This window comes from Lithobates pipiens, unplaced genomic scaffold, assembly GCF_037356315.1.
Source record: "Lithobates pipiens isolate NorthernLeopardFrog02 unplaced genomic scaffold, aLitPip1_a1.2 Scaffold_16, whole genome shotgun sequence".
Classification (NCBI taxonomy): domain Eukaryota; kingdom Metazoa; phylum Chordata; class Amphibia; order Anura; family Ranidae; genus Lithobates; species Lithobates pipiens.
This window is the reverse complement of record NW_027507748.1, coordinates 644,683,721-644,755,809: the sequence shown is the minus strand read 5'-3', so window position 1 is coordinate 644,755,809 and position 72,089 is coordinate 644,683,721.

Below are 72,089 nucleotides of genomic sequence, written 5' to 3'. Positions count from 1 at the left end.
AGGCAGGAGGCAGATCGCCAAACCCTTTTTAGCACACTATCTTGCATATTAGCCGTTAAAATTAGCACTTTCCAATTCGAACGTTCGAGTCCCATAGACTTCAATGGGGTTCTAACGTTCGTGCCGAACGCGGGGGTCGTTCGCAAGTTCTGGTGCGAACCGAACCGGGGGGTGTTCGGCTCATCCCTGTTCCTGAGGAAAAACCCTCTAGAAAGAGGGAGATGTGGCATTAAGACGTCTGATCTGGCACATCTTGCGCTAGAGCAGCATCTTATTCCAATGTCCACCTCTTATTAGAATATGTACTCTGTCCAAAACTGTAAAATTGACATTTGGCATTTTATACCTGTGAATTTTGGCAACATGTCTACCTAAAGATAAATATTGGTTTTCTACGGTCATACTATACATGTGTTTGCTGACTCTTTTACCTAGCTCCTGTCATGTTTTAGCAACTTAAAATGAACCGCATTCACATTGCATTAGATAGATGATGCCTTTAGTTTTACAGTTGCCAAAATGTCTGGCACAAAATTTCTCACCGCCCGGTAGAATGAATTGTTTTTCGTTTAGTGATCATTGAACATTGGAGACATTCTCCATATGGAAAAGTTCCCATTTCTTTACATGGATCCTTCCTCAACTCTCCTTTGTGCTCACTTTGTACTAGTGATTCTCTTAGGGACCCTGTTTTCCTATGGGTAATGGCAGGGATGTGTGTTACAAAGTTACTCAATACTGGATCCTCTGTTAAAACTGAGCAGCATGTTTGCAGTATATTACAAACTTTTCCATGCTAATTTGAAAACCTTAGGATGACTCTGGTGGCAGCCTCCTTTTTGTTTACCTTTTTGGGCTTGAAGAGGATTGTTTGGGTGGGTACATTATGCCTGTGGTACAGACACTCTAGTCAAGATACAAATACTATATAGGTAAGTGTACTTTTACTCATATGATGGGTGACATGGAATTCATTGTATATGTTAAAATAGTTTCAAAATAAGATGTTTCTGTTACATAGTGGTATATAGTGGTATACAGTCCCTGAGAAAGATATTGTTTGAATTTATTGAAAGGCGTTGGATTTCCCCAACGTCTGAAACCATTAAAATGATTGTAAAGTCTTGTTTTTTTTGTTAAACATAACAAAAATATTATACTTACCTACTCTGTGTAGTGGATTGGCACAGAGCAGCCCAGATCCTCCTCTTCTCGGGTCCCTCTTCAGAGCTCCTGGTCCCGCCCTCCAATTTTTTTTTTTTTTGCACAAAGTTGTCACTAAATGATATATTGCTCACACATGCTATGGGCATAAGTGAAATTACACCCCAAAATAAATTCTGCTACTTCTCCCGAGTACGGGGATACCACAAGAGGGGAACTTTTTTGGAGCCTAGCCACCGACGGGACCCCGAAAACCAAGTACTGCCTTCCGGATTTAAATATAAAACGCTACCAAAAAAAACTGTTAGCGATCGCAGGGATCAGGCCTGACTCTGTGAACGCTGCAGTTATGTGTTTAGTGTTTTGTAAGTGACAGTGATCGATCGATACCACACTTGGGTGGGCGTTGGAACCCTAAACTGCTGGGGACGCTAGTATAGATCTGATCAGATCAGATATTGATCTGTTCAGATACTATACCACTACGGGAGGTGTATGCTTTGCGCGTGGGTGTTAGCGGTACTGGCACTTACCTAGCGCTGCCTGGGGCGACGCAGACCCTGACCCTAAAACCTAATTGATATCACCCACCGGGTGATCAGGGGGTTAAACCTTTATTGGGTAATAAATGGTGAGTGCCCTGATGCTATAAAAAGAAAAATAACTAACCAGAGTCACCCGTAACACTTATACGGTGATCACTGGTGAAAGGGTTAACTAGGGGCAATCAGGGGGTTAAAATCTTTATTAGGTAGTATATGGGGGTCCCTGGCGCTATATAAAAACCTGACGGGGAACCTAAATAACTAACTGGCTAACCAGCGTCACCAGTGACACTTATACGGTGATCGCTGGTGAAAGGGTTAACTAGGGGCAATCAGGGGGTTAAAACCATTATTGGGTAGTATATGGGGGTACCTAGCGCTATAAAAACCTGGCGGTGAACCTAAAAAAATAACTAGCTATCTAGCGGCACCAGTGACACTAATGCAGCAATCAGAAAAACTATTGCTTAGTGACACTGGCAAAAGGGGGTGAAAGGGTTAACTAGGGGCAATCAGGGGGTTAAAACCATTATTGGGTAGTATATCGGGGTACCTAGCGCTATAAAAACCTGGCGTTGAACATAAAAAAATAACTAACCACTTAGCGGTATCAGTGACACTAATACAGCGATCAGAAAAACGATTGCTTAGTGATACTGGCAAAAGGGGGTGAAAGGGTTAACTAGGGGCAATCAGGGGGTTAAAACCATTATTTGGTAGTATATCGGGGTACCTAGCGCTATAAAAACCTGGCGGTCAACCTAAAAAAATAACTAGCTACTTAGCGGCACCAGTGACACTAATGCAGCGATCAGAAAAACGATTGCTTAGTGACACTGGCAAAAGGGGGTGAAAGGGTTAACTCTAGGGGCAATCAGGGGGTTAAACCTTTATTGGGGGGGGGTAGAGGGCTACCCCGGACCTAACACTAACCATGACAGTTTTTACTTTCACAACTGACACTAAATGCAGTGATCATAAATGATCACTGCAATCTGTGACACTGTGACTGGGAGCCGGGGGGGGGGGGCGGGGGTCGATCGGGGGGGGGGATCGGGGGGGATTTGTGTGCCTATGTGTACCTACATGTCAGTGTAGTGTTGGTGCACTTACTTTCTCTGTTCTCCTCGCAGTCCGGTCAAAAAGACCGCCCCGAGGAGAATGACATCACTTCCTCCCTGCCTGTGTTTACATTACACAGCGGGGGAAGCTTCTCATTCGCCAGGAGCGATCGAGAGGGGATGGCCAGAAACCAACGGCCATCCCCTCATCCCGGATCACTCCTGAAGCAAAACGGACCGCCGCATCCAGCGGGAGGGGGTCCGATACATGTACGTGCTTGTGCCTGTCGTTGCCATTGCGCCGGCGTACATTGCCATGCGGCGGTCCTTAAGTGGTTAAAAAAAATTGTGTTACTTTTATTTCTATTACAAGGAATGTAAGCATCCCTTGTAATAGAAAAAAAGCATGACAGGACATTTTTTATATGAGATCTGGGGTCAAAAAGACCTCAGATCTCATATTTACACTAAAATGCATTAAAAAAAACTGTCCTTTAAAAAAAGAATTAAAAACAAAATAACTTTTAAGAGCTATGGGCAGAAGTGACCCCTCACTCGTCTCCATGCCCAGGGCCAGCAAGGGTGAAGATCCGATTGCCTCCGCCGCTGCTGATGGCCCCGGTAAGCGGGAGAGGGCACCAGAGCGTGACGGAAGGGGTGGCCCTCTCCTGCCACCTATAAAAGTTCTCTTGTGCGAATCCGCCACAGAGACCACTTTTATCTTGAAGTGGACCACCGGCCAAACAAGAGTATACCAGGGTTATGGCAGCTAGCTGCTGCCATAACAAGGATATCTCCCTTCAAAGAACGTATATATCGGCGTGCAACGGTCCGGAAGTGGTTAAGTTACCTTATAAAGTCCCTTTCAATGTGAGGTCTTTTAAAATATTATTGTCTAATAGGGATGATGGCAACTACACCCATAGTCACACAAACCTTTTTTTCTCACCTTTATATATCTTAAACCGGCCATAGATTTGTTAAATTTTGTCACAGTCAGCAGGAACCGGGTGAATTTTGATCCATCTATAGGCAGGCCGGTTGTACTGAAGTCGATCTATTGATCAACTTCAGTGCAACAAACCAGTTTTTTTTTTTCATACAATCATTGTTGCCATTGGTCGCCAGCAATGATCACTGTATTCTGATGACAGGGAAACCTCCTGCTGTCAGAAAACAATAACACAGCAGGAGGGATTCCCCTATCATTACTGACTGTGTTATGTGCTAATCAAGTGATTTTCTTTTCTTCAACACCTGGTTGAAGGACAGAAAATTGCATAATCTATGGCCAGGCTTGGGCTCCTTTCACACTTACGGCGGTCTTCACAGCCCCCTGGTTTGCTTTTCTGAGAAAAGGAGGTTTGCAAGCATTCAGGAGGCTGTGCTGCTGCTGGTGGTGCCAACTGTCAAACTTGGTATAGCTTTAAAGTGATATGAAAGGCAGTTTTTATTTTTTATTTTTAATAACAAACCTGTTATATTTACCTTCTCTGTACAGTGGTTTTGCACATAGCAGCCCCAATACTCCTCTTCTCAGGTCTGCCGCCAGAACTCCTGGGCCCTCCCTCCTGCCGAGTGCCCTAATAGCAAGCAAATTCTATGGGGTAACCAAAGCAGGCACGTTCCTGAGCCGATGCTCTGTGTGTCTATTCACTCTCCTCATTGGCTCACTGGCTGTGCTTGACAGTAGCAAGAGTTAATGGCTCCGGCTGCTGTCTCAGCCAGTGAGAAGGGAGAGACCAAGGAGAGCCGAGGATCCCGTGCACAGTGCTGGAGGAAGATTGGGTTCAGGTAAGTATTGGGGAGAGGGGTCGGGCTGCTGCACACATTTTTTTTTTTTTTATCTTTATGCATCGATTGCATGAAACTAAAAAAACATTGAGCCTTTACAACCACTGTAAAATTGCTGCATCCCAGCCACAGCAATGTGTATTCATTTGAGCGCCACCTTGTCCACTTGTGGGTGAGTGGTTTCGATGTAAAAAATGTAGATTAGTTGCCTATTTTTAGTGCCCCTTGGCCACCTTGTGTAAAAAAGAGCCGTACTATTACTTATAATTCCTACTGATTTTATTCCACTAACTAAATGTTCAGGTCGCAAAACAAACATAGGAAATACCCCAGGCAGGACAAGAGGGTGCTCTCAGGATTTACTGTTCATTCTTTGAAGTATTCACACAGTTCACCTCCAGGTGTGGTGAGATTTAAGTGAAATACTTTGCTTCGGTTACAGTCTTGGTGTGTATTATTTAAGTAGCACACCCATTTGATTGCAAAACCTTACACAACATAGCTTATGTAATGTATAAATTTAAGATGAACTCTAGGCAAAAGACTAGTTACACAGATAAAATATTTATAAGGGAGCTATTTTACCTTGCAAAAGAGTTGCATTTCTGTACATCCAGTCTGGATGTTTACACAGCTCTGCCACACAGCACATCCCCGTGAGCAGGACAGGAAACCTGATTTTTTTTCTATTGCAATAAAGTAACATTCACTGGTCTTTTCTAGCCTGTATATAAGTAAATAAGTAAAGTCGCGCTATGGAATGTTCACCCTATGTGTGTGAGAAACAGACCGCAATGTGGTGAAAATATTTGTTTACGGGGTTAGAGCTGCCTATACCTGAAGCCTCCACTTCCTAATTTAGGAGGGGAGGTAAAATTTAAGAAATTAAATGAATAGGTTATGGCGCTAAACCCAAATAATTGTGCTCATAATGACCTATCATCAAGATTAGTGATATGAAAAGTGCTATACAGGTTAAAGTGCAAATGCTTCCTAGTTATATTTGAAAAAATAAAAATAAGATAAAAATAAAATCAGTGTTAAACCATCATATAAGTGCCATCTTGCAATAAGTTAAACTCCAAATAATTCATATGATGAATATTCACATAGATCATAATGGATATTGTATTCTTATATAAAAATGAAAAGAGTTCTTTTGGGCAGCACAAAATCACTACGTATGTCCTTCAGTGTCCTCACCCAAGATAAAAAGTGAACTGTGCAAATAGGTGCAAGGAAAGTTCAAAAAGATTAAAAGTCAAATCTAAGTTCAACAAATAATCGCATAAGGACGCATGTGTATTCACTACACGTATCCAATATTGGTGTTTTGGCTGATAATACTGCCACCGCAAAATACTGGTACAAACAGTGCGGGTCTTCAATGGAAAACATTCATCCCCGGTGCGCCACTCAGTGTTATAATATGTGAATGCTCTCACCAGAATTAACGCCACTATGGGGCTGGATGGACCTTCACAATGTAAGCCACTGTGTCGCTGTCTGGCTGCTGCTGGTGCACTGGGGAAAGTTTCACTGTTCCGTTCGTGTGGTCTCCATTAGAGGGTATACATGAGGAAAAACACATCCATAGTGTAGTACGTTTTTAAACAGAAACCTTTGTTTATTTAAGTTAAAAACTACTCACATTTAGCATTAAAAACACATGCATGTAATCTCTGCCGGCCGTCTCTGTCTATTGGAATGGGTGCACACAACGTGGCCATGCCCTACGCGTTTCGTCACTCTGACGTCTTCTGGAGCCATATTGGTGCACCTTACGGTCTAAATAGGGTGCAGTGCTCCACTGCGCTTGTGCCAAATGAACAGCACCATTTTGGGTGTGGGATGCCCTTGCTCTGACCATCACGGTCTCAATTTCTTCCCCCTGGGTACATAACCCCCAGAGGTAAACCCTGATTGTCACAGACTCGACACAGATACGATTCATCCCCGGTGCGCCACTGTATACTCTCAGAGCATGTTCTGGTTGTGAAGAGACCTTCGGGAGAAGGGCTGATGGGTTCATGGTCTCATATCAAAAAGGGAGAGGGCATACCCCTACCAACATTAGTCGAGTGTGACCAGATACCAGACGAAAGGGAAGAAATTCCTACTCCAGAGGCTGCATATCACCATCCTCACTTGAGGCACCTTGTTAATGAAATTCCTGCAATGGACATGAATGCTGAAATCTTGATCTTGCTAGGAAGAGACATTCTCAGAGTACAGAAGGTATGCAAGCAGTGCAATAGACCTGATGATGCCTCTTATGCACAGAAGCTTGATCTAGGCTGGGTAATCGTGGGTGACGTATGCTTGGATAGAATACGTACATCATCTGAGATCCACTCCTTCAAAACTTACATGTTAGAAAGGGGACGTGCATCCCACTTCAAAACAGTGCCCTTGCCATTATGAAGTAAAAGAGAAGCCTCATGACATTATCCAAGTACCTGATGTCACTCCTAACCTTTGTGATGACAACCTAGGTACCACAGGGTTTTGTACTACAAGCAATGACAACAAAATAGCCTTGTCAGTCGAAGACAGAGAGTTCATCAAAATAATGGACAAAGAGTTCTTCCAGGATGAGTATAACAGCTGGGTTGCACCATTACCTCTTCGTGCTGCAAGGATTAAACTCCCAACCAATCATGAACAGGCTCTATCCAGATTCAACTCACTTCAATGAACACTAAAGAACAGACCTGAAATGAAGGACCATTTCATCGCCTTTATGAAAAGGATCTTTGACAATGATCACGCCGAACCAGCCCCACCACTTCAAAGACACGATGAGTGCTGGTACCTGCAGGCGTATCCCAAAATGATGTTCTTCTCACTGGTCCAAACCTAACCAACATCCTTGTAGGTGTACTTATGAGGTTTAGAAGAGAGCCAGTTGCCATAACTGCTGACATTGAACAAATGTTTTATTTCTTCATTGTGCGTGAAGACCATAAGAACCTCCTAAGGCTTCTGTGGCACTGTGACAACAATATAGACAATGAGATGATTGAATACCGCATGAAGGTACATGTTTTCGGAAATAGTCCCTCACCCACTGTTGCAACATACAGTTTACGAAGGACTGCCCTAGACGGAGAAAAGGAGTATGGCATGGATGCTTGACACTTTGTCGAGAGAGACTTCTATGTGGACGACGGACTTAAATCTTTACCTATAGATGAAGAAGCCATAGACCTGCTCCAAAGGACACAAGGTATGCTTTCCAAGGCTGACTTCAGACTACACAAGATTGCCTCAAATAGTGTTGCTGTTATGAAAGCCTTTCAACCTGGCGATCATGTCACAGGGTTTAAAGACTTGAATCTGGGAATGGACATACCACCTGTACAGAGAAGTCTGAGCCTATGGTGGGAGTGGTTAAAAGACACCATCGGTTTTCAAGTCAGCTCTGCAGTCAAGCCATTTACCAAATGTGTTTTTCTGTCAGTGGTGAACAGCCTATATGATCCATTGGGATTCGTAACTCCCATCACCATACAAGGTAAATCCTTACTTAGGCAGTTCTCAGAGACTTTTAAAGATTAGGATGCTCCACTACTAATAGACCAGCTTTCAAAGTAGGAATCATGGAAACAATCTCAACATGCCTTAGATGCCACCAGGCCAGTATCTGCAAGTGTCTTTGCAAGTTCTTCTTGGTTAACAGGTCCTGAATTCCTGCTGGTCATCCATAAGAAACTACAGCTGATGTCTTCAGTCTTATAGAAGCTGACAAAGATTCAGAGATTTGTCCTGAAGTTAAAACCCCCGTCACCAGAACTGAACAAAGACTAGTGTTGGGCTGTCAATGCTTTGAATGTTTCTCCAAGTGGAGCAGGCTTGCATCACAAGGTTAGTTCATATTGCAGATTGCTTCCACACAAAGCCCACATATGCTCACTGCCAAGGAAAAGCTTCTTTCTGCAAAAGACATTGTCAAAGGTGAACTGATCATAATACGCAGTGTACGACAGAGTGTCTTTGGTTCAGAAATTAAATGTATCCGTGGCAAGAGGGACATTGCAAAAAACGGTCCAATTGCCAACCTGAATCAATTCATTGACAATGATGGTATGAAGGGTTGGTGGACACTTAAACAAGGCTGAGTTGAGTAAGCAAGAACCGAATCCTCTCATTATACCTGCTCCCCATCACATCACCACTTTGCTCATACAGCACGACCGTGAAGGGGTTAAGCACCAAGATAGACACTTCACAGAGGGTGCCATAAGAGCTGCAGACCTTTGCATTAAAGAGCAGTGCCACAAACTGAGAAGGAAACATCAGCAACAGCAAATGTCAGATTTGCCAGCTGACAGGTTAAGTACTGACCCACCTTTCACTCATGCAGCCCTCAGAACTGGAGGTGACTAAACAAATAGCAAACAATTGGCAGTGTTGTTCACTTTCATGAGTGTGGGTGCAGTACACATTGAAGTAATAGAATCGATGGATGCCTCAAGTTTCATCAATGCTAATAAATTAATTAAGACTAATTTGGTTGGAGCCTGTCGAGAGTTACAGCTCAACTCTAGGCCAATCCAAGACTTTTTAGCTAAAAAAGGCTGTACATGGATTTTCAATCCTCCTCAACCTTCCCACATGGGTGGCTCATGGGAGAGAATGATAGGCGTCACACGTAAAATATTTGACTCTATGCTTGTGGACTTTAATTCCACAAGACTTACTCACAAGATTCTAACCACCTTCCTGGCAAAGGCATCTGCCATAATAAATTTAAGACCACTTGTTCCAATGTCCAAAGATCCAGATACCTCAACTATCCTTACCCCAGCTACTCTTCTTACCCAGAAGCTTGGGTCTGTTCCTGTTCCACCTGGAAACTTTAAAGGAGGAAATCTGTGCTATGACCAGTGGAAATGAGTACAACACCTCGCCAACTGCTTCTGGAATCGTTGGAAGATGGAGTATCTTTCTGCTCTGCAAGGACGCAGTTAATGGTAACGGCTGAACCCTAACATAAAAGTGGGAGATCTTATTCTACTTAAGGACCAGCAAGCTGAAAGAATCAAATGGCCCATGGGACTTAATGTAAAGAGCGTTCCTAGCAATGACGGTAAGGCACGTAAGGTGGAGGTCAAGGTTTCAAGACAAGGGACTGTAAAGACTTTCATCACACCTATCACAGAACTTATTCTGCTCTTACCCTTTGGAGAATGAACTTGTTTGCCTACGCTGCTGTTGTTGTTTTAGTATATACTATAGGATTGTAACATACCTAGGCCACCTTTAGACACTCCAAAGACAATAGCAATGTGTCTCATATAATGCCCCCTCAACTCTCCTGTCAAGCCCTGCTCCAAGCCACATTCCTGTCTGAACAATGTGTCCCTGTTTTAGGTGGACTGAAACCCGGACACATGATTCAAAACCCAGACTGTCTGGGTGAATCCCAGACAGGTGGCAACCTTAGTACCTCATCCAATGCAAAAGATGTAGCAAAAGATCTTACATTGGTGAAACAGGACAGAGGTTGCATGAATGAATGAATGGTTGCGAACAAGGATGAATTTGCACAGACACACCATCAAGGAACATAAAGAAGATGATTTCTGTACACCTGTGGGACATCATTTCTCACAATGGGACCACACTATGGAAGATCGCAATGTCTTTGTTCTTAAAGGGAATTTCAAAACTTTTGAACTAAGATTGGCCTTACACAATGCAAATTTCTTTCCTGCAACCACAGGTTGAAATTTGCATGATTCCCCCATCAACACAGACAGTGCTGACAGGGGAATCTCTGCTGCCAAGCTATTGTATGTTCCTGGCGGGAGGGCCAGGGAAGCCATCCTCCCTGGGAGAAGACAGTGATTATCACTAGTGGCTATAGCACCCGCTAGCGATAATTGTAAGAGGATCCAGTAGGCTGGTTGTACCTAAGTTGATCATTCGTAAATTCAGCCTGCCCATTAATGGTTTGAATCAGTTCAGTAGGATTTGAACCTTGTATGGCCGGCCTAAGCAAGATAGTTCTATTTGACACAAAAGATAACAGCCTAAATTTAGATATGGGTTTTCTTATTCATATCCAGAAGTTTTATGACCTCCTCTGTGACTGGCATCCCCTCCAGTCTATAGCTCTTCCTCTGTCTTATCTCACTAACTATGCTAGATTTCTTACCAATGCCATGTACATTTGTATGTGTGTTTTTTTTTCCTTTCCCTCAGAGATTATTATCTTTTTTTAACATTCTGCTAAAACTTTTGTGAATTAGAACTGCCTGGATCTTGAACAAGGGGACATACCCCCCAAACATTGTCCTGAAAAATTGTATGTTAAAAAAAGTTTTATGGACAGTACAGCTCCACAAAGCTTTCTGTGACATCTAACACACACTATTAGAATTCTTCGGTATGGCGCGCCATACACGAGTAGACATTTCTTTAGCTACTCTGTCATTCCTGTGCAGAACACAAGCACATCTCTTTTAAGCCATCTTCCCTTTACAACTCCATATCTCCTAGGGAGTACTACACAATTGGGACCACTTTCTATCTATAAGTCCACAGCATCTAGCTTCCATCACCAATTTACCGGACCTGCAGCTTAGGGTCAGGGGAGATCAAGGTGCTCTCATTAGTATACCATTCTCTTCCCAATGTCTCTTCCATATCTCTGCCCAGTCGAGCACACTTCCAGAAGACACATTCTTACCCAGGCTTCTGCCACTACTCTCAAATAGTGTTCCTCTTTGCCTGGGACTTCAGCCATGCAAAGAGCTTTTTAGCATAACTGCCAACAGTTTGAGTTTGGAAAAAGGGACACCTATTAGCCAAAATATGTAGCCAATGCAGGCATAAGACACACCCCCTGCCATGCCCCCTTAACCCTTTCCCAACCAGCTGCCGCAGTTATACTGCGGCAGGTTGGCTCCCTTGAGCGAACCGTCGTAGCTATACATCAGCTCGCCTTTAGACCACTGGGGGGCACTCCCGCAAAACGCCAGAGCCAATGCGCTTGCCCGGGGGTCGCGATGACTGCCAAGCACACACGATCGCTCCACACAGATACCGTGCTGTCAGGGGTGAGGGGAGCGAACTGTTGTTCATACTAGATATGATACGATCACTCTCCTCAACCAGGCAGTCCCATCTCCCCACAGTTAGAATCACTTCCTAGGTAACACAGTTAACCTCTAGATCGCCCCCTACTGTTAACCCCTTCCCTGCCAGTGACATTTAGACAGTAATCAGTGCATTTTTATAGCACTGATCGCTGTATAAATGCCAATGGTCCCAAAAATGTGTCAGAAATGTCCGACCTGTCATCCATAATGTTGCAGTCCCAATAAAAAAACTCTGATCACCGCCATTACTAAATAAATAATCTTAATAATCATAAATCTTTCCTCTATTTTGTAGATGCTATAACTTTTGCGCAAACCAATCAATATACTTTTATTACCAAAAATATTTAGAATAATACATATTGGCCTAAACTGAGGAAAAAATTTGCTTTTTTAAAAAAGAATTGGGGATACTTATCATAGCAAAAAGTACAAAATATTGTGTTTTTTTCAAAATAAGTACAACTTTCCCTTTACTATACCATAATAGGAACAGGGCTTTCTAGTGGCAGGCAAGCTTACTGCACCTGCCAACACACCTTGGATTTTAATGGTGGCTGCAGAAGAAGCAGAAGGGAGCATTGGTAAAGTGAGCATAACTGGGGTGGGGGAGAGGGCCCTTTACAAGGACATTGTCACTTTGACCTGTTTGAACAAGGTTACAAAGTCTATTTAAAGTTAAAAAACATTTTTATGACTTATGCATTTAGTCTATAGTTGCAACATCACGAATAATGAGATTAAAAACCAGTTCCAATTCAGCCATGAAATTAAGGTAATCATAGTTTCTGTTCTAGATCAGAACGTCTTCAGTTAGGTTTTTAATAGAATGTGATATAAGCCGCCCTGCAAACCCCAACTACTACGAGGACTACTCTACATGGACAATTTAGATGATTTGACTGCCATGTGTTTACATGCATATGAGATTAATTTGCAATGTTTTCCCATTACCCTTTATGGAGGATTATTAAATGAGGATTTAAATGGAGGATTAAACCTTAAAGTTACTCAGGGAAGGAAACAGATTCATTTTAATCTTTCCACACAGAGTCTTAGCTTACACAGGATTTTGGCCTCCCTTCCTGACAGCACTGATTGGCCCAGCAGTGTCACATGGAAGGAGTCACATGCTCTTCTATACACAAAAATATTCCCCCCTTAGCTCCTGAACTGAGCAGAAGGGGAGTGAAGGAAAGCTATGTACTGTATAGCCTGGTATAAAGTTGTCCACACACATTATAGTCAGAGCGTACAACCTCCTTTTAACTTCTATGGCCAGTTTTAAGTGATTTTGTCACATTAAAAAAACAAGAGAAAAAAAAAGTTTCTAGCAGGTAATAAGTGCAGGTACCTTTACACCTGCATCAGCTTTCATTTTCCCCAACTCTGCTCAAATGACAGCCCATTCTGATCAAACAAAGCTTCAGTACCACCAGGTAATGTTGAAGCTTTTTCACCCCACCTACTTCCAACACATCCATATTGGTCAGTGAAGCAGCCCCTCCTAGTAATGAGCCAACAGGAATCTGCAGCGGGTAGGAAGGGTTGGCCAAGCTTCAACACCACCAGGAAGCTCTCAGGCTTTGTCTGCACAGATCAACAGGACATTTGAGTAGAGTCGAGGGGCTGAAAGCTGTTGCATATTTGTGAAGGCAACTCCAGGTGTGGTCATATGAGATAATCACCATGTGGGCCACAAACAATGCTATCAGATCTGATAAGAGGAATGCAGTAGATTGGAAAATGTTGCCCACTTTATCAATCACTGCTGATACAGAAGATGTTTTAGATCCACACTTTACTGCCCTATAGGCTTCATAGGACACTCACAAAGATGGTGGTATAGCTGCCCTAAAAAAGGACCCTTTAATTTTACTTCAAGGGGTGATCAAAATCAGGTAAACTCTTTTAGAAAAAAAAAAGGTAAACCTTCAAATATTTTCAATTAGGGTAACTCCAAAGGGTTGCTAAGGTTTTTTTGAGCTGTGGCTGATTTACCTTCCATTTGATGGTGCCTGCATAGTTCTGGGACCCTACACCACATGGCTAAGCCAGCTGCAGGACACCATTAATCTTTTTAGTTGTGTAAAGGTGGCATTATTCCTACTGGCCACCAATGTAAGGGGGATTTTCCTACTGACCCTAATGAATTTGTTTTATCAGAGGTTCTTCAAAAATAATTTCAAGGGCTCGTTTGGGGTAAAAAGGTAATTGCAGTACTATAAATATACTGCCAGAACAGAAAAAGAAAAGAAGTTGACATTGTCTCAGATGTATTCAGAAAATACATAACAATTAATTGCATAGATTTAAAGTGTTCTGCTAAGTACTGTGTGTTTTCACAGCTCCACAAACAGCAATTCCCACGTTGTTCAGCTGTGCTATTAGTGTCAACGCAGAGTATTGATGTATTTGTTCAGCCGCATATTAAGGATTCTAGCAAACAATCTATGAAGATATGATAATGTGGTGTAATAAAATTTCTGAGATTAGAATGCTGAAACTATAAAGTGATATTTGTCAGAGGCTAAATTGCCTGTGTTTTTTTCTTTTTTTTAAATCTCATATACGTCAAACTAAGAACTAATTGGAACCGGCCTAGCTAGTCCATTCCTGTATTGTATCTAATATGAGTACTAATCCAGCAGCGGAATGAACCTTTTGTCTCTCAAATGTTGGATCCCTCCCAAAAGCCTCTGACTGCAATCACAAAAACATTCAATCTAATGCATTCTCATCTTATCTGACAAATCAGGACACAACTGACAAAATACAAAGAATTGCCCAGATGCCAAAGCCTAGCTTGTCTGCCGTTACACTAGTTTTTGTAGGCACACTTATTTTTATGAGCAAGATAACAAATGCTATGTTTTTGGCAGAGCATGCTTATGAATAAAGCTATGATACAAATCAGAATATTGATGACGTTCATTCATATAATAAACTAGCATACAAGGGAAAAGAAAAAGTTCCCGATGTGCTCAGTATATAAGTGTAACAGAACCAAGAGATGATTTTCAGTGTTAGAAAGTACAACCATGGCCAAATGTTTTGAGAATGACACAAATATTAATTTTCACAAAGTCTGCAGCTTCAGTGTTTTTAGATCTTTTTGTCAGATGTTACTATGGTATACTGCAGTATAATTACAAGTATTTCATAAGTGTAAAAAATACTTTTATTGATAATTACAGTAAGTTTATGCAAATAGTCAATATTTGCAGTGTTGACCCTTCTTTTCAAGACCTCTACAATTCACCCTGGCATGCTGTCAATCAACTTCTGAGCCACATCTTGACTGATGGAAGCCCAGTCTTGCATAATCAATGCTTGGAATTTGTCAGAATTTGTGGGGGTTTTTTTTGTTCATCCGCCTCTTTAGGATCGAACACAAGTTCCTAATGGAATTAAGGTCTGGGTATATTCCTGGCCATGGACCCAGTATTTCAATGTTTTGTTTTCCAAGCTACTTAGTTATCCTTTTTGCCTTATGGCAAGGTGTTCCATCATCATAAAAAAGGTATTGTTCATTACCAAACTGTTCTTGGATGGTTGGGTGAAGTTGCTCTGGGAGGATGTTTTTTTTTACCATTCTTTATTCAAGGCTGTGTTCTTAGGCAAAATTGTGAGTGAGCCCACTCCCTTGGCTGAGAAGCAACCCCACACATGAATGGTCTCAGGATGCTTTACTGTTGGCATGACACAAGACTGATGGTAGCGCTCACCTTTTCTTCTCCAGACAAGGTTTTTTCCAGATGCCCTAAACAATCAGAAAAGGTATTCATCAGAGAAAATTACTTTTCCATAGTCCTCAGCATTGGAATCCCTGTACCTTTTGCAGAATATCAGGCTGTCCCTGATGTTTTTCCGGGAGAGAAGTGGCTTCTTTGTTGCCCTTCTAGACACCAAGTCATCCTCCAAAAGTCTTCTCCTCACTGTGCGTGCAGATGCACTCACACATGCCTGCTGCCATTCTTGAGCAAGCTCTGCACTGGTGATGCCCTGATCCTGCAGATGAATCAACTGAAGAAGAGGGTCCTGGCACTTGTTGGACTTTTCTTAGGCACCCTGAAGCCTTCTTCACAAATGCAGTAGAATTTTTTTTCATGGCAAAGAAGGACTTGACATACAGTACATATGGTATATTCACAGATGTCATACTATGACCCCTTAATGTCACGAAAATTCCCTGATCCTTTGGGTGCAGACTTCTTTCAGCAGCAGGTGAAGAGGCGGCTACATTTTTGACGTGTCTCATGGTTAGCTTCCTCAGGAAAAACATAGGAATAATTTGCTTAGATGTGCATGTGTTCCACACTGCAGAAACCAGGGATAGCACCCTGGTGGGGGCCGCAGGCGGAGACAGATGTGTGAATAGCCGGAATCTGTGTTGAATGTTTCACTTTTATATATATTACCATTAGGGTGTACTCTCTGGTTCACATCTAAAACCCTCTCTTTTTTAGCATTATTATATCATCTGTTCTGCTGTATGTTCATAAAAGTAGAAGAAGCCGAGCAGCGCACTCTTGGGGACTCCATGTGCACCGTCACTTGATCACCATCAGTGGAAATAGGGCTTTCTACACAGAGCTGCATTACTATTCCACCGTCCCCCACCCCCTTCCCAGCCACCCAATTCATCAGTGGAATTTGGCCATGACCACTCAACAATTCACTAGATAGTGATTACAATTTGCAATGTTATTCTGCAGTTCTACAGTGCCAGATCACTAGTTCTATACTACTGTATGTGTGTAATGGTCACATTCCAGTATATTAGTAGGCGAACCTGGTTATTGCAATAGAATTTATATGCAGCTCCTCTTATTTTAGCTAACCCTGTTCCTTCTGGTCTGGGATTCTTAGCTTAGAGCCTAATAACCAGCATAGATTAAAGTCATCTGACGGCCACATCTGGTAGTTGCTGCTGTGGCCTAAGCACAGAGTTGATAGTGTGACTGAGTTCCAGCTCAACACCACAGTTTCCTGCTGAGAAAAGCTGTGTTCCATGCTGGTTGGTCAGTGGCTGGAGGGTCTCCCCTTCACTGCAGATCCTCTCCTTAGGTATCCAATGTGAAGAATAGGTTGGCAATTATGTACAGTGCCTTGAAAAAGTATTCACACCCCTTGAAATTTTTCCACATTTTGTCATGTTACAACCAAAAATGTAAATGTATTTTATTAGGATTTTATATGATAGACCAACACAAATCTGCACATAATTGTGAAGAGGAATGAAAATGGTAAATGGTTTTCAATTTTTTTTACAAATAAATATGTGAAAAGTGCGGCATGCATTTGTATTCACCCCCCTTGAGTCAATACTTTATATAATCACCTTTCGCTGCAATTACAGCTGCAAGTCTTTTTGGGGATGTCTCTACCAGCTTTGCACATCTAGAGAGTGACATTTCTGCCCATTCTTCTTTGCAAAATAGCTCAAGCTTTGTCAGATTGGATGGAGAGCGCGAACAGTAATTTTCAAGTCTTGCCACAGATTCTCAATTGGATTTAGGTCTGGACTTTGACTGGGCCATTCTAAAACATGAATAAGCTTTGATATAAACCAATCAATTGTAGCTCTGGCTGTATTTTTAGGGTTGTTGTCCAGCTGGAAAGTGAACCTCTGCCCCAGTCTCAAGTCTTTTGCAGACTCTAACATGTTTTTTTCTAAGATTGCCCTGTATTTGGCTCCATCCATCTTCCTGTCAACTCTGACCAGCTTTCCTGTCCCTGCTGAAGAAAAGCATCCGCACAACATGATGCTGCCACCACCATGTTTCACGGTGGGGATAGTGTGTTCAGGGTGATGTGTAGCGTTTTGATTTTAGGCCAAAAAGTTCACTTTTGGTCTTATATGACCAGAGTACCTTCTTCCACATGTTTGCTGTGACCCCCACATGACTTCTTGCAAACTGCAATGGGACTTCTTATGACTTTCTTTCAACAATGGCTTTCTTCTTGCCACTCTTCTATAAATGCCAGATTTGTGCATGACTAATTGTTGTCCCGTGAACATTTTCTTTTACCTGAGCTGTAAATCTCTGCAGCTTCTCCAGAGTTACCATGGGCCTCTTGGATACTTCTCTGATTAATTCTCTCCTTGCCCGGCCTGTCAGTTTAGGTGAGTGGCCATATATTGGTAGGTTTGAAGTTGCCATACTCTTTCCATTTTCGAATGATTGAATGAACAGTGCTCCATGAGATGTTCAAAGCTTGGGATATTTTTTATAGTCTAAGCCTGCTTTAAACTTCTGCACCATTGTATCCCTGATCTGTCTGGTTTGCTCCCTGGACTTTATGATGCTCTTTGTTCATTAAGGTTCTCCTACTAACCTCGGATGGCTTCACAGAACAGCTGTATTTATACTGAGATAAAATTACAGGTGGACTCTATTTACTAATTAGATGACTTCTGAAGGCAATTGGTTCCACTAGATTTTAGTTAAGGCTATCAGAGTAAAGGGGGCTGAATACAAATGCATGCCACACATTTCAGATATTTATTTGTAAAAAATTTGGAAAACCATTTATCATTTTCCTTCCACTTCAAAATTATATGCCACTTTTGTGTTGGTCTACACTGGTGAATTGTCTCAGCCAGGTGCCATTTTACAGAAGACCAGCTATCGTGAGGAAGAAACAAGAGGCGGAACCCAGTCTCTGTCTCTTGGTTCTTCCCTCTGGCCTTAACAAGCTGGTCTTCTGTAAATTGCCAATCACCAGTGGCGTTGCTACCAGGGTGCGGCCCACACCCAGGTGAAGGGGTGTGACAGTGTCTTCCTCGGCCAGAGTTATGGGACCCCTGAGTTACCTCCATTCCCTCTGTGTACAGAACCCTTGAGGACAAACAAACTTTTAGCACACTTTTGCATCCCAGGCAGTGGTGTAAGGAGGGACTCTACTGGGGACATCTAATGTAAGGAGGCACTCTGCTGGGGACACCTGATGTAAAGAGGGACTCCACTGGGGACACCTGATATGTAAGAAGGGGCTCCGCTGGGGACACCTAATGTAAGGATGGACTCTACTGGGGACACCTGAGGTAAGGAGGGACTCTGGCTACAGACAAAAAAGTGTCCCTATAAATATTTTTACAATGTTGGCAACTATGCCATGGTTTGATTCTGACAACCTTTAAAAGTACAATACATTTATATAACTAATAAATGTATATCCTTTTATTACACTAAGTTGGTACCTTCTTTTCCTTTTTGTTTACTAGAGGCATACACTTTAATTCCACATGTGTACTTCTATTGCAGTTATCCTTTAATTGTAACTTATCCTCCAATTAGCAACCCCCCAAGTCTTATGCTTTCCTGTCCACATTGCTTTGAGATCTTGGGTGCCACACAATCTCCTTAGAGAAAGTCTCCCAGCCAGGCTCAGCTTGTTTTTTTGATGCATGAAAAACTTAGAAGAGACACTAGCCATTAGAAACGTGATATTCCTGAACATTTGGAGGGTAAGTTGTGCCCTTTTGCTGATGACACAAAGGTGCAAAGCAGGGTTGATATTCCTAGAGGTGTTTACAATATTTTACATAAATTATAATTGCTGGAAAATTGGTCTAGGCAGTGGAAACTTCAGATCAGTGATTCAAATCATAAAAAAAGTGCACTTAAAGAAAAGGAATCCTCGCAAAGAGTAAAGGGGAATTCAAATAGAAGTCTTTAAAGCAAAACTACATGGCATCTGAGCACCATAAACCAAAAAAGGCTATTTTAGGCTCAGTTCACACTGGATGCCGATGCGGCTTCCAGCAGGGGTCCTGTGCATCATGGTTCACTGTTTCAGGTCCGATTTCAGCCCAATTTTTGGGACGCACAGGGCTCCTGTGCAAATTTGCACCAGAGCAGCATTGGAGATATGTGAACTGGCTTCATAGTGAGCAGGTCACATTCTCCTGCTATCTCGCATCCAATTCACAATAATGTGAACCCGGACTAATTCATTTCTAATATTAAAATCAAGCTCATCCATCTACTCATGTCTCAATGCTTTACTTTGCTGAGAAATCACTTTGAAAAACATTGGCTGTGGCCATCTTGAAGAGCAGATGATTCATGCAGCATTTACTTCCTGGAATCCATCTGCCCTTTACTCAGGTATGCAGGCAGAAGGGTGCGCTTAGCTGAGAAAGCCCCCCCTCCCCTCCTGAAGACTCCTGGGATGTATGACATCATTTGCCTAGGCTTGGAAACCAGAAAGTAGCTAAAGAATGGGAGAAAAATAAATAAATATAATTTACCTTCCTATTTACAAAGGCTAGTAGCATAGGAATTAAAAAATCGCCAATTTTGATTGAGAGTGAAGTCCTGCTATAATTAGATAACATTTGGAATGTGCCCAGTTCTGGAGACCTCGCTTACAAAAAGGTAGATAGAACGAGTCCAGAGATAGCTAATACAAATGGTGAAAAGTCTGAGATATGAAGCATGTTAAAGACGTTAGAAAAAGGGCAGACACAATGGACCATTTGATCATTATCTACCGTCATTCTTCTCTGTTTCTATTTATTCCTAAAGCCTGGTACACACAGGATATATTGGCTGATATCAACCGGTTCAACAGAAACCGGAAGATATTTTGCCCATGTGTACATCAGCCTGATGTTGGAAAACCGTTATCCAATCGACACCCGATCAGCGCTGGCAGCCAATGCCTGTGAGTGCTGACCGGTGTGTCCTGGCAAAAGGGCAGTCCCCCTGTCAGAACACAATAGCTTAGTGGGTAGATTGCTGTACTAACATTGCATAGTTAATACAGCAAGCTCTTCCCAGGTACCTCAGTTTTTTTAGAATGAGTGTGTACCAGGCTTAAGGGGAGGACACAGATATGTGGCCTTTTAATAGGAATGCAGGACTTAAGGAGGTACATTTTAGGTTATAGGGGCTTGTTGGGGGATGGAATTGAAAGAGTCAGGCTAGCCAATGGCCATAGACTATGCAATTTCCTTTTCTTCAGCCAGGGGTTAAGGAAAGAAAATTGCCCGATTTGCCCCATCCAGTGGAGGAGACCATGAGTTCCAGTGTTCTATTCAAACATCCCAGCTTTTAGGACTACTTCACCCCTTGAAGAGGACGACATAACTATGGCAACCCTGACGCCAGTCTTCGGTGTCCACTGTGTGTCATCATAACACTGAGTTGAAACATTCTTCTGAAGCTGGATTATCCTGCTACACAGTATACATATTACACTTTACTATCTAGCACTTAGCATAGGTGTCAATTAGCTGCTCCAGTTATTTTTTTGCCAATACATTTCTGAAACGAAATAGCAAGTAGGAAGCCCGTTTGTGATATTGACTAAATAAAAAATTAGGTCAGCTGTTATGTCTCAAACCAATCACCATATTTCATTACATTTCTTTAAAACCTATTCAGATATTGAGTTCTAATTGCAGTAAAACTATTTAATATATTTAGACTAAGGTATTACATTAAAAAAAAGTCTCAGGCCATAAGAATTGAACTCAGTTCTTTCCAATCATTGACACATAAGGCTAGAAGAGACCTAAAAAAATACACTTCTAAAAACACACCCAAACTTTTATTATTGAGAAAAGAACCAAACCTAATTTAGCTCTGAGTGACATATTTGGTATAAAATACTAGGGCTGTGGAAATTAAAGATTAATTCCTCAATGAATCAATTCATTTTTTTGATCGATTAAAATTCTTTTTTTTTTTTTTTTTACAATTTAAAAGAATTTATTGAGTCAAGAAGCAGATACAATCACAAACAAAGATTACATCATCTCGCCATGTACAGTTATATATCAACAGATAAACAGTGAATCTGAACATATCCTCCAGAGAAAAGAAAATGTGAACTTGCACCAGGATAACATCTTCGGAGGGAAACAATTGCAATGCATAGTTTATACATAAGCAGGTTGAGAACATGTCTATTAATCAAACTTATGCTTAGAGATCAGTAACCGGGTATCTGAGGTCTTGACCATAAAATACAAAGAAGGGAGTAGAAAAGGAGAGAAGAAGGGAGCGATAAGAAAAAGAAAAAGGAGAAAAAAGGAGAGAGTGCAGGTGTGAGCCATGTTAGAGAAAAGTGAGAGAGGGCCAAGTGGCCCCGGGGAGCAGCCCCCCTGGCCACAGAGGGTATCTGTCAGCGCCAGCCCTCCGAGCCCGGAGGGGGGGGGGGGTGAGAACCGGAGAACCACAATCTGTCCAGTGAAAAAGTATCACAATCAGCCCCCAGTGGATCTAGAAAAGGCGTCCGAATGCTTAAAAAGTACCCATGGGGCCCATGTGGTGTGAAATCTGTCAGCTGTTTCATCTGCAATAGCGAGCGTCTTCTCCATCGAGTAAATAAAATTAACCGTGCTCAACCATTCTTTCACCGACGGTGTCAGTTGAGATTTCCAGTATTTGGGGATCAACGATTTCGCTGCCATCAAAAGGTGTTTGGTTAGGGATCTCTTATATCTCCCCAGCGGGAAGTCAGAAATGTGAAGTAGGCAACAGGCTGGTGAGAGAGTCATCTTAGTGTCTGTAATCTTCCTAATCAGTCCCAGAACTTGGTCCCAGAAGCTACCTATCTTGAGGCAATCCCACCATATATGTAGCATATCGCCCTTAGCCTCGCCACATCTCCAACACAGGTCTGAGGACAGCGGGTACCATCTCTTCACTTTGTCCGGAGTGGCATACCAATGTGAGAGGAGTTTATATGAATTCTCCTGCAATCTAGTGCTAATGGAGCACTTATGTGCTAGTGTACAAGCATTCTGCCATTGCATGTCCGTAAACCTGGTTTGGAGGGCCGATTCCCACTGAGCCTTAAATTTGGGTGTGTCCTGATCCCCGAGACTGTGTAAGAATGCGTACAAAACGGACGTGGTTTTCGCCACTGGTTCGCTCTTATGACATAGGGATTCGAAGGTGGTGAAATCTCTCATCACAGCATTTTTTCGCGTAGGTGTCAGTATGTAGTGGCAAGCTTGTCTATAGCTCCAAAAGGGTAGCGCTCGCAGGGAGACATCATTTCGTAAATCATTGTACATACGCGTCCGACCCGCCGAAACAAGATGGGAGATGAGAATAGGAGAGGAATCTGCGCATAAAAAGGACCCTGGCTCCAAGCCAGGTGGGAAGTCTGGGTTCTGTGTCAAGGGGAACATAGGCCCTGGAACTGACGCTATCTGGTGTGCTGCCACGAGTTTATGGAAATTTTTTAGAGTGGTTTTAATTAAAGGGTGTTGTGTCAAGCCCGCTGGGCATTTGTTCCAAGGGATCCAGGGCGAAAATTTAAGAGGCGTTCGTGAGAAACTTTCTTCCAGGGGGACCCAGTCCTTACCGTGGGCGTGACAGTGCCAGTCGATAATACGTGCGAGATGTGTCGCCTGGTAGTAACGTTTAAAGTCGGGGAACCCTAGGCCTCCTTCTGTTTTAGGACGTGTCAGGGTGCGCAAACAAATGCGGGGTTTTTTGTCCGCCCAAAGAAATTTCCGCAAAATAGAGTGTAAATGCTTAAAAAAACTCGCTGGAAGCTCTACAGGCAGAGTGTGGAGTAGATACAAGACCCTGGGCAACGTCACCATTTTAATGACGGCTGCCCTGCCAAACCAGGAAAAATGTTTAAGTGACCATTTAGACAAGTCTATTTCCAGTCGTCGTAGCAAAGGTACAAAATTTTTGGTGTAAATGGTTGGGAGCTGTGGTGTAAGCTGAATCCCTAAGTAAGTCAACGAATCCGCAACCCACCTGAAGGAGCTGTTCCGCTGCGCTAAACTGAGCGAAGCCGGGGGCAGTGAAATATTCATCGCCTCTGATTTAGTGTAATTGATTTTGAGGTTAGACATAAAACCAAAGTCAGAAAAAGCCTTAAGCAGATTGGGGATTGAGGAATGAGGATGAACCAGGAAAAACAATAAATCATCTGCATACGCAGCTACCTTGTAGGTCTTCGGGCCAACCCGGAAGCCTTCAATGGCAGGGGAGTTATTAATGGTACGAATAAATGGCTCCAAGGATAGGATAAATAATAGGGGGGATAAAGGACAGCCTTGTCTCGTACCATTGTGAATAGATACCCGTTCTGACAAGGTGCCATTGATTTTGAGTTGGGCGGTAGGGTTCTGGTAGAGGGAGGAGATCCATGAGAACATATGAGGTCGTAGACCAATGTGGCCGCAGGTTAGGAACAGGTAGTCCCACGTGACCCTGTCGAAGGCCTTCTCCGCGTCCGTAGACAGGAGAAGGCCCTCGACGTTTGTGGTGCGACACAGGTGTATTAAATTCAGAGCCTTAGTCCGATTAAAATTCTTTTGATTGGTACTCACTCTCCGCCAGCTTCAGGGTCTTCAGGGCGTTCAGTCGGAGATCCTCCCCCCTTCCCCAAGTGCCTCCATCTGCTAACGAAGGGAAGGGGGAGGAGTCCAGTGACGTAGAAGTTCTGATTAAACGTAACACGTACAGGGAAGGAGCTACGCATGATGTCACCCACTGCTGCCCTATGGAACTAACACGATTGTCGGCTTTACATGCTGTGTTTTTATCATCTTTACATGAGTAGTTTGTGTTAGAACAGAAAATTTTATACTTATAGTGGTGAGCACTTAGATCTTTTCTTTCTACACATGACCTGGCATCCTTGCTGAGATCTAAGGAGACGTGAGAGAAGTTTATGGTCCGTGTTAACCCTTTTGATACCCGCTTGCATGACCACCTGTTTGCACAGGGGTCCATGCCATAAGGTGAGAGTGATTAGTTAGACCAGAGGTGGAGGGATTGTCACGCTACTGTGGAAAAAAAAATTACTTACGTCAGTGCTACAGTTTGAATTTAAAACGTATTTGTGTGAACTGTGAAGTTAAGTCACGGATTGTGGAAACTAACTGGTGTTGGGTGATTGTATATAGTGTATACCACATTTACCACTGACTAATGCAACTACAAGGAGATCAGCTAAAAGTAGTTGGATCTGTATGTGCATTATAATTAATCGTAATTAGTCAATTAATCGATTAAAATTTTTTTTTTTTTAAAAACCCCCAAAAAATAAAATAAAAGTCGATTAATCGAACACAAAAATTTTAATCAGTAACAGCCCTATAAAATACCCATAATTGCTATATTCCAGGTACTGTTTGAATCGTTTAGGAATGCCTTGGAATATAATGATTATTTCAGGAAAGTCCTTGCCCACGATTCAGATTTTTCCCTTGTCCGCATTTCACTTTCTGAAGAATGAACTGCCTGAGTTCCCACACATCTCCCAACTGTCCCTCTTCTAGAACCAAATATATCTGTTCCTCATTCTTCCTCAGTTACCCCTCTCGGGTGTAGATCCAAAAATCGGCTGGGGTGCCGACATTGCAGGCTCTCTGGACAGGTAAGTGTCCATATATTAAAAGTCAGCAGCTACAGTATTTGTAGGAGCTATTTTTTTTTCCCCCAGGCTGGAACTCCTTTTTAAGACCCTGGCTCCTGGGTTTGGCGAATAGCTATAGTAGGGACAGGTCACCCTGGGACAGTAAATAGAGCTAGGTAAAGGGTTCAGAGATGTAGGGAAAGTACAGGGACCACTCCAAATCTCTGAAAAGCTGGGTACAGATGGCTAGGCTGCGTTTCGTTCCTCGTGGCAGATGCTGTTGGCATCACTGAGTCTTCAGTCTACTTTCTCATCGCTGGTTAAATAGTTTGAGTGTTCCCAGTCATGTTGCCTTCCTGCCTGGTCTGTTGTGTACTGTTACAATATATTCCTGCTTCTGCACTTTGTGTGCTTTCTGCCTGCCGCATCATGCTGCACCTACCCACATACTGATAGCAATCTAACGTGCATCTAAGTTTACACCATGCCATTAGAAACTCAGGATACATTTATACTGGAGCTTTATTGTCCACTCCTTGACACATGTCAGTTCTGTCTTGTTTGGGTTACACTGCACTTCTTACTGTTTGCAGAGTACAAGGACTACCTCTAGTGCACCAATGGTCATCTAAGGGCCCCAATATTAGCTTGCAGAAGATCCCTTTAGAGACTGCCCTTTTCACTAAATGTAATAGTCCGTTTCCTCTTTAATCATCATTTGAGTGCTCTCTGTCTATTCACCTGGTGTGTCAGTGAGGTCGAGGCCTTTGGGAGGTCGTGGCAGAGAACAGAGGACCCAGCTTAATCAGCAGCTCTTTCAGTAGTAGCGCTACAGATGATTGAAAACAATACTAATGCCATTCTCATGCAATTTTGTGCGACTCAAGCCACATCTGAAATCCCACTAGTGTGAACCAGGCCTAAAGGAGTAGTCATGAAAAAACAAACATTTTTTGCCTGTTCATTTTTCACAGTCCTCTTAACTGGCGGCATGGAAAAACTGTTTTCTTTGCTTTTGTACTTTAAAGCGGTAGTAAACCCGCTAATGTTTTTATTTTTTTACCACCTGCAAAGCAAAAGGCATAATGAGCTAGTATGCACCGCATACTAGCTCATTATGAAATACTTACCTTAGAACGAGGCCCCAACATCTGGCCCGATCCACGCCGAGGGAGCTGACATGCTCCCTCAGCGTTTCTTCTGGGTATCGCGGCTCCGGCGCTGTGAGTGGCCGGAGCCGCGATATCGTCACTCCTGCGAATACGCGCGGGAGATTTCTTTCCGGCCGGTCGGCCACTGCCGGATTTTCCAGCCGAGAATCCCCTTGTGCGCATGCACCGCTGCAGTCAGCGGCGCATACTGAGGGGAATATCTCCTAAACCGTACAGGTTCAGGAGATATTTTTTTTACCTACAGGTACGCCTTATTATAGGCTTTCCTGTAGGCTAAAGTAAAAAAAAGAAAGAGTATACAACCGCTTTAAGGTAAAAGGGTCCATTGAGAGGTATGTAACAGATCTTAGCAAAAGTCTTTATTGTTTTATTCATGTATTCATTGGTAGCAAAATATAGGTCATAACCCTGTTTAGGTTAGTCAGAACGCACAGAATTCCATCCCTAAGTACTAGTGTTGTAAGAGATAAAGATTTTAGATTAGATTTGTAAATACAGAGATGTATTACATTAATTGAAGGAACATTCCAGAAGTCATTCCTGAAAAGTATACGCGTCAAGCTGTTATGTGTGCACATTTTAGTTATACAAGATCAGCTAACATGCAATACAAGTTGGCCTTGGTATTATTTTAAATAGTCCACCCAGCAGGGGTCCAAAATGATAAAGCAGCTCTGGCTGTAATACAGGGAATCCCCAAGTTATGATCATCTGACTTGCGAACGACTCCTACTTACGAATGGCAGGCGGCGCCGGCGGGCACATCGGAGAATATCAGAAAACGGCATTGGAAATCAGCGGAAAACATTGGAAACGCCTTTCTGCCCATGTGCGTCTGGATTATGAACAAATCCAACTTCAGAACAAACAGGCAGTCCTTAACCTGTTTGTAACTCGGGGACTGCCTGTACTCACCTCCTCTCATGCTCTGTTACAAGCAGTAATTATGTTCTGCAACTAGATGTCCTCAATCTTCTGTGTTAAACAATGCCCAGTATCATTCAACCTGAACAAGACTGAGGACATACTGTGAGAGTGTGTCACATGTCAGACAAAGGGGTTTGAAAACGTTGCACTTTCATCACTATGATTGTGTTGCGTTTGATATAAAATATACGATTTTTCTAAAAGACTGTGATAAAATAGCAATCAGACTAGTTTGATTGCAGAGATTGGGTTTGTCTGAGGATGTTTCTCAGAGCAATGCCTTGGTAACAATGGGAACTGTTGACGGTTGGCAGTTTGGTTGGTAAAGGTAAATGAGTTTGTAACCATAGTCAACAAACTGGTAAACAAAAGCCCAAATAAAAGGAGCAGTAGCGATTGGAGCCCACGCATGATGGATTAACACCGGAGCAGAGCAGGAAGAAGAATCTGTAATAAGCTAAGAAGAAGGTGCCTGGTCTCCAGGAGCAACGGAGATCAGAATTACACAGTAACCAGAGTTAAGTAACTTTTAAGTGTATTTCTACTGTTACAGACTATAAGCTGTTTATTTGCTTTGCATTTTGCTTGTTATAGATATCTGTCAATCTTGATTTGTATTCCTAATATTGTATTAGTTTTGTATGTACAGCATTTTTGTATAGTAAAAGCACATTTACACACTGCAGAGGTCTCAGCTTCCTTGCTTATACCACAAAGTAACCTTGCGAGATAGACAAAAGCAAAACAATGATGTAATTGGTTTAATAAATGTTTGGATTCCATAAGATCTGTGGTGTGCAGGTGATGTATGTTTGTATTCATATTGGGAGTCTGGCTGCACTGCTGTCTACATAACTGAGGACTGCGCACCACTAGGAGAAGATCCAAAGAGGAAGAGGACCCCATGCATCATGTGGTTGGCCTAAAGACATGTTGGCCTAAAGACATGGCTCATGTTAGGACTTGGGTGCCCTGCTGGTGGCAGTGCTGTTACCAAAACCAAAAAGCGCAGCAGTTCCGGTGGCCACCAGCGGGTATCTCCCAGTAGCCAGCTTATCCTAGTAATTAGACTCCACCTGATTCTGTCTGCTGGGAAGGTATATAATCCCAACCTAAATGATGTGTGTACCTCAGTGTTCTGCCTGTGAGCCCTGTCCCTGCCTGTGCCTTATACCCTGTACCCAATATGCTGTATCCTGCTCTGCTCCCCTTGTTCCCAGTACCAGCCCTGATCCTGCCCTGTTAATGGGAACTCCCTCCATTTTTGTACATAACATTTTTTTGGGTTGTTGTTCTGGGTTTACTGCACTGCCACGGGTTATTCTTCACTTTTACATTGTTTATGGATTATTGGTGTTGGAATGGAGTTATTTATATTAAAAAAACTTTATTTATTCATACTTGGTCTGTTTCCTGATTCCTTAAAGTGTAGCTATCCTTCTGGATACCTACCTTTGGTATTCCTTACAACATCAGAAAAAGGTATGCAGTGCCCGCTGATGACCCCTTTAAGCCACTGAGGGAACTATTTTTTCCTGCAGTGACTTGTTGGTCCTACGTGATCCCGTTCGCCCCACTCACCATTGAAGGGAGGATAATGTGACTTGGATATGCAAGGAGTATGAGAGTGCCTGGAAGAGTGTGCGTGTACTGCTAGGATTCTCAAGCGTCCCAGAGGACAGGGGTGTTTCTGCAGGGACTCTTTAGTCATTTCTATTGCTTCTGGCTTAGAGTGACAGGAGCCCAGACAGGAGCACAGCTTTGCTGTGGATCAAGTCACTATGAGAGAGCTTCTGTGAGAAAAACATACATATTGTCCTCCATACAGTGATGCAATGCAATACTATTCATTCTGAATGGCACCCCAAAGCACCTTCCTGAAATATGTGCATTGCAGCGCAGCACAATGGGGCAGCCTCCCATTAACAAGCATTGAAGTTCAGTGCATTGACAAAAATGCTGCTTGCATGATTTTTGGTCTGTTGTGGTGTCTTGGGCAGCCCATTGAAATGATCTGGCTGCCCCAACAATATGTGTAAAGTGATAGTAAAGTCAGACAAAAAAAACGCCAAAACTCCCCCCTGCAAGTTAAGAGCATAGTTTGCTAGTATGCATCACATACTGTACTAGCAAATTATGAAAGACTTACCTTAAAACGAATCCCTCCAATGGTGCACTGTCACCGCTGACATGGCTTCCATCTTCACCCGACCTTCCTTCCGGGTTTGCAGGCTCCTGCTGTTTGAATGGTCGAGCCGCGACATGGCAATCCCTTTCATTGGCACAGGAGCCAGGATCACGGCACAGCACTCTGAAGGGACAGTGCCTATTCCTCCCGGGATGCCACTGTCTGCAGAAATAGTGAATATCTGCTAAATGGTGCATGTTTAAAAGATATTCCATGTAAATACAGGTAAGATTTATTAATTACCAAAAGGTGTTTACTACTGCTTTTATGCACTGCAACAGACCAGGATTGTTTGAATGGGCCAGTAGTTGGTGGTACAGCATGCTTACGCCAGTCAGAAAGGGTACCCAAAGAGAAAGTGGTAGAACCTTAAAGAGACCACAGGGGATTGTTTCATTTTTTTGAAGTCTTCTGGGCCATTTTTTTTCCTTTTCATCTGCAGGAGGGGAAGGGGAGCATTCTCACCTAAGCACACCCTCCTGCCTGCATGCTCGAGCTAAGGGCATATGGATTCCAGGAAGTAATGCTACATAAACCATATGCCCTTAGTCAAGATGGCTGCAGCTAGAAATGCTATGGGGGTGTTTAACAAATTGATTTCTCAACAAAATAAAACACGGAGACTTGGCTGAATGGGTGAGTTTGCTTTGGATATTAAAAATGAACCAAAGGATTCAGTTGGTAGACTTAGTTCATTATTTACAGAACTCAGTGTCCTTATACCTTCCTGTGCACTGAACTGAAATCTCAAACAATGTTATAAGCCTTCCCTTATAACATCTTCTGTGAATACATAGAGCCATAATTTACAGTACCACACCGTACTCACCCATTGTGACATCCCACAAAGGGCTTCTCATCGATTTTAGCGTTCGAGTTGGTCGAAGTACAACAGCATGTGCTATGCACTCCGAACTATAGATGGTGCTGTAGTGATATACAGTTTTCATGTCTGTGTTTTTATATATGCTTGTATACTCTGCACAGAGAGGATTTGTTTTCTTTGCTTTCTCTTGTGATGCTGGTCTCACACATATATACTGTTCCCCTATACATGTAAAGCAGAATTCTGCATTCCTCAAGATCTCAGTGCCTCATCTTATCACATAAGTGGTGCTTTGACAGGTGATACAGATAGTGAGTTAGTGATAGAAATGCTTTTGGGGAAAAATAAATCAGTCACCAAAATGAGAAATAACTAGAAACATTGCAAATATACAGTATAATATAAAACAAACTACCTCCAACTTCATTGGTAACCTGCCCATTGCAATGTGTAGAAAACAACCCAGATAGCATTTATTTACCATGATAAATATGTACATTTCTAAAACAATTTATTCATTATAAATTGTCTTTTGTTCTGTAATAAAATACAATACTACAACTGAAACTGCTGTTATTACTATTTATGAATAAATACACTAAATATAAATGTATAAATATTATACATTAATGCTGCAGTATGCATAATAGATTTTTAGCTTAATTTCCTTTGCATTACTGGATCAATGTTTTCACCAGTTTAATTAATCAGCGCTCTACAAAGCTCATCATTACATAATAACAATAACAATATGTAACCAATTTGCTTCCCGTTTCTAATTTTATATGATTCTTCAAATGGAATTATAATATAAACATCGTTTTATCAAAATGTGAAAACTGAGACTTTTGCATGCAGTTACAATTTAAGCCTTGCCATTTAAAAAAAAGTATAACACAACAAAAAATATTAATTTTATAGCCTCAAAAAGAGCGAATTTGAATTGTAAAAGAGAGTGGAGTGAACATCAACACTTGTCATGACCAAGCCAACATTATTTCCACTTAAAGAGGAAGTAAACCCTGATGGGTTTTACTTCCTCTTTATTCCCCTGCAAAGTAAAAGCATAATGGGCTAGTATGCATCAGCCCATCATGTGTCACTTACCTGCAAATGAAGCATGCGATGTCCCCGCTGGTAGCCATGTCCTGTAAGGGTTTACAACCACTTTAAGCAGCAATTGAATGCTATAGTTTCTTGTATTTTAATTTGGATACTGAAAACGCTGGTTGCCTGGCTGTTGTCCAATGGCAGAGCTGGGAGGAAGAAACTCAATTGAATAAAGACCTAAAGTACTCACATTTAGATGTGTCTAGATGCGTACAGCATCGAGACATGTACAACTCTTTTGATGGCTTATTATGCATATACGCAAATGCGTGTAAAATCTTCAGATATGTGCAGCCCTGGACATAGCTGATCCTTCTTTTTTGTGCATAGCTAAATGCACATCTTGCATGTGCCCAGCATACATTTTCACATGTAGACACAGCTGTATGTATGGACTGATTTATAACTACAGTGTCAAACTTTAGACATGTATAGATATACAGTAAAACCCTGGATTGCGAGTAACTTGGTCTGCAATTGTTTTACAAGACAAGCAACATTTTTTTATTAATTTTAACTTGATAAATGAGCGAGGTCTTGCAATACGAGTAGCGACACTGGGTACGATTTAAAGTAGTGCTATATAAAGCCAGACTTCAATCTCTACTTCAGCACTACTTCTGTGAGATTTGTGATGATTTGATATGACTTCAGTGCTACTTCAGTTAGAGGGGCTGTCCATGTCACAGGGAGGAACAGTGATGTTATGAACAAAAGTTTAATTAGCAAAGGCTTAATATCAGTGGTCGGCCCGTAATGCAGGGCACACGGGCGCCACCCCCCTATCCATACATCCGGCACCCTAAGATATATGCGGAGTGCCGGGCACATGGATCCCAGTCAGGTTTTTTTTTTTTTTTAAGCATGTGATCAGAGCGCCCGAGCCCACCTAGCTGTGTGACAATAGCGAATTCATATTTGCTATTGAAACACTTATTCTCCTCCCGGCCAATCAGGAAGTGGGCCAATTGGCCTAGGAGGAGAAGGGAGGAAGGGGGCTGGGAACCGTCTGACTGTTTGATTGACGAAATATACCACCGGCCACCACTAATTAATATTTAACTTCTTTTAGGCTCAAGTAGTACTGATATAGACACAGGTACGATTTACAGCACGATTTGCATTATAGTCTATGGCAGTGAAATCGTGAAGTCCTGAAAAAGTAATACACAAACTACTCTAAAATCGTACCTATTAAGACACTGCCATAGAAACACATTAGATGCTACTTCAGGTACAATTTGTAAATCACATGTCGTGTCTGGAGTCATACCAGTGTGACCGGGGGCTAAAAGAGAAGAGCGGCGCCTCTAAGTGTAGCAATATGGTTACATTTAAGGAAGGAACAACATTTAGCAACTCACATGGTTGATGATTAAAAGAGACACATCTAAGTATACAGGCATCCGGGGTAAAGCTGTCCACATAGACTGTCCTCCGTACTGCCGACTCTTACCGCTGTCAGCATGCAATCGTGACCGGGAAGACTACCCTGCAGTAGAGCGATCTGAATTAGAGGCTTGAAGAACTCGTGGAGCGCAGCGTGGAAGGGATGACGTTGATGGCAGTGCGGGGGATGGTCTATGTGGACAGCTTTACCCCGGATGCCTGCATACTTAGATGTGCCTGTTTTAATCATAAACCATGTGAATAATGCTCGCAATCCAAGGTTTTACTGTATATACATCTAAATGCAACGTTTGTTCTGTTCATGTGAATGAGTCCTTAACCACTTCAGCCCTCGGAAGAATTGGCTGCTCAATGACCAGGCCATTTTTTGTGATTCGGCACTGAGTCGCTTTAACTGACAATTGCGTGTCGTGTGACGCTGTACCCAAACAAAATTGACGTAATTTTTTTCCCCACAAATAGAGCTTTCTTTTGGTGGTATTTGATCATCTCTGCAGTTTTTATTTTTTGCGCTATAAACAAAAAAAGAGCGACAATTTTGAAAACACAATATTTTATACTTTTTGCTGTAATAAATAGTCCCAATTTTTTTTTTTTAAACTAATTTTTTCCTCAGTTTAGGCCAATATGTATTCTACATATTTTTGGTAATAAAACTTTCAAAAAGCATATATTGATTGGTTTGCGCAGAAGTTATAGAGTCTACAAAATAGGGGATAGATTTATGGCATTATTATTATTATTATTTTTTTTACTAGTAATGGCAGCGATCTGTGATTTTAATGGAGACTGCGACATTATGGCAAACACATTACACACTTTTGACACATTTTTGGGACGATTGACAATTATACAGCGATCAGTGCTATAAAAATGCACCGATTACTGTATAAATATCACTGGCAGGGGAGGGGTTAACACTAGGGGGCGATCAAGGGGTTAAAACTAGGGGGCGATCAAGGGGTTAACTGTGTTCCCTAGGTGTGTGTTCTAACTGTGGGGGACTAGAAATCGTGGTTCCCAGCTCGTAGGAACTCACAATCTCTCTCCTCTTCTCACAGAAAGGGATTTATGTGTTTACACACACATGTCCCTGTTCTGGCTCTCGTGCCCACGATCGATCATGGCCGGCTGTCATCGTGACCGCCGGTTTACGAGCATCGGCACCCCTGCTGTGCAGTGGGTATGTGCGTGCGCCTGCTATCCCGCTTAAAGGGACCAATGTATAGCTACGACGGTTCGCGGGATCGTGCCGACGGGTTACCTCATTTTAATGTCACTTGACACCTTAAAAAGCAAGCACAATTGAAGTAAAAAAGAATAGAAAATCCAGACTTGCACGTGTAGGGAACTACTGCTGTATAATTATACACCTCTCATCCCCCTAGTGCTTTCTATTGGTTAATACAAAAATACCCGAAGCTATAAAACGCTTGTAATTCACTTCTAAAATGCTTGTAATACACTTTTAAGAACATGAAAGAACTCTCAAATATAAACGCTCGCAAGTCACTCTGCTCAGGTGTGAATGCAGGCTTAAGAATATTGCAGTGTTAATGGGGGAAAAACTGCCAGGAGCAATGCTGTGCTTTATTAAATGTGACTTTTTTTAAAGCAGTGATATGGCTGCATTAAGGCCATAACACTGCTTTAAAAATTGACTCAAAGACAGCAGGTTGCTGAAAGATGGTCAATTAAAGTGTGACCATGTACAATGTGGTGCCTATTTCCCCAATAGGTATGCACACACGTACCCAGAACAGTGTGCTGTATCCTCCTTTAGTTATTGTACAAGGGCGAATCTTCCCACAAGTTTGCTTTAAACTAGAACTCCAGCCAAAAACAACAAGATAAAAATTATTAACCAATTAAAAGTTAAAATAACAAAAGTAGCTTTTGTTTAAATATTCAACAATTCTGCAATCTAGAGATATTCCCAACAGCACTTTTTTTTTTTTTTGCTGCTATATGTTCTCAGTCTGTTGGCCAGTATCTTTCAACCCGCATTCCTCTGAGCCCAGGTCACCCTGGACCTGAACCAGCCTGTGATTGGACAGAGAAACGAAAGGGGGTGGGGACGAGCGAGCGCCCCCCCTCCTGAGCCGCACCAGGCCGCGTGCCCTCAACATGGGGGGGTGCTTTGGTGAAGGGGGGCCCTTTGGTGAAGGGGGTCTGCAGGTGGGGGGCTTATTGGAATCCGGGAGCCCCCTTTAATAAGGGGGCCCCCAGATACCGGCCCCCACCCTACGTGAATGAGTATGGGGTACGATGTACCCCTACCCATTCACCTGATGAAAAAAGTGTAAATAAAAAAATACAACACAAGTTTTTAAAATAATTTATTAGACAGCTCCGGTGGTCTTCCGTCTTGGGGGGTCTTCTCGCCAAACTCCTCCGCTATCTTCTGCTCTTTTGATAGCTCTTTTACTAGCGGAGGAGCTCGGCTTTCTTCTTTGTTACCATCGCTGTCTGGGGGTCTTCTTCCGACTTCGGGGTCTTGTCCCACTGTTCAGGGGTCTTGTCCCCCTCTTTGGTTCTTCTGCTGGGCCTCCGCTATCTTCTTATAGCTCTTTTACTAGCATTGGCCCGGTCTTCTGTCGCCGCCAACTTCTTCTCTTATTCCCTTCTTCCCTTCTTCTTTTCTTCCTTGTGATGTTGGCACAATGCTCTCTCTGGCCACACTGGCAGGGATGCATTGTGCGGCGACTTATATAGGGACAAGGGGCGGGGTCACCGGGTGATGTAACATGGTGACCCCACCCCCTTATGATGTCCCAGTCCCAGCATCCTCCGGGGCTGTGACATCATAAGAGGGCGGGTCACCATGTCACATCACCCGGTGACCCCACCCCTTGTCCCTATATAGCTCGCCACACAACGCGTCCCTGCCAGTGCGGCCAGAGAGAGCGTAGTGTCAACATCGCAAGGAAGAAGAAGAGAAGAAGGCGGCGGCGACAGAAGACCGGGCCAGCACTAGTAAAAGAGCTATAAGAAGCTAGCGGAGGCCCAGCAGAAGAACCGAAGAGGGGGACAAGACCCCCAAAGAGCGGGACAAGACCATGAAAGTCGGAAGAAGACCACCGGACGGCGGCGGCGGCAACGAAGAAGAAAGCCGGGCTCCTCCGCTAGTAAAAGAGCTAGCAAAAGAGCAGAAGACAGCGGAGGAGTCCGGCGAGAAGACCCCCCAAGGTGGAAAATCACTGGAGCTGTCTAATAAATTATTTTAAAAACTTCTGTTGTGTTTTTTTATTTACAATTTTTTCACCAGGTGAATGGGTAGGGGTACATCGTACCCCATACTCATTCACATAGGGTGGGGGGGCCGGTATCTGGGGGCCCCTTATTAAAGGGGGCTCCCGGATTCCGATAAGCCCCCTGCCCGCAGACCCTGACAACCAACGGCCAGGCTTGTCGGGAAGAGGCCCTTGTCCTCATCAACATGGGGACAAGGTGCTTTGGGGTGGGGGGGCCAACCCCTTTCGTTTCACTGTCCAATCACAGGTTGGTTTAGGTCCAGGGTGACCTGGGCTCACAGGAATGCAGGTTGAAAGATACTGGACATCAGACTGAGAACATATAGCAGCACTCGCTCGTCCCCACCCCCTTTCCTGACCGGCCAGGCTACGTGCTCGGATAAGGGTCTGATATGGACTTTGGGGGGACCCCCACGCCTTTTTACGGCTTAGGGCTTCCCCTTTAAGTCCATACCAGGTGACGGGGCCAGCGATGTGTCAATCTCGCTGACGGAGGTGGTGACATTGACTTCCTTCGCTAGTCCCGTCTACCTGGAGCCGCGACCAAAATGAACGGACTTTTCTCCGTGTGTGGGCAAGTCCGTTCATTTCAAAAGTCCGGCGGACTAGCACACAGATGGGCAGATTGTCCGCCGGACTGCCGAGTCAAACTCCTTTCTAAGTCCGCCAGACTTTTGGGAAAATAAGTCAGCCGGAGCCCACACGCGGGTGGATTGTCCGGCGGACTCTAGTCTGCCGGACCAAGTCTGCCGGATAGTCCGATCGTGTGTACGCGGCATAAGGGGAACTTCATGTAATATAGGTGTGGAACACTAATGTCTGTACTTACTTTTTTGTAGCAGTGCCCTAGTCAAAGTGCCGTGTACAGGTGCCAAACACTTGCCAAACACTTGTTGCCGGAGTGACACTTTGGGTAAGGTGTAGCCAGCCAAACCTTCGCCAGCCGTCCCAAGAAATGAACTACCTTTCTCTATATATAGAGATGGTGCGGGGGGAAGATTCACAATTATTCAATTAGGAGCTGATAAAACCAGGCTTGTGGGTGGGTGGGGTTAAAAACTGGCCTATACAGAGTGCAATGCAAGAGGGGGCAACAGGATAAGGTTAAATGTTTGATCTTGTCCAAGGCAACATAATACAAAAAAGTGACACTTTCAAAAATAAACAAACAAGCAAGTATAGACAGGAGATTTAACTTCTTAGTAAGGCAGAATTAGAGTTCAGTTAGGCAATGTAGTCAAGTGTATAAGAGAAGAGTGGAGTCTATGCCGTTACCAGAGGGTATAAAGAGTGAGGTGGGAAATTGCAGACATAGGCTGTAGATCAGGGGTGCCAAACCAGTGGCCCACGAAGCCCTCTAAAGTGAACCACGACCTCCTGCTCTGGGATGGCGGGTTGGCAAGCCCAAATACCGGGTCACTGACCCGTCATCCCAGAGCATCAGTGTTGCAAATGAAGAGTGATACCAAAGGCACTCTGCCTGGGACAGCAACAGTCGGTGATACCTTAATGGAAGACTGTTATTAAAGGTAAGTTCATTACTAAAATCACAGTGTATCTATGGCCATATCTCTTCTGCAGTGATTACTGGACTGCTTCCACCTGCAGGTTACCTGCACTGAGCCATAGACTTCTGTTATTACCTGCGGGTCTGGTGCTCTTTCAGAAAATGTGCCACACCTTCAGGATATAATAGAAGTCTATGGCCCCTTTCACACGATCGATCTGACCCAATCGGACCCTCCATTTACCTCCAAGGAGCGGCAGATGTAAATGGACTTGTGTCCGTTTATACCTGTCTACCTCCAATCCGATCCGCTAAAAAAAAACAGAAGGGGGTCCATCCCCTTCCTTCTGGATGGATCTGATCGGAGGGCCCATAGAGTACAGTGGGCTGTGTCTGTGTCCGCTCTGCACACTCAGTGTGGCCCGCAACCAATTATCAAATCACTTAAGTGGCCCTCGCTCTTCAAAAGGTTGGGCACCACTGCTTTAGATGTTTCTGCTGTCTGTACTAGTTTCATGCATCTGTACCGTTTATTGGAGTGTACAAAGTGCAGAGGGAGCCTTCCCTGAGCTATCTTGCCTTGTCTAGAACCTGACCCTATGCTAAGCACCGTCTCTCACAAGTGGGTTCCTTTTCCTACTATACACTGGCCGCAGAAGTCTCACGGGAGTTCAGTGTGCAGTCAAGCTACTTTTCTCTCTTAAGACACTGTATGGAATCACTAAGGGGTCAATTCCCTTACAAGACTCCCTAACCACCTACGGATGGGAAGGCTAACTGCATTTGCCTACATGCTTGTGCCATTACTTCCTCTCATATTCCATCTTTGTTATACAGGGATTACAAGCAGCTGATACCAGGTCAAATGTAGGTACTTACGCTGCTCACATTTAAAACAATCATTTAAGGATGTCTTAATATTAGCGCAGCACAGTGGCTAAGGGGTTTGTAGACAGGTTGCCTACTTTTGGTCAGTTAGTCTACCGGCTGCCAAGTTTGGGAGGAAGGGATTAATGCTTAAGCTGCCTTTTCTTATGTGTTCGCAAGTTTTCTGCTGGAGTCCGACCTCCCTCCTATGTGTTACAAAAAGGTAGGAGGCCTGGATCCTGGGGAAGAGTCAAAGGAAACCCAAGCACAGGGAAGTGGGGACCTATAACATGCTCGGAATGTATGTACAGAGACTCTGAACCGACCCATCGGAATACTCCCAGGTCATGAACTCCTTTGTTGGAGTTATTGCCAGTTTGGAATTTTTCCAAAGATCTTGCACCCGCACAGGTAACCTGGGGCAGACACAGTTAAGTTTATTTAGGGAAAGGACATTGTTACATATTATGTATGTTTGCCTAATGTTCAGTAAAGTTGTTTACTCTGTTCAGAGCCTTCTGGGGTTTTTTTTTTACCCCTCTTGTACCCACTTTAATTATGCTGATCTATTCTATTATTTCAAATTACAGAAATATGGCGTCTGCTCCTGATGAGTGGTCCAGAACCACGAAATGCGTTGAGCTACCAGATACTCCCCAATTACACATTGTGCTTTGTATATGGTTTATTCTTTATTACAGGAACTTTGAGACAAGAGACTATGCAACATTTGTTTATCTATCCAGATATTGGTGGTCCCTTGATTTTTATTTAGCAATATTGTTTCTATCAGTGTTATTATCCGTTATTACCCATTTTACCAGTCTTGCCATATGATACTTGCAATCTGTATGTCGATCACTGTACACCAGTGCTATTACTTATTCTAGTTGTCAAGTGTTAATATGAACATTGTTGTTACCATTGTATATATATATATATATATATATATATATATATATATATATATATATATATATATATATATATATATATATATATATATATATATATATATATGAATTATTAAACAACTTATTAATCCACCTATTGCTGTTTTGCAAACCATGAGCTTAATTTAAAGTTACAACCTCCCCTCCCCCATTTTGCCCGCTAGCTTTTGCCTGCGTGCTTATTTATAGTTCTGTTCAGAGCCTGGTCTGAATTCACCCAAAGGGAGTATGTGGAGTGCTAAAATATTTCTCTAAGCAACTTGTGTCTGTACTAGCACATAAGGGGTCTGTGAAACATCACTACAACATGAGGTCCGTACTATGTGCTCAGAGGGAATAGACTCTGAATGTCCCTCCAAATGCAAACTGTTCAAGTGTGCAGGACAAGGGACTGTATCTTTGGAAGAACTTTGCATACAACCTCTACACACAAGTGGCTCATGTCTGAGTTGGGGGACTACCCTAATGTTTGACTTTCACATGACCGTGGCCCTCGCCTGGGCAAGGTGTTTATCGTTTGCTGGAACAATTGACCTTGTTCATCGCTTGGCATAGCCAAAAGGACCCACCACGGGGTGGGCCTCATGTGTGACCCATACTTGGCACCCAACAAGTTAATGGGAAACATGGAGGACTTGACAAACAACATCACCCTACCCCCCCCCCCCCCCTTACAGGTTAGCACTTCTACATGGCAGCCTTAGGCTTGTTGGTTTAAATCCCAAACACAGCACTACCTGTTGGGATGTTTTCCCTGTCTCTGCTTGTGTTTCCCCCCATATTCCAAAGACATGCGGCTAGATTTATTGGCTCCTGTCTAAATTGGTCCCTAGCGAGGACCATGATCAGACTCTGGCACAGTAATTGGCAATGCTCAAATATTTTTGTACCTACACATTTCAAATAAAGTACAAAAGAAATAACCCTCTCTAAATCACTGTAGGACCCAATGAAAAGATCATAAAAAAAAACATTGTGCAATGGCCAGCAAAACAGGGAAGTGCACAAAGTAATGGCTAAACCTCTGGATGCCACCATCACTTCCAGCTGAAAAAAAAATCTCTCACCCTGGCATAACTCCTCTTCACAGTTATTTATTTCATACAGCTAACAAGAGTAACAAATATTTCTTAAGCCATAACCAGTCTCCACCTTAAGACCCCTTTCACACCACGCCGCCCATAGCGTCGGCGGTAAAACGCCGCTATATTTAGCGGCGCTTTACCGTCAGATTTGCAGCGCACACTAGCGGCCGAGAAAGGGTTAAAACCGCCAGCAATACACCGCAGTAGCCGTCGGTATTACAGCACTGCCCCATTGATTTCAATGAGGAGCAGCGGTGGAGGAGCAGTAAACACACTGCTCCTTCACCGCTCCAAAGAAGCTGCTGGCAGGACTTTTCCTGACGTCCTGCCAGCGCACCGCTGTAGTGTGAAAGCCCTCGGGGCTTTCACACTACAGACAATGGTGCAGCTGTTTTAGGGCGGATTGCAGGCGCTATTTCTAACGCTATAGCACCTGCAAAATGCCCTTGGTATGAAAGGGGTCTAAATCTGCTACTTTTGTCGGTGCACTGATCTTTAGTAGCTGTGTTTTCCACTTGGAAATTATTGTCACTTTATAAACATAGTTTAGATGTACCTGAACATTTTCATTTTCATACCACTGGAAAATGGGATTATACTTCGCTATCATGCTGCTTTATGAAGCTCTTTAACTTACACTATGCTATGATGTTATCTCTACTAATCAATATTGATATCAGATTAACCTTGTAAACTCCCCCCCCCCAAAAACAAATCCTGCAAGGCATAATGAGCTAGTATGTTTCACATACTAGTTCATTATGAAATATGTACCTTAGAACGAAGCCCTGTAGCAGTGCCCACACACCGCTGACACAGCTGACATCTTTCCCGGTGTTTCTTCTAGGTTCGCGGGCTCTGGTACTGTGATTGGAGGGAGCCACAATGATGTCACTCCCACACATGCGCAAGGGAGCCGCCGGTCACATCACAGGCCCCAAAGAAACAGAACGGGCGGCCATTTCTTCAAAGCGCATGTGCTGATGATGTAATCAGCACAGTATACAGTAAATATCTCTAAACTGTGCAAGCTTACAAGATATTTACAGTACCTATAGGTAAATCTTATTATAGGCTTGCTTATAGGTACAAAGACACCAGAGGAGTTTACTTCCTCTTTAAGAGGCAATACATTCTTCTACAGATCCAGACACTGATAATTCTCAGGAAAGAGCTCCAGTGCAGGTGTAGCAAGGTCTCCGGCTTTGTCTAGTCTAATGAGGACCTCTAAGGCCAAAGATAGCTGACATCCTTCAATATGTAGTGGGTTGTGAGGCATAGAGGGTGCAAAGGTGGTGAAAGTCATTGGGCGCCAGACACTTCTTGGAATTAAAATATATATATATTTTTTTTGACAGTCCTTTTTGTACTATTTGGGGGAAAGAGGGTTAGGGCCAGGACAGCCTTAAGTAATTATAAATTGAATTGGCAGACTCCGAGACTTCAATAGGAAGACAGCCATGCAAGGAAAGGCCCCAGTAAGGTGCCACTTTTGCACATGCAGGAATGCTGTCTCCTATGGCAACAGCCCTTTACCAGTTCCTAACTCAAATGTAACAGTTCTTTCAGCTCCACTACAACTGCCTCTTGTAGTTCTTCAACACCGAGCTCCCGGTCTCCCACTGATTCACTGACTCTGACTCCCTTGAGCTCCTCCAAGGTTGGCAGTGGTATCTCCCTTAAGCGTCACCCACGCTTCCGTGCTGGGTCCCTAGCTTGGCACTCCAGATACTTCTCAAGCTTCATCCCTGATAACTGGAGAGGTCCCTGGCTTGACTCACAAGGTTACCCTGCAAGTGTCTCTGACTTGATCACCACCTGAAGTTTCCCAATTCTTCACCGTGCCCATTCGGTGAGAATATGGTTCTGGTACTTTCTTCAGTTACTCACTGTGGTCTCTGGTAAAGGTGGTTGGTCCCTTTGTGGCGGCATTTTCCCTTCTGCCTCCGATCACTGACAGGTTCTGTGGCCAACAGAACCTTCACGTTTGGTTGGACTGGAAGCCGCAGTCCCAACCCTGTGCTGCCCTCTTACTTCTGGATAGGCCCTCACATAGCCTGACAGCCAGATGCCCATGGGATAGGCCCAATCTCCAGCCTAGCAGCCCGGGGCGTACAACACACATCCGCCCCGAACAGCCGTCTAGGTGGCACAGAACACCGATCACCTGACCTCACCCGAATATATAGGTTCTCCCAGCAGGCCAGGGGATTCAAGAAAACCCCTGCCCATTGGCTGAGATACCCCATATACCCAAAACCTGACCTTGGGTTGCCCTTCTCATATCTAGTAACACCAAGTTCCCGGCCACCTAGTGGTAGAAGAGAAAAGTGCAACAAGGCCAAACTTAGGTAGAAATCAATAGATCTCTATCAATCAACCAAGATGACTACTCTTGTCAAGTAAATTTGTGAAGCGATCCCTGACTAAACCCCAGGGTGCTGCACAGGGAGCAATGCTCTAACATAAGACCCTCTCACATTGAAACCCCAACCCTAACACTAACCTTCATCAAAAAGTTCCCCAAATCCCTTGCATTAACCTTCCCAGTAACCCCTATGACCAATTTATTATCACTCATAAACAATAACAGAAAAAATACAACTAGGAATGCCTTTGAAACATTTGATGATGCACAGCAATCTAAGAGTGTTTGAATTCACATAAAAGAAAGGTACCTGCATTGCCAGGATTGGGCCACTGTTGTTTTCTACATTTGGCTCTCAGGCTCACCAGTCCTTGCTGTATGACCTTCATTCCTTCATGCACTGAAGTAATGAAGTCCAACCCGATCCCATGCTGAGCTGTCAGCTGCGGCTTTACTATGGAGGCGGGTTCAGATCAGGTAGCCAACAATGGAAGCCCCATAGTAAGTCTATGGGTGATGTCACTTCCAATTGATTTCACAGCCATTGTTGGCTGTGTCCTCTGTAGAGCTTCCGCTGCTGGAGACCAGACCAGATCGGCTTAAAAAAAGGTATGTATACTTATTTCTTTTTTACAGGGCTAGATAGGTTAGTGTTAGATCGTGGATGCCTACAGATGTAGCAATTTTAGTGTTAGTCTGGACTCCTTTAATACTAAAATCACAGTAATACCCCAAACACACAATCGGAATTTTGGTCGGAAAAAGCTCTGATGGTTTTCCCAACAGAATTCCGATGGGATTTCACTCAAGCTGTCTTGCATGCATATGATCACACCAAATTCTGACCGTCAAGAACGCGGTGACGAACAATACTTATGATGTGACTAGAAAAAGGAAGTTCAATAGCCATTAGCTTCCGTCTCATAGTTGAATCTGAGCATGTGTGAGTTTTTGCATGTCGGAATTGCATACAAACGCTTGGAATTTCCGATATACCTGCTCTCAATCTTTTGTTGGCAGAAATTTGGCCAGCAAAATTCTGATGGAGCATACACACAGTGGCATTTTCTGACCAAAAGCTCTCACCGGTCTTTTGCTGGCCGAAAATTCCGACCGTGTGTACACGGCATAACAGTTACAAAGACATACAGACAGATAACCTGTTGCATTAAATAGTAACACTTCCACAAGATATACTTTACTCATATAAATTATTCAAATTGTGAAAGGTCTGACATGACAACATGCCTTTGGGGTTAACTCTTCATTTTCAACCACAAATATGTTTCATCTGACTCAATTACCCTGTGGTTTTGAAATCCTTCGTAATTATTCCCATACATTGTCATCATATACATGCTTAGTGAGATTGAAATAAGCATTCTGACAGCTTAAGAATGCTTTCCGATGACTGATGTGAAAACTCTAATTTCTCTGAATAAATCTTGGAGGAAAATTCGCCACATGACAATTTAACGTAATTTACATAAGCATGTGGAGGCGTTTAAAGAGTTGACCAATACAAATCTAAATTTCACGTTTATGAATCACATTCCAGTGTCTTGTCTATTGGGAATTTCAGCAAGGACATCTTGGCAGCTTAACTGCATAGCCCAATTACAAAGGGGTCTCAGTGTCCCTACTGAATTTTTTATTTGTATCTTTAAAAAAAAAAACACCTTCTAGCTGTCTGTTATTCTTATCTACCGTATCTAAGCCCTTGTACACATGGTCGGAGATTCCGACGGAATGTGTCCGATCGGAGTGTCTTGTCGGACATTCCGACTCTGTGTGGTCTGCATCGGACTGAATATCCGTCGGACCAAATTTTCAAACTTGCCGGAAATATTTTGCGACAAAATGCTCCGATCGGACATACTCCGATCATGTGTAGAGAATTCCGATCGGACAAAGTGCCACGCATGCTCAGATAAAATTCCTACATCAAAGCTATTGGCTACTAGCCTGAACGTAGTCCCATCGTAACGAAATTACATCATCACGTTCTGAAAGATCGGATTTTCCGACAACTTTGTCCGACCGTGTGTATGCAACAGTTTCGGACAAGATCCGTCGGACAAAATCCGACGGACAAAATCCGACGGATTTGGTTGTCGGAATGTCCGACCGTGTGTACAAGGGCTTAGACTCCTCTTGTCAGGAATAGCTGGACTGATCTGTGGCTGGTGGTAGAAAAGAAAACTACTGGCAACGTTGACAAAGCTCCATATTAGATACCAGTTTGGGATTAAAGAGAAGCAGTCATGAATGGGCATGTGCAAGCATCAGAATATTCAATCTTAATCCTGCAATTTGGAGATTAATGTACCTCAGCACAGTGCTAGATAGCACATTCAGTAACTCAACTGTCAGTACAGCAGTAATAGATACCTCCTGTAAACAGCACAATCTGATTCCTGTTTCTGCTTACTACTTTCCACAAACCGAGTGCTGCTGTACAGAGGATTATAGAAAGTATACTGCATATACTGTAGCTGTATATACTTATGTAATTTTATGTTTATATAGAAACAATATGATTGTGTGTTTTTACACAGTAATATAGGTTGTCAGGTTAAAAAAAGGTCCACACAAGAGCAGGAAGGGAGGTCAGGGGGTTAATAGTTTTAGGTCTAAGGTCTAAGGTACTGTACACTGAAGAAGGTCCCGATGGGCGCCTTCCACTTTCTATCTTCTCCTTCTTTGACAAAATTCCTTGCACTGCTTTTATAGCAACACATTCTGGGAATGGGGGTGAGGTGAATAATCGACAGGATATTCTTCTACATTCAAAGAACACAGTGCATTTTGTGAAAACAATGCAAGGACTTTTGTAAGTGGAAGAGGGGAAAGGTTGTTGAGGGTGCCCGTTGAGACCTTCTGTAGTGTACTTCAATAATAGAACATAAGCAAATAAGTTTGGTGTTTGAAGAGGACATTGCCAAAAAAGGTAAGACACTGTCTGCATGGAGTTTGCACATTCTCCCTGTGTTTGCGTGGGTTTCCTCCCACACTCTAAGGCAGGGTTGTCAAACTCAATTTCATCACAAGTATTATGGTTGCCCTCAAATTCTCAGTTGTATCCGCAAAACAATGTATGCAGAGTTCAGGAGTGCGCTACATACAAAGTGCAGAGTTCAGTAGTACGCAGCATACAGAGTGCAGGGTTTAGGGGTGCACTATGTACCGAGTGCAGAGTTAAGGAGTATGCCATGTACAGAGTGCAGGGTTTAGTGTGCACTATGTACAGATTTAAGAGTTCAGGAGTATGTGGCATGCAGAGTTCAGGAGCATGCTACATACAGAGTTCAGGGGTGCACTGTGTACAGAGTGCAGGGTTGAGGAGTGCACTACATAAGAGTACAGGATTTAGAGGTTTGCTGTGCACAGAATGCAGGGTCCAGCTCTTTTTCACCAGCTATACACATCTCACTTTCACCCCTCCTCCTCGGCTCTGACCTCTGCACCGCTCTAACCTATCCACCACCTCTGCACACATCTCCCTCCACAGCCCTTGTATCTCCTGACACCCCCCCAAAAAAGCATCTTCACCTATTTGGCCCAGCTCTAGTACCTCCCAGCAGGATAGGCAGCTCCGCCTCTCTCTCTCCCTTGCAGGGAGATGATTGGATGAGATATATCTATATATGGCCATGTCTTGCCATGAGTGCACGTGGGGCAGGCAGGGACCTGTGAGAGCCACAAGCCACCAAGAGGAAAGCTGCACTTGTAAACACAGAAGGCTTCTGGGATTACAAGTGGCAGTGGTGAGTGGGGAGTGGAGGACGAGGGGGCAGAACGCATATGTTCTGCCACATTCTGGCTAAAAAAAAGCCATGGATGAGAGGCCCACATGAAATGGCCTGACAGGCCACATTTGGCCCGGGGGCTTGTGTTTGACACATATGCTCTAAGGTCATACTGGAAGGGCATGGACTGACCTTAGTGAAGGTTCTTGTCAGGAAACCTTCAGGATACCTGCACAATGCTTGTTAAAGGTTTAGTAATTGCTTTCTGAAGCTTATGTATATGCTGACTGGAAGTAATGTTCTCCAGATTATTATTTCATGCAAAAAATATATATATTTGTGTACAGTATGCTGGCTTAAAGCAAATTTTAGGCACTAATGGTACCTGCCTTGGATAGCACATCTCTCCAGGTTCCCCAAACATCTCCCAGCATTCCTTTAGCACCTGGACCCTCAAAACACAGGATATGTTTTTCTGCAGAAACCAGCCAAGCTGCCTTTGTTATGGGATCTTGCCTACCCTCCCATTATACACCACACCATGATCCCAGTATTGTAAAAGGTGACCTCATGAATCAAAAATTGTAAGTTAATTTGGTCAGGCCCTTTATCCTTGCTTTGCTGTTTGTTATGCTTTCAACCCTAGTATTTGATTTTTTTTTTCAGACTATAAATGGCTACATAACCTAATGTTGTTTTATAATGTAAATGAATGGTACATGCTGGCAGAGCCTATATAATTTTCTACGCCTGTTGCGCTATTTTGTTTAAATGGAAATAATGATTAGAGCTTGTGGATTACAAATTTCTCTCTCCAGCGTAAACATGGCAGCTCACCAAACCTGCTGCAGTTTGGCTACATTTTATTTTAATTCTAAACCTGGGCGATAAAAAAGTGTTATGTATACGATGCCCTACATATTTATGATAGTCACACCCCTAACATGGGAAGTGGTTACATCCAAAAGCCTGTGTCATCATCAGACACACCTCTGTAATGCTGCACCCACATAGCTCAATTATGAGTAGAAACTGGACAAAGTGTGCCATACCACAAATTATATCCTAATTACCGCTTTCAAAGAAGATGCAATGTACAGGTTGCTGGAATGTATGACAAATGACAAATTTAGCTAACGTATAAAGAAACCCTGTCTCCACCTCAAGCTTATTAGGATAAACTTTGCAAGGGCAGTTTTACATATTGTTTAGTTATCCTGCTTGTCTAGCCCCTCTAGCGTAAAGAAACCCCACCTTCCCACCTCATAAATCATCTCCTACTTTTGATAACACTAGCTGATCCACTGTATAGACACAAGAAGAAGGACAAGAAGAGTGAGCAGACTGACCATATACAGGTCACGGTTATAACATTTAGGAAATGTGGCCAAGGCTACAGCTACAGCCATAAGCAGACCATGCAACTGCTGTCAGGGCCCAAAACTGTCCAGCTGCACAATGGGTTTTATTGGCAGCAATATCATCTCACTGAAAAAATTGGATGAAATGAACACACACTTAGTTTAGGAACCCCCATATGAAAAGCATTATTATGAAAGCAATATTCTGTATTACTGAGGGGCCTGCCTTTGAGATGAGACTAGAAATGAAATGCCCCCCCCCCCCTTCCCCATCCTTTTCTTTGTCCGCTCATTCCTATCTTTTAAGAAAAGGGAAAATGGAGGGGGCAGCCCCATGCCCATCTATGTCCTCTTTGGTTGATTCCTTGAAGTATATGTACAGTGCAACCTGAAGAAGAGAATATAGATGCAGGGTTGGCATGATTAAGGGAGGAACAGATCTGAGAAGGGTTAAACAAATCAGTAGCTGAAGGGGTAGGGGCATAGCTTACCTGATTGGTGGCTTAGGGGTCAGGTGGTCAGGGTGGAGCCGCAAGGGTTTTTCTGTGCAAGGGCTGATGGGTAATCATTCCAGAAAGTTCAGTTGATGTGAAAAGTTTAAGACGTCCTGTAGATCTGGAGGCTGCCGGGAGCTGAGGCCGTGGGTTCCCCCCTGCACAGCAGCTCCTCAGGAATCCAGAGTGAGTGGCTGGAAGAGAGGCTCAGTGAGGAAAGAGACCATTTTCAGGCAACAGGAGGGGTTTGGCGCCCTCTGCTGCTTCTACAGTGTCGATGCAGCCTGGCAAGCCTGATGGTGCAGTGACAGCTACACAGGGGAGTGTCTCCACCCTCCTAAAGGGTTGGAGACCTCATTCTATAGCTGGGGGTGCACGGGAACCCCACAGCTTTCTGACGTGCCTAAAGTGGATGAAGATACGATGCGGCGCTCTGGCCCTGAGTCTCCGGCTAGCAGAGCGCCTGCGGCAACACCTTTATGTGAGTCGTCCTGACGGATCCAGTGAGGTCTCCAGTGATGAGAAAGCTGGTGATGCGCCAAATGGGAACCGGTAGTGCGGTTGATTGCCATCCGGCGCAAAGGCAGCCTCATAAGTCATGTTCTTTAACTACCTCTTTATCTCAGGGTGTGGGGGTTGGTGCAGAGGATCAGGGTGGGTCCCCTGGCGGGGTCAACGTAGGTCTACCGGTAAAGAACCCTGGGGGTATGTTGCGCTTGGCAGATTTTTTTGTGGGTTTTCATGATTTGTTGTACCGTTGTGCTCTGCCCGAGCCTGCTGGGCCCATTTTTTGGGTCAATGGGGGCCTGGATCCCTGCCATAGCCACATCTAGTGGCTTAGGCTGTGATGTTTCTGCCATACCTTGTTCTGTGTTGTCACCGCATCATTTGGTGGGGTGAATATGTGGAGATATTCTCCCTCTTGCCCTTGGAAAAGTTTAACATAGGCAAAGGGAAGGCGGGCGAGAGCAAGAAAGAGGAGGAGGAGAAGCATTGCTGGAGGCTTATCCCTCTGACTTTTTCCAATTGGCTTCAGGCCTTTGCTATATTAGCGAGTGTCATTGGTGAAAAAGAACCTGAGAACTATTCTCTGCTTTTTTGCTATTTGGAGACTATTGGTGAGGCCCATAGGGTCCACGGGGGATTGACGTGGCTCCGGGGGGAGGGGGGGGGGTTCGGGTGCCACTGGACAGTCAGCCACACACACAGCAAAAACTACTGTTGGCAGTTCAATGAGGGAGCGTGTTGTTTCGAGTGCTCTGGCTGCGGGGCTCCCACAGTTATGCCAGGTGCTTTAAAAAAGGGAAGCAGCAATTCAATGAGTCCACTTCAAAAAGGGAGGACACCAGTAAACCTGTCTGCGATGCTGCTGTACTTAAGTAGGTATCCCAGGAGGGCAGTGGCGGTTCTCCTTGCCAATGGCTTGGCCAATGGCTTTCGGATTCCCTGTTCTTTACCTATGAATTGTACTTCTGTGCCCAAGAATTTAAAATCCACATTTCAGTTTCCGCAGGTTGTAACTGAAAAATTGGCTAAGGAGGTTGAAATGGGCAGGATGGCCGGCCCTTTTGATAAACCACCCATACCTTTGTTGCATGTGTCACCTTTGTGGGTGGTCCCTAAAATAGAACCCAACAAATTTGTCATTTGTCATATCCAAAGGGAGCTTCGGTGAATGATGCGATTGAGTCTGATTTAACTTCAGTGTCATATACCTCTCTTAATACAGCGTTCAGTTAGGTTCAGCGGTATGGCTGGGGAGCATTGTCGGCGAAGATGGATATTGAATCTGCTTTTCGTCTGTTGCCAGTACATCCGGAGAGCCAACAGTTGCTGGGTTGTTTTTAGGGTGGGCAATTTTTTATTGATCATTGTCTGCCCATGGGCTGCTCCATTTCTTGTTCATATTTTGAGACTTTAAGTACTTTTGTGGAATGGACAAGAAAGAGCGCTTCCCACTTTGTCAGAAACAGCAGTGTGGTGGTCCCATCCCTAAGTATAGGACAAGAAAAAAAAACCTCTATGGGACTTTGGCAGACCACCGACACATGCAATGAAACTGTTAAAATATAATGTTTATTCATACAAAAGTAAAAACAGACGAGTAGCATCTTAACAAATACACAATACAATGCAAGAAAAAAATATGTTAATGGAACATCACAACAACACTTGTGCTCTCATGAGAGTAGGACACCTCAAAACCCGACGCGTTTCCAGTTTTGCTTCAGGGCACCAAGGACACGGTCCCTAATGAGGATGTTCATGCACCTCTACACAAAGTATACAAGCTGATGTGAATTCTAAGTTAAGAATCCACCACCTCCCAATCAATTGTAGGGAGTAAGGTAAAACTCCCCACAAATATGGCCTCCAGCCCTGTTTGTTAGGATCCCTAGTTGGAGACACCATCAAGGAGGCCCTGTGAAGCATGGAGGACCTGCGATAGATGGTTGGTGTGTCCCTGTGAGGGAAAAAAGTCAGGCTAAAACAGTTGCAGTCCTTGTTGGGTAATCTTAACTTCGCCTGCCGCATCATACCTATGGGGCACATTTTTTGCAGTCGCCTTAGTGCTGCTACTTCGGGGGTGAGATTGCTGCATCACTACATTAGACTTTTGGGCAAGCAGAAGGCTGATCTGCGGGTGTGGGAGGAGTTTTTGCCCTCTCATAACAGGAGGTCCTTGTGAATGGCCCCGGTGGTGTCAGCTTGGGTTTCGTGGGGTTGTGGTCAAGGGGCGTGGTGCGCAGCGGTGTGGCCGAAGGAATGGCAATCCTGCCAGCGCATCGCCTCAGTGTGAAAGCACTCAGGCTTTCATACTGAGGCTGCAGGGGAGGTGTTTTTCAGTGGCTTTACAGGCACTACTTTTAGCCCAAAAGCGCCTGAAAAACGCCTCAGTGTGAAAGGGTCCTACTTGTTTTGGTGATTTTCTTTTGGCTCTATATTTTTTCTTTTGTTTTTCTTATTACAGGATTTCCTCAGGGATTTGTGTGGATTTTGGGAGACTCAGTCAATATATGGAGTGGCCCTGATGGATTATTGCAGACTTTTGTGCAACAACTAAATATCAATACATTTAACCTTACTTTCACCATGACGTCCAATACCAACATAATTACATTTCTTGACATTCATATACACAAAGATACAAATGACACATTAACTAGTAGCCTGTATATAAAGCCAACAGCTGGGAATGGCCTTCTACATGCTACCAGTTTTCACCCCAATAATTTAGTTAAATCGATACCATTATGTCAGACGCAACTGCTCGGATGATGCCACATTTAAGAAGGAAGCTGACAAACTTAGGTCAGGACTCTTTGCATGAGGATACTCTCAAAATGTCTCAAAAATGCGTTTAGGAAAGCAACATCTAAAACCAGGCAAGAACTGCTGTATGGAACCAAAGTTCAGAAATAAGATGATAATCAAATACGGATTATCACTTGTTTCTCGAACCAACAAGAACGCTTCAAGTATATTGTGCACAAATACTGGTATGTTCTGGCATGGTACCCTGTCGTTGGACCACTTTTGCCGGAAAATCCAGCACTTACTTTTCACAAAGCGAGATCTCTGAGAGACAAACTTTTCTCCAGTGAATACAGGGGGGTGCTAGGGATCCATGAAAGAGGTATGGCACGTTTAAATGTGGAGGATGCGGCTACTGCCAGTACATGGATATTAATATTTGAAAATCACTTCCAAATAAAGTCAACTTCACCCTGAGACATTTTGTGAACTGCAAGACTCCTGGGGTAGTATATCACTTGCAAAGTGAATGCAAATGTTTCTATGTAGGCAAAACAAAAAATTAATTGTGACAAAGAGCATACCACCACATTCTAAGTATGAAATCATGCAACTCACACTTACCACTGGGATGCCATACAATACACTTCCATGGTGGCATTTTTCCTCAAATTAAATTCCTAATATTTGACAGGGTGCACCCAGGAATCGGGGGGGGGGGGGGAATCGGGGACAGACTGAAAAAATACTTTATTACAGCGAGAACAACGTTGGATTTCCAAATTGAATTCAACGTAATTTCCGTGACTCAACAAGATGATTTCCTTCAAACCATTTTTGGAGGGCTTCATCTCTGGGGTTCTGAGATGTAGTAGGCTCCATTAATATAGACACATACCTCCCCCTGGGCTTATCCAGTCCCTTGATAGCATGTTTTCCACTTTTTACTCCCTATTTTTTGTCCTGGGGTATACGTTTTGATAGTGATATAATTAATATAAGGCACCTAACACTGGCTCCTTGCTGAACAGGTTCACTATGGTTAATTCTATGCATGGTGAAATATGATAGGATACATGTATATATATGTATACATCTACATTATGTATATTGTATAGACTGATTCCATTTATTGTCTTTCACTGTTCTTATAAAACTTTCTAATTGAATTATTTTCAATATTTCATTGCTATTTATTAGGCACTATTTTCTGCCTTTATACCTGTATCATTTCATTCATTTTCAAGCATCTGAAAGTACCATGTGATTAATTTTTTATCATTACATTATACTATCGCCATGGTTTGTTTTGAGTGCTCCTTTTAGGCCATGCATGATACATGTACACAGTGCATTGGCCCCACTTAATTTTCACTGCCTTTAGTCTACTCAGGCCTCCTGGGACTCATTCCTTGGCGAGGTGTCTGTCTAACTCCACTTGTTACTTTCTGCTATATGCTGACCTGTCGCTAGAGAGGTCCACCGTACATGGACACTTAGCCCTTGTACACACGGTCGGAGAATCTGTCGGAATGAGTCTTATCGGACCGTGTCGTCAGATAATCCGACTGTGTGTGGTATGCATCGGACTGCTTCCGTCCGAATCTCCGTCCAACCCAATTTTCCAACATGTTGGAAATATTTCCCGACCAACTGGGCCGGACGGACCTAATCCGATCATGTGTAGAGGATTTTCATCGGACCAAGTGCCACGCATGCTCAGATCAAATTCCTACATCAAAGCTATTGGCTACTAGCCTGAATGTAGTCCCATCGTAACGAAATTACGTCATCACGTTCTGAAAGATCTGATTTTTCGCCAACTTGGCCCGACCGTGTGTATGCAACAGTTTCGGACACAATCCGTCGGACTAAATCCGACGGGCAAAATCCGACGGATTTGGTTGGCAAAATCTCCGACCGTGTGTACGTGGGCAAAGTCTGAGTCCATTGCACAATGGATTGCACATCACACAGCATCGCGTCATGATGTCACAGAGTGCCAATGCATGACTACGTCAGTGCGCTCTGCGACGCGGCTGTGTGACGTCTCATTCGGGTGCCATATTGGTGCACCCTGCGCTGGGGTCATATACACGGGTGCCATGTACACGGATTGTAATATGCATGCTCATTTGCTATGTATAAAATTCTATGAACAATTGTAATGTGTACACTCATGTGTTTGTATATATTTCTGATGACTAGGGATGAGCCGAACACCCACTGATTTGGTTTGCGGCAGAAAATGCAAACAGGCAAAAAATGTGTGCGAACACACGAACACCGTTAAAGTCTATGGGACTCAAATGTGAAAAATCTAAAGTGCTCATTTAAAAGGCTAATATGCAAGTTATTATCATAAAAAGTGTTTGGGGATTCCGGGTCCTGGACCTGGGGACATGTATCAATAATGCAAAAAAAAGTTTTTTCAGGAACCGTGATTTTAGTAATGCTTAAAGTGAAACAATAAAAGCGAAATATTCCTTTACATATCATGCCTGGGGGGGTGACTATATTATGCCTGTAAAGTGGCGCATTTTCCCCGTGTTTAGAACAGCCCCTGCACAAAATGACATTTATAAAGGAATACAAGTCATTTAAAACTGCTTGCAGCTGTAATATAATGTTGCCCCCCAGCCCATTACCAGGCCCTTTGGGTCTGGTGTGGATATTAAGGGGAACCCCACACCCAAATAAAAAAAAAGTGTAGGGCCACCAGGACCTATATACTCTAAACAGCAGCAGTATACAGACGGTCCCCGGGTTGCAAACAAGATAGAGACTGTAGGTTTGTTCTTAAGTTGAATCTGTTTGTAATTTGGAACAGGTACATTTTGTAAGTGTAGCTCCAGCCAAAAAAAAATATTTTTAAGCTTTTTGAATAACATAGGGAAGGGTTATCATTGCCCCTGTAACATTTGTTTTGCAGTCTGTGCCCATGTTCAGAAGATTTCACCTCACTTTCTGTCCCAATGACAATTGGATTTAGAAAATTTTGGGTTATTAGGGAAACAAGAATTGGTGATAAAGCATCAGTGGAGACACCTTTTTCCCATATTAACTCTTACAGGAGAGAATTTCCCCTCCTCTGGGTATATTTCCTCTCACTTACTGCTGTCTCCCTCCATTTCTAAGTAGGAGTCGTTTGTAAGTCGGATGTTTGAAAATAGGGGACCGCCTGTATATACTATACGGCCTGTCCTATACGCTCTGCAGAAAGGTGTTGTTGGTACCAGAACACTGTAAGCCTTCACAGTTACTCTTGGTGGGCTCTGGAACAGGCCCTGCTGTGAAATATTATATCAAGAATTGTAATTACGCACCCCTGTTAAACAGGGGCAGAAAAATTGGGCCTTAGGCGGTGGTGGTGGTGGCACAACACTGTAAAACCTCACAGATACTTTTGTTGAGCGCAGGAACAGGCCCTGCTGTGAAATATTAGATCAAAAATTGTACTTACACACCCCAGTTAAACAGGGGCAGAAAAATTGGGCCTTAGGCAGTGGTGGTGGTGCCCTGAACTGAAGATATTCCTAGAAGCTATCATCATGAAGATTGAGGAGGAATAGGATAGTCACTCAGCATATGCAGTCTTCAAAAGATCCCACATCCATAGAAAAATCAATCGGTTACATCAGCATCAGGTGCTTGGTAGCTGGTGATCCAAGACTGATTCATTTTTATGAACGTGAGCCGATCAACAGAGTCTGTGGACATGGGCACTCTGTGATCGAATACAAAGCCTCCAGCAGCACTTAATGTGTGTTCTGAAAGAACGCTGGATGCAGGACAGGCCAGTTGCTCAACTGCATATTTAGCAAGCTCTCGCCAGTGGTCCATCCTCAAGACCCAGTAACCCAGTGGATGTTGTGGTGGAAAGGTCTCCAGGTCTGATCTTGCCCCTAGATATTCCTGCACCATTTAATTCAGGCGCTGGCAATGGTTGCTGGAACTGATCAGACCTGGTCTCTAAGGACTGAAGAATTGTCTGAAGGCATTGGTCAGCCAGCCACCTTCTCCACTGCTCTTTATGTGACTGAACGACTGTTGTCCAGCACCAGGAAATTGTAACCTCCAAGGCCCTGGAAACGCATTGCACAAACCTTTCTGCGAGGCTTCCTGAAGATGTTTCATAGTCTGCTCCCTCTGCGAATGCTGGATAAGTTCTGCAACTTTACCCTTGTAACGTGGATCGAGAAGGGTTGCCAGCAAGTAATGATCCCTCTCCTTGATACCACGAATCCTAGGGTCCTTTCGCAGGCTTTGCAGGATCAGGGAGGCCATGCAGCGTAAGTTCACAAAGGCATTTGATCCTTAGTCCTCTGGGTCACTAAGGAGCACATGATCCTCAATCACCTCCTCCCAGCCACGTACAACTCCATGGGTTTCTGGGGACTGAAAACGATCCTTTGAAGACTGCTGCTGATGCTGAGTGATATCCTCCACCTCCATGCTGACACAATCCACCTTCTCTTCTTCTTCCTGTGTGATTGGCAGGCCTGCAGGAATACTGTCTGGATAAAGAGGGCCTTGATAGGTAAGGAAGTCCTCCTCTTCCTCCTGCTGTTCTGCCTCAAGTGCCCTGTCCATTATTCCATGAAGCATGTGCTCCAACAGGAAGACAAGAGGGACAGCATCACTGATGCATGCACTGTCACTGCTCACCATCTTTGTGGCCTCCTGGTGACAGAACAGTGCATGCATCCTTGATCAATAGCCACTGGCGTGGCGAAATAAAGCCAAGCTCCCCTGACCCTTTCCTGGTGCCATACTCACACAGGTACTCATTGATGGTCCTCTTCTGCGTGTGAAGCCGATGAAGTATTGCCAACGTTGAGTTCTACCTGGTGTGCATGTCACAAATGAGGCGGTTCTTGGGCAGGTTGCATTCTCTTTGAATGTCAGCCAGCCGAGCACTGGCATTATATGACCGGCGGAAATGACCACAGACTTTCCTGGCCTGTCTCAGGAGATCCTGCAAGCCAGGGTACCTGCTCAAGAACCGCTGCACCATCAAATTCAGGACGTGAGCCAAAGGTGAACATGGGTCAAGTGTCCCTGTCGAAGGGCGGAGAGGAGGTTGGCGCCATTGTTGCATACCACCCTTCCTGGCTGAAGTTGGCGTGGAATCAACCACCTCTACACCTGCCCCTACAGAGCTGACAGAATCTCTGCCCCAGTGTGGCTCCTGTCCCCCTAAGCAGACCAACTCAAGCACCACATGGCATATTTTTGCCTGAGTGCTTGCGTAGCCCCTTGAACACCTACAGAGCACTGCTGGTTCAGAGGAGAAATCTGCAGAGGAAGAGGCCATAGAGGAAGAAGAAGAGGAGAGGGTGGAGAGGAGAGCTGTGGCAGAATCACCACTAGCATTTTGGAGGTGTGGTGGCGGAACAAGCTCCAACAATACTGAACCCTGTCCTGCATCCTTCCCAGCTGCCAGCAGAATTACCCATTGTGCCGTGAAAGAAAGGTAACGTCCCTGTCAATGCCTTCTGGACCATGAGTCAGAGCAGTAATATGCACCCTACTGCTGACCACCCTGTCCAACAAGGCCAAGACATTGCCTTCCACACGCTGGTAGAGAGCCGGAATGGCCTTCCGTGAAAAGCAATTGCCTGTTAAAATCCGATGTTGGTGTACTGCTAGCAGATTGGCCGCAAGTACTTGGAACACCTATTTCTATAACTTCATTCCACTCAGTGCAGGTTTTTGAGAGGACTGGGGGTATAGTGGGGTTGGAGATCCCAGCTGATGAGTAGCAAGGAGAGGCCCGCCTTGTTCTTTGATGTGGGTCTTTTAAGTGCTGTTGCCAAAGGACTGCATGGGAAGTCGTCATATATCTGGCCAAGCATGTGGTACCCAAGCGGCTGCTGTTTTGGCCATGCTTTATACTCTTCAGACATATATTGCAAACAGCAATGGTGCGATCTGCTGCACATGTGTCAAAAAAGGCCCACATCAAAGAACTTTTCAAAATATGTGGAGAGTCAACAGCGCCCTGCACCTGCTTAGCTCTTCAGTGTGATGCAATAGGATGGCTGCCTTTAAGCTGCCCCTGGAGGGCATCCTGCCTCATTGGAGATGTGCCAACTCCTCCTCCTCTCTTCTATCAGGCACCCAACTAGAGTCAGTGACCTCATCATCCCCTCCCTCCTCATCACTGGAGCAAACATGGCAGTATGCTGCAGCTCGGCGAACATGACTGCCAGTTTCTTGACCTTTTTGGGCGCCCCCTCTCTCTAGGCTCACGTTACTCCCTTCCTCAACCTGGTTACCCGACACTGTGGTCGAATAGTTCGGGGGACTCCTTCATGCATGATGGTGGGGCTAGGGAAGCATTGACTGTTGACATGGAGCCAATGGAATAGGCCGCTTTGGCAGTTGCATTGGCAGGAAAACGACTCTGAGCCTGGTTGACAGAGGATGAGGAGGGCTTTGTTATCCATTTCACCAACTGTTCTGCATGTTGTGGCTCAATAACACAGCCAGCTGCAGAAAAAAAGACCAGTATGGCCCACGGCCACGTGCTGAGGATGCTCCGTGTCCACGATTAGCACTGTCGACTGTAGACCCAGAGCCTGCTTGCCCTCTTTTAGTGGCCTGTGAGCGTCTGCCTCTCCTTGGTGGCTCTGGACATGCTTTAAATTTTGTTTAGCAAAACCACAGTACGCTGTATTGTGTACTGTGTACAGCATCAGAAAAGTAGTAGCAGCTGCACTAGGTGTGCACGGTACTGTGTACACCAACAGAAGTGTAATAACAACTATGGGTGCACTGTATGTATTTTGTACTGTGTATACCACCAGAAAAGTAGTAGCAACTGCACTAGGGGTGCACGGTACTGTGTACACCAACAGAAGTGTAATAACAACTATGGGTGCACTGTATGTATTTGGTACTGTGTACACCACCAGAAAAGTAGTAGCAACTGCACTAGGGGTGCACGGTACTGTGTACACCAACAGAAGTGTAATAACAACTATGGGTGCACTGTATCTATTGTGTACACCACCAGGAAAGTAGTAACAACTGCACTAGGGGTGCACGGTATTGTGTACACCAACAGAAGTGTGATAACAACTATAGGTGCACTGTATGTATTGTGTTCACCACCAGGAAAGTAGTAACAACTGCACTAGGCCTGCGCGGTATTGTGTACACCACCAGAAGTCTAATAGCAACTATGGGTGCACAGTATGTATTCTGTACTGTGTACACCACCAGAAAAGTAGTAGCAACTGCACTAGGGGTGCACGGTACTGTGTACACCACCAGAAATGTAATATCAATTATGGGTGTACTGTATTGTGTACACCACCAGAAAAGTAGTTGCAATTGCACTATGGGTGCACGGTACTGTGTACACCAACAGAAGTGTAATAACAACTATGGGTGTACTGTGTACACCGCCTGAAGTATATTAGAAAAAGCACACCAGGAACAGCCTGCCATCAGATATAGCTAAACTGGATACAGTGGATATATATATATATATATATATATATATATATATATATATATACATATACACAAGACTGTCTGTATATATAGATATTAAATACACTGCAGCTAATTGAATAACCTGCCTACCTGAAGTATATTAGAAAAAGCACACTAGGATTGGCCTGCAGTCAGATAAAGCTAAACTGGATACAGTGGATATATATATATATATATATATATATATATATATATACTGTATATATTGCAGCTAACTCAATAACCTGCCTGCCTGCTCAATCTAAATTACACTCTCTCTCCATCCACACCAATAACACACTACACAGGGCCAACGTGCAGGCAGCCTTATTTAGTGCGGGGCATGGACTTAGCCCCCCTAAGCCATGATTGGCCAAAGGCACCCTGCCTTTGGCCAATTATTTCTCTCTTAGCTGAGGGAGCTGGGTCTGGCCAAAGCATGCAGGTCATCGTGCATGCTCTGGCCAATCATCATACAGCAATGCACTGCACTCCCACAGTGCATTATGGGCCGCTATTTGCTGCTTGAATTTGACGCTGACGGCCCATAATGTTAGGTTTTCAGTGAACAGCCAAATTTTGAGTCAAACCCTTGTTCGACCCCAACAGAAAGCTCATCCCTACTGATGACATATACTCTATCATCATAGATTTAAGCTACAGCTTTGGAAATTTGTTTCAAGCCCTTTTAATCCCTGAAGAGCTACAATGTGTGTTTTTGAAATGCGTTGGAAGCTCTGCCGGTTGACAGCTCTTGGGCCTCCATTTCAGCTGGCTGCATATTTGCCCCCAACTTTATGTGTTTGCTTATGTCACATATATTAATATATATTAACACATTTGTAACATTTTACAATTACTGTTTGTGGTCCGTTTAAAATTCCAATTTGAGGAATTGTTACATTTTTCATTACTATGTACTCGGGATGTGGTCCACAAACAGCTTAGTTAGCTAGCTGGGGCAAACCCTTTTTCTCTATTGCTTATGGTTATTGAGCCATTATGAATGGATGAGTGTTTTTATGTAATTATACTGCCAATTGTGTTGTATTTTATTTGGTATAATAACTGTATATTCATACAAGTGTATCATAGTAGATTGTGTCCTCTATCACAGATTGACACTTTTTATAACATGATTTGTAATGAATAAACAATTCAATTCAATATCCATTCAGTGACATGCCTCACACAAAGTCCCATTCCTTTTTCTGTTGTTCAACATATATCAGGGATGGAGGATTGCCACTGCTATAACCAGGTTGTGTCAGGTCACATTACCATATTGCCAAACAGGGTAGAAGACACCCACTTTCCTAGTGACCTGCCACTCCTTAACAGCAATAGTTAACTACTCATCTATATTTACATTCCCTTTTGTAATGAGCCACCTGTCTTTAAAACTTTTTGAATGACCATATATATCTATAGTCATACAACCTGGCTTTTAATGCTGGAATGTAGGAGTATTAGACACAGTATATAGGATACATTATAGTCTACTTCCTTCGGCCCTGAGTGAGACCTCTTGTCAGGGAGATGGGGTGTGATGGGATGAGTTTCTGACCCCGGGGCTGCGATGCTGTATATCCTGCACTGAGAGGAATGAAGATATAGAAATGGGTGTCCCAAGTACTTGCGGCCAATCTGCTAACAGTACACCAACATCACATTTTAGCAGGCAAATTTCCCTACCTTGGCTGCTAAACTGTCGAAAGAAATTTGGTCCCAGCCCCCCACATGCTCAGCGTCTGAATGCTAGCTTGGCCAAATTGCTAGTACTGCAACTGCTGCCTTTTCAGCTGGTAGACACTGCCCCCTTTCATGAATTTGTGGAATGCGCGGTATGTCAGTGGCAGGTTCCCAAATGCCATTGCTTTTCATGGAAGGCCATTACGGCTCATTACCAGCACGTGGAAGGCAATGTCTTGGCCTTGTTGGACAGGGCGATCAGCAGTGAGGTGCATATTACTGCGCTGACTCATGGTCCAGCAGGCATTGTATGTATTTTGTACACCACCAGGAAAGTAGTAGCAACTGCTCCGGGGTGCACGGTACTGTGTACACCAACAGATGTTTAACAACAACTACGAGTGCACTGATTATGGGTACACTATATGTATTATGTACACCACCAGGAAAGTAGTAACAACTGCACTAGGGGTGCACGGTACTGTGTACACCAATAGAAGTGTAATAACAACTATGGGTGCACTATATGTATTGTGTACTGTGTACACCACCAGAAAAGTAGTAGCAACTGCACTAGGGGTGCACGGTACTGTGTACACCAACAGAAGTGTAATAACAACTATGGGTGCACTGTATGTATTGTGTACACTACCAGAAAAGTAGTAGCAACTGTACTAGGGCTGCACGGTATTGTGCACACCACCAGAAGTCTAATAGCAACTATGGGTGCACAGTATGTATTGTGTACTGTGTACACCACCAGAACCAGAAAAGTAGTAGCAACTGCACTAAGGGTGCACGGTACTGTGTACATGACCAGAAGTGTAATAACAATTATGGGTGTACTGTATTGTGTACACCACCAGAAAAGTAGTAGCAATTGCACTATGAGTGCATGGTACTGTGTACACCAACAGAAGTGTAATAACAACTATGGGTGTACTGTGTATACCACCTGAAGTATATTAGAAAAAGCACACCAGGAACAGCCTGCCATCAGATATAGCTAAACTGGATACAGTGGATATATATATATATATATATATATATATATATATATATATATATATATATATATATATATATACAAGACTGTCTGTATATATAGATATTAAATACACTGCAGCTAACTGAATAACCTGCCTGCCTAAAGTATATTAGAAAAAGCACACCAGGAATGGCCTGCAGTCAGATATAGCTAAACTGGATACAGTGAATATCTATCTATCTATCTATCTATCTATCTATATACATATATATATATATATATATATATATATATATATATATATATATATATATGTGTATATATATATATATATATATATATATATATATATATATATATATATATATACATATATATATATACACACATATATATATATATATATATATATATATATATATATATATATATATATATACTGTATATATTAAATACACTGCAGCTAACTCAATAACCTGCCTGCCTGCTCAATCTAAATTACACTCTCTCTCCGTCCACACCAACAACACACTACACAGGGCCAACGTGCAGGCAGCCTTATATAGTGTGGCTCGTGGACTTAGTCCCCCTACGCCATGATTGGCCAAAGGCCTTTGGCCAATTATGGCTCTCTTAGCTGAGGGTGCTGGGACTGGCCAAAGCATGCAGGTCATGGTGCATGCTTTGGCCAATCATCATACAGCAATGCACTGCTCTCCCACAGTGCATTATGGGCCACTATGTGCTGCTTGAATTTGCTGCGAACGGCCCATAATGTTAGGTTTTCGGCAAACAGCCAATGTTTGAGTCAAACCCATGTTCGACCCCAACAGGAAGCTCATCCCTACTGATGACATATACTCTATCATCATAGATTTAAGCTACAGCTTTGGAAGTTTCAAGCCCTTTTAATCCCTGAAGATCTACACTGTGTGTTTTTGAAACGCGCTGGTCGCTCTGCCTGTTGACAGCTCTCGGGCCTCCATTTCAGCTGGCTGTATATTTGCCCCCAACTTTATGTGTTTGCTTTTATCACTTAGATTTTTTTGTATTTATGTCTTATGTCACATATATTAATACATTTGTAACATTTTACAATTACTGTTTGTGGTCCTTTTAAAATTCCAAATTGAGGAATTTTTAAGTTTTTCATTACATGTACTCGGGATGTGATCCACAAACAGCTTAGTCAGCTAGCTGGGGCAAAACCTTTTTACTCTATTGCTTATGGTTATTGAGCCATTATGAATGGATGAGTGTTTTTATGTAACTATACTGCCAATCATGTTGTATTTTATTTAGTATAATAACTGTATATTCATATAAGTGTATCATAGTATATTGTGTCCTCTATCACAGATTGACACTTTTTATATTTGATTTGTAATGAATAAACAATTCAATTCAATATCCATTCAGTGATATGCCTCATACAAAGTCCCATTCCTTTTTCTGTCGTTCAACATATATCAGGGATGGAGGTTTGCCACTGCTATAACCAGGTTGTGTCAGGTCACATTACCATATTGCCAAACAGGGTAGAGGACACCCACTTTCCTAGTGACCTGCCACACCTTAACAGCAATAGTTAACTACTCATCCATATTTACATTCCCTTTTGTAATAAGCCACCTGTCTTTAAAACTTTTTGAATCACCATATATATCTATAGTCATACAACCTGGCTTTTATTGCTGGAATGTAGGATTATTAGACACAGTATATAGGATACATTATAGTGTACTTCCTTCGGCCCTGAGTGAGTCCTCTTGTCAGGGAGATGGGGTGTGACGGGATGGTTTTCAGACCCCGGGGCTGCGATGCATAGCAGTCTCTCCCCTTCCCCCACTATCCACTTAAACAGGCTTGGGGAGCGGGGCCTTGCCTCCTATGCATCGGCGTCATGATTGAATGCCCTGCTCAGTGCATTAACACACCTGAGCATGGAGCAGATTCCCTCTTTCCATCTAGTTGGGGCTGGGATTTGCTTGGTACCGCAGTGGATTTGCATGCCGCTGACTGAGCCAAAGCTTGTCACCATTTCCCACCTCATTGGCGGGATCTCATGACATTGGTGGGGACCCGCCCTTTACTGGTGATATAAGCTGCTCGGGCTGGCCAGCAGACCATTTCACATGGGCCCTTCACACAAGCAGGATTTTAGGCAGGCATACGGCCGTATAATCATATACAAGGTAATTGAGTTTCACTACACACAACACTTTTTGGGTTCATTTCAGTTTCACAATTCACCACCATGTGTTGGGTTTGGTTTTGGATTTATCTGTTGTGGGCATATGTATACACATTTTCCCTGGCTGTAGTCCCCTTGGCTAGTACACTCCATATCACTGTTGTACACACTATCAATCACTTCCACTCCTTCACAGGCATAGGTTCATCCCATTAATAGTATATTTGTTTCACATGGTCTCATTTCCATATCCTTGCAGAGCAGTGTGGACTGTTAAGCATACACCAGATTCATATGGTCGTGACATGGTTGCCTGGTCTTCACCTGGCTTCTTTCTCTGGCCTGGGTGGGATTCCACACCTCAGCCCCAGGGGAGATCATCATCCCTGTCCCCTGTCTTCCCTTGGACATATTCTGGACGTCACTACTGCCGCATTGTAAGTTATAGACCTTTTTTTTGAGAGCTGGTCCTCCGTTTAAAAGGTATCCTATATTTATAGATATCACTGATTTAATTTCAGATCAACACTCTGGAAAACAGGGGGAGGCACCAGAGAGATGCTGAGATGAGTCACCCAGCCCTGAACTCCAATAACCCTGACCCAATTATAGACTAACAAATTTACAGAATGAGTCAGGATTTGGTTTACCTGCTCTACTTCTAGTACACACTAGAGCAGGGGTAGGCAACCTTTCAGAGGTGGAGAACAACATAAAAAGGAAGGGGTACTGTCAGGGCTGGGCTCAGCCCTCCCTTCTCAGTGCTCAGCTGTCCGTTAATTGCCAGCACTCATCGTTCCACAGTGCCTCACCTGGTGATCATGTCCTGCTTGTCGGCCAGCCCCTTCTGGCTATTTAAACTGCCTGGTTCAGTTCTCCCATGCTTTCACCTTGGTCAACATATCTGAAGACTCTCTCTCTTGTGTTCCTGTTAAAGACTTGCCTTGCTGATGTCCCTTCTGGTTACTGATCCTGTTTGCTGTCTCTGACTACGTTGATCTCTGGCTTCCTGAATTACTGGCTTGCACTAACTACCTGCTTTTATTACTGAACCCTGGTTATGTTTCGACTATGTTTTACTATTTGTACCATTTTTACCACTATGTTAAAAGGTGTGATTTTTACTCTTTTTCTGTCTCTGTCTGATTTATGGTTTCTGACAGGTCCTTTGACATCACCCCCCCATTAGTTTCCTCTGCCCCCCATCCCCATAGCAATTATGCTCTGCTGCTTAGAACCCCCCCACAATAGTGCCATCTGCTCCCCTCCATAGCAATGTCCTTTGCTGATTCGAACCCCCCCCCCACAATAGTGCCCTCTGTCACCCATCCCCACAGCAGTGTCCTCTGCTGCTTTGACCCCCCCCCCCCACACACACACAATAGTGCCCTCTGCCACCCATCCCTATAGCAATGTCCTCTGCTGATTTGAAAAGCCCCCACAATTGTGGCATCTGCCCCCCTCCAGCAGTGTCCTCTGCCCCCTTTACCTCAACCCCCTTCCCACACATATATACAGCAGTGAAAAAAATGCTTACTTCTCCTACCTACATAGGTGTGCACAGAAGGCTGCACATCTCTGGACAGGGGGCTTGGAGCCTGCTGGAGGTAACTTTCCATAATACCAAGCTGGTAATTTGTTTCTAGGGCCACACCTTGTTCTAACAACCAATCATCTGCCAGCTAACTTCAAAAGTTAACTTGGTCGGCTCCAGCCCTCCGTCGTATAACCAGAGCTGTGTAGCCTCCTGCTGTCCTGTGAGGAAGGATGAGCGAGATGGCTGAAGGAAGGACTGGCACTGAAGTAGTGGGCATTGGCAAAGCAGAGAAGTGTTCCCGAATGACCCAACACCCACCCGCGGTCGACAGCTTGATCAGGATCGATGGGTTGCCAATCCCCTCACTAGAGGGTGCTACATACAGTAACTTGATAGCTAGTGGAAAACCTCCCAACCTTTTGAGATGGGAATGAGGGACACCTATTAGCAAAAGTATGTAGGGATAGGACACACCCCTGCCACGCCCCTTAAAGGAGAATTATACAAAAAAAGTATTGTTTGAAAAAGGCTGTTTAAAATAATCATAAGTCTGGCTGCTTGTAGGCAGGTGCAGTCAGGGCCGCCATCAGGGGGGCACAGGAAGTACTTAACTAAGAGTCCCAAGATGGCCAGGGCCCGCTCCACCTACAACAGCACATGAAATCTATCACCTGCGCTGCTGCTAGCCTGCATGGCACCCGGCCGCTATAGAGAAAGAAGCCTTCACCTCCTTTCACTACTCCCCCCGCTGCCTGTACAGAAGTGGAGAAAGGCATTAGATCAAGCACGAGCCTCCTCTGGCCACCGCCTTTCTGGCTAACAACCCCCCTCAGCAGGTGATTGCAGCCAGCACTAGCTAGCTTCTCTTCCTTCCCTGCTGAGGCAGAACTGGCTGGCTGCTGCTAGGTTAGTTTACACTGTGATTGGCTGGGACATGGGTGGGGGTGTGGTCAGCTCATCAGTGGTGACCCAGCCCTATCAGATGCATGCATGCAGATAGATACCAAATTTTTGTGTGTGCTGCTGTGCCTCATGCTGCCTCTGTATATTTGGACTTTATTTAATCTCCTTCTCCTTAGATGGGACACCGAGGCTGATGAGCTGGCATGATTGAGTTGAATTGTGGACAATGAATGAGGATGACTCTGGGTGGGGATGAGAGTTACACTGTGGAGAGCTTCTTCACTATGTAACTCTCATCCCCACCCAGTAATCCATATCCATTTCCCAATGTAACTAAATCATCTTCATCCCAACCCAGCATCCCTCCAGTCTCCACAATGTATCCCCATCCACACCCAGCATCACCCATCCCTCTCTCAAAAGCTGGGTATGGAGACGATGGAGATTGGAGGGATGGGTGATGCTGGAAGTGGATGGGGATACATTCTGGAGAGGGATGGGTGATGCTGGGCGTGGATGGGGGATACATTGTGGAGAGGGATGGGTGATGCTGGCCGTGGATGGGGATACATTGTGGAGAGGGACTCAGTGGGATGGCCAGTGGAAAGATTTGGTGGGATGATCAGTGGGCAGGCCCTGGGGAATATTAGTGGTCAGGCTCTGGGGGGGGGTCCAGGCATAAATCTGTGTAAGGAGCCCCAAAATTTCTGATGGCTGACATGGGTGCAGTTTATCTTCTCTGTAGATTGTGCTGTGCCGCTGGCCGGGAGGGAATGGAGGATGAGAGGAACTTTTTTCTTCTGAGGCCTTTGTAGGTGTCATCAGGAAAGCAGCTGCCTGATTGGAGGCAGCAACCATGGATGATCTTTGTGGCCATCTTTAATGGGGGCAATGCTAATAAATAGTGCTGACCCACTGCATTTGGTGTCCATTTGCGAAGTGGATAACATAGGGTCAGGATCCCTGCCGCTTATGGACAGTGAACTTAGCACTAGGGAGAAGTTGTTTTCGAAGATGGACAGAAAAGGGGACTTCAGAGCTGGGCCAAAGAACTTTCTGTTGGTCTACAAGTGTGCTTACAATGCCACTCTGCCTATCAGCCTTCTTCACTCAGATGCTGTTTCGGTAAAGTAAAACATTGTTAAAGTGAAACATCAAGTGCTCCAACTGTTATAAAAAAGTATGGATAACGCTGCTACGAGTCGTTGTACCTGAATTGCCTATATTACAAAGACTATGTTGCCATATTGTTTTGTTAAGCAAGCAACTACTGCCCATTATGTGTATTTGTTACTTCCATTTAACCAAATAATAATGGCATCATTTTCCTTGGTCTTTGTCAGGGCTGTTGCTAGAAATCACAGAGCCCCCTACAGTCACTCACCCCGCCTACACATCTACCAAATAAGGACCTGTGGCTGTGATGCATCCTCATAGAGTAGCAGGTGGCTCCAGATGCTCAAACAAACTGCTTATTCACACTGTATGGGCCAGAGAACCAGTATAAATGAGCCCTTATTTATTTTTTTATCACAATTTTTTATTGATTTCAATTTGTTAATAAATTTTTTTTTTATATATATAATTAGTTATTTTTTTTCACGGTGCTATTTGGGGAGCTTTGGAGAAATATCAGGAGTCTAAACAGAGACAGAGAAATAGACTGATGACATATATTCCGCCATCCCTTTCTCTGCAGCCTCTGCTGTACTGGACAGTGAATGAACAGAATACGCTCTGTACAGATGCTCCTGTTCATTCACAAACTGAAGCGCAGTAAGCAAAATGTACTATGCTTCAGTTATGAATGAACATAGTAAGTTATTGTTACTGATCACTCACTGTGCTCATTCACAAAAGTAAGGGGCTGGTAAATATGACTGCCCCCCCTCCCCCTGCTCTTTATCTTGAAAGCAGCAGCAGCCATTGGGAGAGCAATTGAGGGAAGCTGGTAGCGCTGCCAAATAGGGGGCACATGGGGGGGGGGGAGTTGCAGCACAGAGAGGGTGATCGGTATGGCAGGGAAGCAATTACAGGAACTGGTCCCCTTTGTGTCTCTCCCTGCAGCAGCTGAAACTGGATGGTGGTACAGGAGGAGAAGGCTGCAGGAGGAGAAGGATACACGACAGGGTGGTAAGGGTATCCAGTCAACGGGGGGTTAACATAAAGCATTTTCATTTAAACATAGGCTCTTACCTATTGGCTGAGTAGAAAGGGGGCTGGGGGGAGCTGAGGTGGTATTAGTGGCTGGATAGGTGGGGCTTCAGCAGTTGCAGAGTAATAATCGGTGGACGAACATCCCTCCCTCCCATCCTTCATTGTGTTACGTTAGTTATAGCTGTTTTACTTTCTGTGTTGGTGTTTTGGGGTCCTTGACCGAGGTCTAAATCTGGTCATTGAGTAAACGGTGGGGAACCATCTGAGTTATTGTATTCTCGAGTGGGAACGGTTCACTGCGTAGTGACTGGGTATTTTTAAGAACCCTGGGTGGCTGAGGTCAGTTGGGCTTAGGCCTTGAGTCAATAGAGGCTAGGGTTGAAACTCAGCTAGCTGGTGCCTCAGACACAAAAATGTTAGGTATATATGGTACCATCAATGATCTCAAAATCAATGTATCTGCATTAAGTCAATTATTATTATTATGTTAGTTATGTGAAATAAAGTTTTTGTTAATTAACAGGTCGATTTCGGCCATTTAACCCCACCCCATGTGTTGTGTAGTTCTTATATAATTAAGGGTGTAGCTTTGGTTCCAATGAGTGAGTAATTGGTCAGCTGGTGGTTAGCTCTTAGCTACCCTATGCTATACTTTTAATTCTGCAGGATTATATCTTCGTCAGTGTGTGGTGCTGTGTGATCATTTGGCCATATGTCAAAGCTTCTGGACTGCATTCAGCTATAAACAGCTTCAGGAGGTATTCAAATACTGCAAGCTGCCAAGAAGACATGGATCCATGTCACGAAGATGTGTACGCATATTATAAAGAAGGAGCAGGGAGGGGTCAGAAGCAGTTCCTGCATTAGGACACAAGGAGGCAGATGTTCGATGCCCACCCCCCCAGGGAAGGGTAGGGATTGTTAGCAATTATGCGGACAAGACCCTAGAGCAAATGTTTTACTTATAGAAGTATTAAATCCAAAAGCATTATTATATTGCAGCTTACCAAGTCTTAGATGTGGTGGCTGTATTTGTTTTCTTTTTTCAAGCTTTCCTCTTTTTTATTTTCACCTGAGGACCCTGCCAGTAAGTCTGTTATTTTTCAACGGAACATGCTGTCTTGCCAATGTTGCAGTTAAAGCGGGAGTAAACCCGCTGACCGCTGACATATTTTTTATTTTTAGACCTGCAAGGGAAAAGGCACAATGAGCTAGTATGCACCGCGTACTAGCTCATTATGAAATACTTACCTTAGAACAAACCCCCAACATCTCGCCCGATCCACACCGAGGGAGCTGAAAATCCCCTGTGCGCATCCGCCGCTGCAGTCAGCGGCTCATTGCGAGGGGAATATCTCCTACACCATACAGGTTTAGGAGATATTTTTTTACCTACAGGTAAGCCTTATTATAGGCTTACCTGTAGGTAAAAGTAAAAAAAAAACTCCCTATACAACCGCTTTAACACTGACGGGGTACTTACAATGACCAGATTGTATTTATTGATGGAAAACCTTTATCCCCAAAAAAACTTCTTACAAAATGTTAGCTGACCCCTGGCTTCAGCTTGTAATTACCGTATTTATCGGCGTATAACACGCATCGATGTATAACACGCATCCCAAGTTCAGGAGGGAATTTTAAGGAAAAAACTTTTAGGAGGGAAGTTTAAGGAAAAAAAAAAACTTACATTTAAATGTCCATCAATGCAGCCTTATCATTGTCCATCTGCAGCCTTGTCAGTGTCATTTGCAGCTTTGTCATGCAGCCTTGTCCACCATTGCAGCCTTGTCAGCTTTATTCGCCTCTTTTTTTTTTTAAATGCCACCGCCAAGATACAGAGCTTAGTTCTCGGCCGCCTTCGGCTCTTCTCGGCAGCTTTGTGGCCGAAAGCTGCTGAGAACGGCTGGAAGCTGCTGAAAATGGCCGGAAGCTGCTGAGAAGAGCCAAAGGCGGCCGGAAAGCTGGCGTGAATGGCCGAAGGCGACCGGAAGCTGCCAAGAAGAGCCGAAGGCGGCCGAAAGCCGCCAAGAAGAGCCGAAGGCGGCTGAAAGCCGCCCAGAGGCTCGGAACTGCGGGGGATCGGCATATAACATGCACCCGAGATTTTCCCCTGCTTTTAAGGAGAAAACGGTGCGTGTTATACGCCGATAAATACGGTATATCTAAATCTTCTAGTACAGCTAATACTTCCATCTCCCAGATTAACAATGCTGCTATCCAAAGGTGTCCCTGTTGCTCATTCACCTAGAGTGTAAGCCCTCCTTTCACCAGGTGGAAAAAGAGAAAATAAAACGAATGCAGCCACCATATCTATTGACTGGTAAGCTACAATATATATCATTTTTGGTCTTGGGTTTAATACAGCTATATTATCGTTGCCTAGACCTAAGAAATCCGTGCATTTTTTTTACAAATATTGTGTTATATGGCATTGATGGAGTTTTTATTGTCTTTACATATAACTTTTATTGGCATTTCCAGTGAAGCGTATGATGAAAGTGAAAACCCAGATGAGACTAAATATTCCATAATGAGGTGCTGTTATACTGCAGTGACAACAAGAAGATTTATATCAACTACTTGTGAAGAATTTCTTACAAAAAAGATCTTTCTAAAGGGATCTTGGGCACACTTCACTAAGCGATATGTTAACACATTCCAGTATGCAAAACGTTTAAAAAAAAAACGGCGCAATTCATGAAGAAATGCTTGTTATAAACTCGCATGTGTTATCTATTCAAAAATACCACATAACATTGTGTGGTAAGTTATCGCAAGCATCTCAAACGTTGGTGCGAACGGTTCGGCCTGGTTGTTAAGAGGCGGGGCTGAGAAGCCGTCAACGCAATCCTTAACTGATGAGTCACCAGCTGTCAATGGGTTTCTCAGCTGACAGCTGAATAAAAAAAACAAAAAAACAGGCGTGGTGTCCCTCCCTAGTCCATACGAGGCCCTTCGTGTCATATATGGATTGGAGGGAACACCCCGCCAAAATAACAAAAAAAGTCTTGGGGTTCCCTTCAAAATCAATACCAGACCCTTATTCGAGCCTGCAACCTGACAGGTCAGGAATGGGAAGGGGACGAGCATGCACCCCCCCCCCCTTCCCCTGAATCACACCAAGCCTCATGCCCTCAACATGGAGGGGTGCTCTGTCCCCACACCCCAAAGCACCTTGTCCTCATTTTGACAAGGGCCTCCTCTTGGTCTGCGGACAGGGGCTTATTGGAATCTGAAAGCTCCCTTTAACATGGAGGCCCCAGATTATACCCCCCCCCCCCACCTGCAGGTATTGGCTACACCCCTACCCATTCACCAAAAAAGTGTACAAAAAAATAAAAGCAGAAGACAAGTTTTTGACAAACCTTTTTTTTTAAATAAAAAAATAATGTCCCCCAATGTAAATCCATGGTCAATCAGGCCGCCCACTGACACGAAACAAAAAAAAATGCTCTGCCTTCCTGGGCCAGCCGAATGCCTGCTCTCCACTTTGAGAGTTCTTATATAGGTAAGGGCAGGGCCACCTGGCAACGTCACCCGATGGCCTGCTCCATTGTGTCATCACTGGCTCAGCATGCACCGGT